This window comes from Diadema setosum, chromosome 7, assembly GCF_964275005.1.
Source record: "Diadema setosum chromosome 7, eeDiaSeto1, whole genome shotgun sequence".
Lineage (NCBI taxonomy): Eukaryota > Metazoa > Echinodermata > Echinoidea > Diadematoida > Diadematidae > Diadema > Diadema setosum.
The window spans coordinates 4,566,841-4,638,929 of NC_092691.1; the positions used below are offsets into that span (position 1 = coordinate 4,566,841).

The window sequence follows — 72,089 nt, forward strand, 5'->3', positions numbered from 1 at the left end:
ATATACATTTATGTTTATTATCATGTGCATGTATAGTTGTAGGCCTATAATGTATATTCAGGGAGGTGGGAAGACACCCACCTCCCTGGTAACATACCATGTGTGTGTGCCTTATCAATTGTGTGTAATGGTTATGCTAGGGCCGATAGGACTGGTATGCATTTACTTGTTTTTCTTGTAGTGGTAAACATACATGCATATCTATTTATTTATCATTGCTTCATTCATTCACCAATTCATCCAATTATTGATGCATAATCATAACCATTCATTTAGTCAATAATTATGTAAACCAGTGTGGTATAGGATCAAGGACTGCACCAAGTTTACGGTAAAACGTCATCTAAGCTTGTTAATCAGTTTATAGGCCCCCCCCCCCCCCAATTATTATCATAATTATCATTTCAGTTGGATTACAACACTGTCACTCTTTTAAATATGTCGTGCTTCGGGAGACTTGTTTTGAACGACTAATACTAACCTTCAGGCATAAATGGCGAAGATGAAAAAGGAAAAGAACAACAAAATTAATAAAATACATTACAAAAATTAACATTCCTTGCGACATGTCGCGCAACGGAATGAATGACACGGATATTGCGCAATTGGCATGTGGACCTAAGGTTGTTTCTTATGTCTATTATCGTTGATATGGCAGTTTCATACGGTTGCGGAGAGCGCTTATATTGAAAAGGTAGGAGTCAGACAAAACTGCATATATTGCGGGCGAGCCCACGGTTCATGCATGATCATTGTGTGTGCCACTATGTGATGTTCACGTGCTACGTGTACGTCTGACGTAGGACCTTTTCGATTACCGGTGTTATCCGTGTAAGGGCTTCTGACAGCTGGAGGGAGTAAAAATAACATCTAGCCAAGATGGTAAGCATCATCTAAACGCAATCAGAGAAAATCTATGTATTTGAAGTATTTGTTTAAAAGTTGTTTCTGTAAATTCTCTGAAAATTTGAGAATTTGAGTTAAATACGAGGGTTATTTGAGATGTGTATCATCCTCGGAGAATGAATGAACGGAGTTGGATAACGGGGGATGTGTGTGTGTGTGTGAGTGAAAACGTATGGGGACTTCGCAGTTTGCGCAATAGTTTTGCACTGTACAATGTAGGTGTACGTGGTACTGTAAATTTAATTTAGTTGTTGAGAATCATCGTTCTTTTCAATTCAGATGACACATTTCTGTCTTGTGGAATTGGAGAAGTAATGGAAAATATGAGCCAAATTCTATAAACGTCTATTTTGGTACGGGTAGTTCCGGAGAAAGAGACCGGTTTGATGTCGTTTTCCAGCAATTTATTAGCGTCCTCTGTTGTCAAATAAATTACACAATTTACATGTTGAGAAGACGTGGTTGTGAGTGAAGACCCCAATTTCCAACTTGCCAAGTCAAGCCCACCCAATGCCCAAGAAGTCTGTTGACTTGTATACAGTGGTAAAATATGGCTGTACTTTAAAAAGCCTGCACCAAGGTTTGACTACTACTTAGTGTGTTAGTGCGAGAGTAGAATACCCCATTTGCGGCAGTTTAAGGGGTTCTCCACTCTGTAAGTGTAAACAAATCAGGCAAATTATTTTCAACCATCACCATATATCATAGGCAATATTATTCATAAACGCTATTGTTATTAAAAAAATTGACCAATGACAATCACAGTTTTCATGATTTACCAGGGCAAAACCCGTCGCAATTTTCGCCGATATCCGCCGTAGTACAGTAGCTCTGCTTGCGGCACAATGTACAATCCCTAAGCAATACGAGTGTGCTCGGCGATCTTTAGCTGAACACCTTCACATGTCTTGCGAACGTTGCGTAAGCGCCAATTCCCATTGCGAAAACACGTGAAAATAGCGGGCGCACATGCACTGGCTGCAAACAGGGATTGCAATTCTGGCAGTGTTGTTGATGTCTTTCTCTTTTTTTTTTTCGATGGTAACATCCACTTTCCGAAAAAAAATGGCGGCCCACATCGGCTCGTGAAAGTTCTATTTTACGCGAGGATATGTTTTCAAAATCCATGAACATCGGGAAAACAAAAAAAAATCCAGTTTCTTACACCATTGTTTCTTTAACCCATCCACGTACGGGCCTCTGTGTAATCTGTAAAATCGTGCCTGCCTAGTAAGTTGGCCATGAACTTGGGCGCGATCTTCCCTACGGCGCGATCTACACGTGAAGAGCATTCATACGTCATTGAAAAACTGCCTGTGTCATTCCCACTAGGCAGGAGGGATGATGCGTGTACACTCGTGCTAATATGCACTTACTTGACTCAATGCAGCACTAGTTTATGTGGATTTTATGAAAAGAAATAATAAACTGTGCAGGAATTATGAAAAAAATATTGTTTCTGTGTATTTCATTCATAAATCCTCTTCATTTCAAGCCATAATCTGTAATCACATCTTACCCACTTGCGAATAGACGTGTCCATAGTGTCCTCGAGCCCCCAGAGATAGCTCTGGAACATTCCATTCAATGACGGGGTTTTTATTTTGCAACGTTATCTAATAACGCTCATGTACGCAAGTTCTTGCTATTGCTAATCTATTTTGTAATGTATCATAATCTATCTATACTGAGATAACCTAATTCAAATTTGCAGAGACATAGAAAAAGATTTGTTTTACAATCGTGATACGTTCAACTACTCATTTACCCTGTGCTGAAATCCGCATGTCTGCTCCGCACATGTTATCGCTATCGCTCAAACTTCGATCGCGATGGCTTGTGTGTATGTGATGACGTGTGTGGAGAAGCATGGGGCTGAAAAAACACGCAGCTAGCTCCACGTGGTATGGTAAAAAACAAATCGGACGTTCGAAGTCGTACATTCAAGAGCTAAAACAGACAAATAGCGAATTCAAAGTCCACTGAAAAGGTCTTGACACTGTAATGTATGTTCCAAAATCATGTCTGGCTTAGTTTTGGGAGAATTTTCTACACGCACGAGATCAGGAATGAGATCGGTGAACTGGCTACAACGTGTGTACTGTGCGCGGTGAACATGCACTGTGACTGGCTTGCACATGGCAGCTAGCTAGGTGAGAGCTGAGTGCGGCAAGAACGCTAGGAATGCACCCGAGATGCGGTGTGCTGCAAATTCTTGGGGTGAAATTAGACTTCCTTGTTCAGCCCATCTAGTATTTATATTTTTTAAAATAATTCTAATTCTTCATAAAATCACGATAAAAAGATTTCAGATATTCATATATATTTTAGAAGCGTAATATGAAATATTTTGGCTTTTTTCCAGTCCAAGAAAAAAAAATAATAGTTTGAATAAAAAAATAATAATAAATAATCGTTCTTGACTCAAGTCTAATTTCCTGCGCCTTCTTGCAGTTATCCCGCAGTTGCCCATGGATACGATGCATATATAATCAGTTGTTTACGGAGTCGTACCAGTGTACCACCCTACTGCTCTTGTTCAAATTGAGAGGATTGTTATTTTATCGGTGGCATTTATAGTTTTATAACCTCATCCAATAAAAAAGACAAATTCAAACATCAAATGGTGTGACAGTTTTCGTTAGAATTCCCTATCAATATCAACTTGTTGCCAGGATAGTTTTCAGATTTCACTTGCTTCATTATCGAAGCTGTTTGACATTTGAAAGAACTGCTCCATAAGAAATCACCTTTCATTTGTTATTTATTTTCACAAACAAGTATTTTGGTCACTTATATATTTTTCATTATTATTTCAATGTCATGATATTTCATGATGGTATGTGTTCTGTCTTTACATGGCAAGATGGGATTTTTTTTTTTTTCCATCCAGGGTCAATGAAGAAAGTGACAGGAAGGAAACCAAGGGAGGAAATGAAAAGGATAGAATACAACACCTGATCAGCAGGTTCTTTATTACAATGGTGAATGCAGTACATCAGAATTTTAGTACAGTTCTAAATAATTTATCAGTTGAAAAATGAGCAAAGAAAATGGATTTCGTCGAGTTCTAAATGAAAACTAAATTAGCATCGCCATTTAGGCCTAGAATCTAGATCCAATATTTACTACAGAATAGACCTGATGCAAACTTGTTGTCAAGCTTTTGGTTGAGTTTCTTCAGAGACACGAATTTTGGGTTTGTAGCACTAGATACCCGAGTGAATAAGAAAAAAAAAATTATAAATAATGCAGGTCTCTAGACCACTCCCGTGCACGAGCGAGCATCAGCCCCGTTTCTTGACTTCAGTGTCGCTCTCGTCATTGGCCTAGGCTAGGCTACTCGTGTCGTAGTTTTACTCGCCATCAACGTCATGCATGGTTACACGAAATAAATTGCATCTTTCCATCACCTCCACCACAGCAAAACCGTGAATATCACTCCCATCATAGTCACTCTCAGCTCACAAAACACACCAGCAAACGATACAGACATCGCAGACCTAGCTAACTAGCTCTAAACATAGTTGTAACTACGCTACGTTAGACATAAAAATGAAACGGAGGTGAAAAACTAGTAATGAATACACGAAGATCATCAACGATGGCATTTTACCGTAGAAAAAATACACAGAACATCTTGCACCGCAAAAAAAATCGAGGTAAAAAACTACGATAAGGAAAACTAGGGTGAAAACACGATGCTTGGAAGACGAACGATGAAGACACTTTACGGTAAAAATGCTTACACGGAAACAAACGAGTGGGTACCACACAAACTACGATGTTCTCTCACACACGTAGATAAGCTACATCGTGTTCAATCCAAAAATTCAACAAACACTAGGACAAAAACTCACCTCTAAATTGTTGCAAACGAGATAGTCACTGAGAAAAATGAACAAAACACTCTCAGAAGTACGATTGTACTCTGAGAATAAAAGATATAGAATGATACGAAAGCAAAAGAGAGAAAAGAGAGAGAAATGGACGGGAAACGTTGAGAAGTTACCCACACTCACTAACGTAAATGGAATTCAACACACACACACACTGTACGTACGTACACACCGTACACACAAGGATCCCCGCAGCAAGAGCTCGCGTAATCAGATATTGTCAAGCACTCTATGAGGAGATCGATATCACGATACCGCGCGTAAGGAATCACTGCAGTTGCTGGTGCAACAAAGATGCATGCGCGCTGTAAACATGAATATTGATTAGTTTCTCAGCAGGCTCGAACCCCTGGCAGGTGTTTTGGCCAATAAGAGGCATTCTAAAATAGGTTTCTTTGCATAAATTATTTTTCTGAGTCCCAGTAAGGATCTCTGTGATTGGCTAAAATTATTCTACAGCTCCTGGCCAAGCCTGAGGTCTGAGGACGCCCTCTTTTGGTCATAAATAATGCTTCCCACGTTTTTTGTGGGATGAGACGTGGATGGGTTAAGAAGTACTGAAAATAAAATTTTTGATGCGATATGTTGTCATTTAGGTAAGAAAATTTCACTTTTGTCGGAGATTGTGCCCATTTTATTGGTTGATTTTTGTTGATTGGTAGTGTGCTATATGTGTAGTGTGCATGTACAGTGCAATGCTGTGTTTAGCGATACCTAGTATGTTGTACCTGCCGCGAAAGGGCGCACGGCCGCTTACTGCCGCAGTTACTCAAGACCGGTGCCAAAACTTGACTTAATCCAAAAATTTGAGTTTCGGCAATTGTGGACTTTACAGCCCTATATTATCGGTACCTTATTAGCCGTATGCCAAGGTGATATCCCATGAACCACCACGCACTAAGCAGCTTGCGAGCTTTTCTTGCTGTATGGAATGCCGTTTGACTAGTAATAGGGTCACTAAAAGCCTGCCTCACTGCACTTCTGCGGAGCCGACACATCGAACACTGTGCGATCGCGCGAACAAACCACGCGGCCGCGGGCGAGGCTTGTGTTTGTGTGTGTGTCCATGTAATGGCTGCCCATAAATCAGTAGCTATACACACTTCGCACGGCGTCTGGTTGGGCTCAGCGAATGGTATTGTAGGCCTGGACGAAATAAACACTAACAGACGGACGAATTGGGATAAGATTTTGAGGGTTTTTTTTATCATAACTTCACAGAATAATTTTGACAAGGCCCCAAGTGCACATATATGTCCTTTGAAATAGGTTAATTACAGTATTGCTCGAAAGAAAGTGGACACCCGATTTTGGTCTCCCGCGGGGGACCACCGACACACGCGAGTGAACACGGCCGCACGCGTTATTGTGCGAGATTCATCGTCTGATCGATAGTGGAAGGAATTCTCACATAATCGATTACAAAGGACCGATAACAAACCTCGCACTCTGCTTGCAATGCTTGCTTCCGTGTTATGTTGCTTTGTAGTCGCGAGTGGGATGAATCTGTTTTGCAGACGCCTGAGCAGACATGCCTAAGAGTAAAAATACTGCAATTTGTAATCTGCACGCATTTTTGCCTGCCTGCGTTCGGCAGCTTGTAAATTTCCTATCGCTGGATGGCCATCCGCCTACTAGTAGTGTGGATAAAATTAATTTTGTGGGCAGTTGGACGATTAACGCATGCAGGGAGGTTGAGAGAGATCCCCACTTACCTGGTGCCATTTGGCATATCTAATAAAGATATACGGAAATAATTCCACATGCCATGATTTTCGAGAAACCAATCACTGTAGGAACTTTCTCATCTCTCATCTGGCACCTTGCACTTTCTCGCGAGGTACATCCGCTATTTACATCGTGTATTTAAGCATCTAATTGAGTCGATTGATACCGTTAATCATTTCCAAATGTAAAAGCAACAATTTGTTATTCATTTTAGCATCGTACGGAGTAGAATATTACCGTTATTCATTTCCAAATTTAAAAGCAAACATCGGACATTTATTTTATTATCGTACGGAGCCGAATGCTACTGCCGTCCACTTCCGAAAGTGAAACGAATCATCTGACAATCATAAAGCATCGTACGGAGCCGAATATTACTGTTTTTCATTTTTGAACGTCAAGGCAGACATCAGACATTTATTTTATCATCGTACGGAGTTGAATATTATTATTATTCATTTCCGAACGTCAAAGCAAATATCCGACATTGATATTAGCATTTTCCGGAGCTGAATGTTATTGCCATTTACATCATTCGAACATAAAATCAAACAAAGACATGCATTTTATTCTATCATCGTATACGGAGTTGAATATTATTGTTATTCATTTCCGAACGTAATTCGACATTTATTTTAGCATCTTCCGGAGCTGAATGTTATTGCTATTTACTTCCTAACGTAAAAAGCAAACATCCGGCATTTATTTATCATCGTAGGGACTCCTAATTGTTATTCATTTCCGAAAGTCAGAGCAAACATCAAACGTTTATTTTACCATCGAGCGCAGCTAAATATTACTGTTATTCATTTCGAAATTTAAAAGCTAACATCCGACAATTATTTCAGCATCGCATGGATCAGAATATTACTGCTTTTCACTTCCGAACGTAAAAGCAAACATTTGACATTTATTTCAGCATCTTCCGCAGTCGAATGTCATTGCTATATAATTTCGAAAGTAAAAGTAACATCCGACATTTACTTAATCATCGTACGGAGTTGAATATTATTGTTATTCATTTCCGAACGTCAATGGATCATTCAACATTTTACTTTAGCATCTTCCGGAGCTGAATGTTATTGTTATTTATTTTCTTGCGTAAACGCAAACATCTGGCATTTATTTTATCATGGTATACGGAGTTGAATATTATTATCATTCATTTCCGGAAGTGGAAGCAAACATTCGACATTTATTTCACCATCTTCCGGAGCCTAATGTTTTCCTTCTTCATTTCCGAACGCAAATCAAATATCTTACATTAATTTCAGCACCGTACGGAGCTGAATCTTACCATTATTCATTTCTAAATGTATAAACAAACATCCGACATTTATTTTAGTATCAAACGGAGTCGAATATTATCGTTATTCATTTCCAAAATTAAAAGCAAATATCTGACATTCTTACGGAGCCAATTGTTACCGCTGTTCATTTCCAAAAGTATAATGGAAAACATCCGACTTTTTAGGTGGCCTGATCGGGCCACCAAAATCTTCGTCTGAAATTTTGGTGGCCCGACGTACGTTTCTGATGGCCCCGGGCCACTAGGCCACCGTAAGTGTCGAGCCCTGCCTATGGCTTCGTTGATTTTGACACCTTTGATCACTATGCATGCTAAATTTGAATACTGGTGCTGTTATACATGCACCCAAGGTAATCTAAATACCGTCAGCGGGTCGTGTCTGACAACATATCCTTATAGTTACGAGATGTAATTGTCGGCTCATTTTTTGATCATGTGATTTCTATTAATCAATTGCTGACTGGTTCGTTTCTTGAGAAGCTTTTTTAGTCCCGGTCCCGCTTTCAGGATCAAAAGAACAACCAGAACAAAGAAAAAAAAAATCATTGTCCCGGCCTGTGCTCCCGGAGCGTTAACTCACGAGGGATTAAACCATCAATAGCAGGGAGGTAGGAACTCCACCGCTTCTTTTGACTGCATGGCGGGCGGGACAATGTTGCAACTAGTCTATTGAAATCAGCTCAACTTTGTCTGTGATACCTTTCTCTGCTATTTCAGGGCATGAAGTGAATTTTGCAAGTCATACACGTGGAGTCGCATGAATGCAAAACGTAGTCCATGTTAGCCAAATCACCTTCCGTACCGCAAAAGTTCTGAACACTTTTGGTTACATCCATATGCCGTCATCACTATGTATACAGACTACCATAAATTCGTGACGTTACACCATATGCAGGGCTCGACACTATTATAACGGTGGGCCGGGGCCACCAAAAACGCGCGTCTGGCCACCAAAATTTCAGAAATGAAGATTGTGGTGGCCCAATCGGGCCACCAAAAAGTCGGATAATTGCCTTTACTTTTGTAGATGGACAGCGGTAACAATCGGCTCCGTAAGATGCTAAAATAAATGTCAGATGTTTGCTTTTTATTTTGGAAATGAATAACGGTAATATTCGACTCCGTATGATACTAAAATAAGTGTCGGATGTTTGATTTTGCGTTCGGAAATGAATAAGGATAACATTCGGCTCCAGAAGATGATGAACTAAATGTGGAATGTTAGCTTTGATGTTCGGAAAATGAATACTAATAATATTCAACTCCGTACGATGAGATAATAAATGCCGGATGTTTGCTTTTTATTTTGGAAATGAATAACGGTAATATTCGGCTCCGTATAATACTAAAAGAAGTGTCGGATGTTTGGTTTTGCGTTCGGAAATGAGTAAGGATAACATTCGGCTCGAGAAGATGCTGAAATAAATGTGGAATTTTAGCTTTGACGTTTGGAAATGAATACAAATAATATTCAACTCCGTACGATGAGAAAATAAATGCCGGATGTTTGCTTTTACGTTGGAAAGTAAATAACAACAACATTCAGCTCCAGAAGATGCTAAAGTAAGTGTCGAATGATCCCTTTGACGTTCGGAAATGAATAAACATGATATTCAACTCCATTGATAGTAAAATAAATACCGGATGTTCACGTTCAGGTGAATGATAAGAATAATGTCTCATGTTTGCTTTTATGTTCGAATGTAAATAGCAACAACATTCAGCTCCGGAAGATGCTGAAATAGATGTCGAATATTAATTTTGCTCTGACGTTCGGAAATGAACAACAATAATATTCAACTCCATCGTAGTAAAATAAATACCGGATGTTCACGTTCAGGTTTGAAGGAAATAGCAATAACAGATCAGCTGCGGAAGATGCTAAAATAAATGTCGTTAATGATCCCTTGCCCTTTGACGTTCGGAAATGAATAACAATGATATTCAACCCCGAATGATGATTAAATAAACGTCGGATGTTTGCTTTTACTTTCGAAAGTAAATAGCAATAACATTCGGCTAAGGAAGATGCTAAAATAAATGTCAGATGATTGCTTTTACGTTCGGAAGTGAATAGCAGTAATATTCTGCTCAATACGATGCTAAAATGAATGTCAGATGATATTTGCTATTACATTTCGAAATGAATAACAGTAACTTTCAGCTGCGTTTGATGGTAAAATATTTCATGTCTGATGTCTACCTTGACGTTCAAAAACGAAAAACAGCTAAATTCGGCTCCGTACAATGCTAAATTGTCAGACAATTATCATTTCACTTTTGGAAGTGGACAGCAGTAACATTCGGCTCCGTACGATAATAAAACAAATGTCGGATGTTTGCTTTTTTAATTTTAAAATGAATAACGGTAATATTCCGCCCCGTGATGCTAAAATGAAACAGATTATTGCTTTTACATTCGGAAATGATTAACGGTATTAATCGGCTCAGTTATCTAGATGCTGAAATAAATGGGGGATGTTTGCTTTCACGTTCATGAGAAATGAATAAGGATAACATTAGCTCCGTAAGATGCTAAAATGAATGTCAGTTCCTTGTTTTTACATTTGAAAAAAAAAATAATAGTAACATTCGGCTCCGTACGGTGTTAAAATACTAGTAAATGTTGGATAATTGCTTTTACAATCACAAAAATGAATAACGGTAACTTCCAGCTGTTTATAATGCCAAAACAGATGTCGGATGTTCACAAATGTCTGCAAATACTCCCACTCTATCGTTTAAAACGTAAGTTTTGACCACCTAACTAGGCATCAACTTTTATAATAATCTATAAGCCTAGTTGCTAAATCTTAGAACTCAGAATAACGGTGTTAAGATGATTGAATTTTCTCTTCATTTATTTTAGACATGGGTACATGTATCACATCAGTAATACTTATTCCATTTCATTTTCTATGTTCAGTAGGACCGATTTCGTATTTCTTATGTTTTTCTTGATTTTTTTTTTCGGGCCACCAGATTTTACTTTCGGGCCTCCAAGAAATAAAAATCAATGATTTTGGAGGCCCGATCGGGCTACCAAAAATAAAAGTTAGTGTCGAGCCCTGACTAAAGAAATAAAAACAAAGACAAATTTTATCATTGACATAAAACATATAACATATACATTGAGTGAGCATGGATTCATGATGACTTAATTCCATCAGAACGTTGGTGATCAATGTGTTCAAGTTGAGAGGTCATGCTGTTATTGCACAATCGTCCACAGGTGTCTCACGTGGTGACGCCGTATCCACAGTTAAAGAGATAATCATTAATGTCGGCTTATTTTGATCATGTGATTTCTATCAGTCGCTGTCTGGTTCGGTCATTAAGAAGCTCTTTAGTCCCGATCCCGCTTTCAGGATCAATAGGACAACCAAGACAAAGAAGAAATCATTGTCCCGGTCTGTGCTTCCCAGAGCGTACACTCACAAAGGATTAAACCAGGGAGGTGGGGTCTTTTCCTACCTCCCTGATTAAACTACGAGTAAACCGCTTCTATTGACTGCATGGCGAGCGGGACAATGTTGCAACAAGTCTATTGAAATCAGCAGAACTTTGTCTATGTGACTATCTTTCCCTGCTATTTCAGGGCATGAAGTGAATTTCGCCATGCATATAACGATCGCATGGATATAAAACGTTGTCTACGGCAGCAAAATCACAATCCATGCAAGTTTTGAAAACTTTTGGTTACATCCACATGCTGCCGTCGCTGGGTATAAGGACCATACATTACTTTGTAATGTCGTTTGTGAAAAAAAAAGGAAAACAGAAAAAATAAACAAAACAAACAAACAATGGATTGAGCAACGAAAAAAAATGGACAAGATGATCAAATAGACTAATAAATCAACGTTTTGGACTATACAGCAGTTACTCTATGATTTGAAGAAATAAAAAACAACTAAAGTAATAGTAATAATGTCAGCGAGTACTTCAGTACGAATAACGAATGCAAAAGTTTAGTATAGACTGTAATATCATTTGCTGGAAGCCGAGTTGATTTCTTTCTTATTCTTTTTTGTATGGGCACCTACGCATGATCGTCACCAAATCACGGAAGTTGCTATGTTTAGTGTCTTTATCTTTCAGCGGCACAAACTTGCTTCACGGAAGCTCCCATAGAGCTGTTTTGGACGGTCCGTACGCGATTCGGTTGGTCCCCCGCGAGAAAAGTGCTTACACAATAGGTCCCCCGCGAGAAAGTGCGTATACACAAAAGGTTCCCCGCGAGAAAACATTGGTCCCCCGCGAGATAGTGCAAACACAATGCCCCCCCCCCCCCCCGAAAGGAAGCGTTTGGTCACCCGCGACAGTGTTCATACACGGTACGCCAAGGGCATGTTAAACGAGAAAAGAACAAAATCCCTTCGTGTCAATAAAAAGCATCAACCCAATTAACGTATTCGTATATAAGAATCGTCATCTGTCTTTTCTTTTCATTTTCTCATACAAAAACATACCAGCGCAGTTTTTAAAGTATGATTGTTGTGAGCCTAGGGAAGTCTTTTTGTGAACCGTATTTGCTTGAATCCGACTTAATTTTTTTGTTTCGTGTGCTTATGAACGTCACCAAAACACAAAGATTACTGTCTTTAACGTTCTTGGTGAACTCGCCATTATTCGTCGAGGAATACGAGAGTTTTGTCTATATTTTTCATTGACAGCAAATAAAACTTACGTTAGATACACTTTTGTAATAGCAGACTGTCAAAATATCATTTTTTGCTGGGATCCGAGATGATTTTTCCGTTTCGTGTAGGCGCCTACTCATAATCGTTACCAAAACACGTAAGATTATGATAAGTGAATTCGCAATTATAATTTTAGAGGACGAAGAGGTTGTTTTGTTCTAGTGCCTTTATCTTTCAGTGACAGTACACAAACTTGCGTCAGGTGAGTTCCTATATGGTGCAGTCTTTGACGGTCCGTACGCGATGTGGTTGGTCCCCCGCGAGAAAAGTGCTCACACAATAGGTCCCCCGCGAGAAAGTGCGTATACACAAAAGGTTCCCCGCGAGAAAACGTTTGGTCCCCCGCGAGATAGTGCGAACACAATGCCCCCCCCCCCCCGAAAGGAAGCGTTTGGTCACCCGCGACAGTGTTCATACACGTTACGCCAAGGGCATGTTAAACGAGAAAAGAACAAAATCCCTTCGTGTCAATAAAAAGCATCAACCCAATTAACGTATTCGTATATAAGAATCGTCATCTGTCTTTTCTTTTCATTTTCTCATACAAAAACATACCAGCGCAGTTTTTAAAGTATGATTGTTGTGAGCCTAGGGAAGTCTTTTTGTGAACCGTATTTGCTTGAATCCGACTTAATTTTTTTGTTTCGTGTGCTTATGAACGTCACCAAAACACAAAGATTACTGTCTTTAACGTTCTTGGTGAACTCGCCATTATTCGTCGAGGAATACGAGAGTTTTGTCTATATTTTTCATTGACAGCAAATAAAACTTACGTTAGATACACTTTTGTAATAGCAGACTGTCAAAATATCATTTTTTGCTGGGATCCGAGATGATTTTTCCGTTTCGTGTAGGCGCCTACTCATAATCGTTACCAAAACACGAAAGATTATGATAAGTGAATTCGCAATTATAATTTTAGAGGACGAAGAGGTTGGTTTGTTCTAGTGCCTTTATCTTTCAGTGACAGTACACAAACTTGCGTCAGGTGAGTTCCTATATGGTGCAGTCTTGGACGGTCCGTACGCGATGTGGTTGGTCCCCCGCGAGAAAAGTTCTCACACAATAGGTCCCCCGCGAGAAAGTGCGTATACACAAAAGGTTCCCCGCGAGAAAACGTTTGGTCCCCCGCGAGATAGTGCGAACACAATGCCCCCCCCCCCCCCGAAAGGAAGCGTTTGGTCACCCGCGACAGTGTTCATACACGTTACGCCAAGGGCATGTTAAACGAGAAAAGAACAAAATCCCTTCGTGTCAATAAAAAGCATCAACCCAATTAACGTATTCGTATATAAGAATCGTCATCTGTCTTTTCTTTTCATTTTCTCATACAAAAACATACCAGCGCAGTTTTTAAAGTATGATTGTTGTGAGCCTAGGGAAGTCTTTTTGTGAACCGTATTTGCTTGAATCCGACTTATTTTTTTTGTTTCGTGTGCTTATGAACGTCACCAAAACACAAAGATTACTGTCTTTAACGTTCTTGGTGAACTCGCCATTATTCGTCGAGGAATACGAGAGTTTTGTCTATATTTTTCATTGACAGCAAATAAAACTTACGTTAGATACACTTTTGTAATACCAGACTGTCAAAATATCATTTTTTGCTGGGATCCGGGATGATTTTTCCGTTTCGTGTAGGCGCCTACTCATAATCGTTACCAAAACACGTAAGATTATGATAAGTGAATTCGCAATTATAATTTTAGAGGACGAAGAGGTTGGTTTGTTCTAGTGCCTTTATCTTTCAGTGACAGTACACAAACTTGCGTCAGGTGAGTTCCTATATGGTGCAGTCTTGGACGGTCCGTACGCGATGTGGTTGGTCCCCCGCGAGAAAAGTTCTCACACAATAGGTCCCCCGCGAGAAAGTGCGTATACACAAAAGGTTCCCCGCGAGAAAACATTGGTCCCCCGCGAGATAGTGCAAACACAATGCCCCCCCCCCCCCGAAAGGAAGCGTTTGGTCACCCGCGACAGTGTTCATACACGTGCAAGGGCATGTTAAACGAGAAAAGAACAAAATCCCTTCGTGTCAATAAAAAGCATCAACCCAATTAACGTATTCGTATATAAGAATCGTCATCTGTCTTTTCTTTTCATTTTCTCATACAAAAACATACCAGCGCAGTTTTTAAAGTATGATTGTTGTGAGCCTAGGGAAGTCTTTTTGTGAACCGTATTTGCTTGAATCCGACTTAATTTTTTGTTTCGTGTGCTTATGAACGTCACCAAAACACAAAGATGACTGTCTTTAACGTTCTTGGTGAACTCGCCATTATTCGTCGAGGAATACGAGAGTTTTGTCTATATTTTTCATTGACAGCAAATAAAACTTACGTTAGATACACTTTTGTAATAGCAGACTGTCAAAATATCATTTTTTGCTGGGATCCGAGATGATTTTTCCGTTTCGTGTAGGCGCCTACTCATAATCGTTACCAAAACACGTAAGATTATGATAAGTGAATTCGCAATTATAATTTTAGAGGACGAAGAGGTTGTTTTGTTCTAGTGCCTTTATCTTTCAGTGACAGTACACAAACTTGCGTCAGGTGAGTTCCTATATGGTGCAGTCTTGGACGGTCCGTACGCGATGTGGTTGGTCCCCCGCGAGAAAAGTGCTCACACAATAGGTCCCCCGCGAGAAAGTGCGTATACACAAAAGGTTCCCCGCGAGAAAACGTTTGGTCCCCCGCGAGATAGTTCGAACACAATGCCCCCCCCCCCCCGAAAGGAAGCGTTTGGTCACCCGCGACAGTGTTCATACACGTTACGCCAAGGGCATGTTAAACGAGAAAAGAACAAAATCCCTTCGTGTCAATAAAAAGCATCAACCCAATTAACGTATTCGTATATAAGAATCGTCATCTGTCTTTTCTTTTCATTTTCTCATACAAAAACATACCAGCGCAGTTTTTAAAGTATGATTGTTGTGAGCCTAGGGAAGTCTTTTTGTGAACCGTATTTGCTTGAATCCGACTTAATTTTTTGTTTCGTGTGCTTATGAACGTCACCAAAACACAAAGATGACTGTCTTTAACGTTCTTGGTGAACTCGCCATTATTCGTCGAGGAATACGAGAGTTTTGTCTATATTTTTCATTGACAGCAAATAAAACTTACGTTAGATACACTTTTGTAATAGCAGACTGTCAAAATATCATTTTTTGCTGGGATCCGAGATGATTTTTCCGTTTCGTGTAGGCGCCTACTCATAATCGTTACCAAAACACGTAAGATTATGATAAGTGAATTCGCAATTATAATTTTAGAGGACGAAGAGGTTGTTTTGTTCTAGTGCCTTTATCTTTCAGTGACAGTACACAAACTTGCGTCAGGTGAGTTCCTATATGGTGCAGTCTTGGACGGTCCGTACGCGATGTGGTTGGTCCCCCGCGAGAAAAGTGCTCACACAATAGGTCCCCCGCGAGAAAGTGCGTATACACAAAAGGTTCCCCGCGAGAAAACGTTTGGTCCCCCGCGAGATAGTTCGAACACAATGCCCCCCCCCCCCGAAAGGAAGCGTTTGGTCACCCGCGACAGTGTTCATACACGTTACGCCAAGGGCATGTTAAACGAGAAAAGAACAAAATCCCTTCGTGTCAATAAAAAGCATCAACCCAATTAACGTATTCGTATATAAGAATCGTCATCTGTCTTTTCTTTTCATTTTCTCATACAAAAACATACCAGCGCAGTTTTTAAAGTATGATTGTTGTGAGCCTAGGGAAGTCTTTTTGTGAACCGTGTTTGCTTGAATCCGACTTAATTTTTTTGTTTCGTGTGCTTATGAACGTCACCAAAACACAAAGATTACTGTCTTTAACGTTCTTGGTGAACTCGCCATTATTCGTCGAGGAATACGAGAGTTTTGTCTATATTTTTCATTGACAGCAAATAAAACCTACGTTAGATACACTTTTGTAATAGCAGACTGTCAAAATATCATTTTTTGCTGGGATCCGAGATGATTTTTCCGTTTCGTGTAGGCGCCTACTCATAATCGTTACCAAAACACGAAAGATTATGATAAGTGAATTCGCAATTATAATTTTAGAGGACGAAGAGGTTGTTTTGTTCTAGTGCCTTTATCTTTCAGTGACAGTACACAAACTTGCGTCAGGTGAGTTCCTATATGGTGCAGTCTTGGACGGTCCGTACGCGATGTGGTTGGTCCCCCGCGAGAAAAGTGCTCACACAATAGGTCCCCCGCGAGAAAGTGCGTATACACAAAAGGTTCCCCGCGAGAAAACGTTTGGTCCCCCGCGAGATAGTGCGAACACAATGCCCCCCCCCCCCCGAAAGGAAGCGTTTGGTCACCCGCGACAGTGTCCATACACGTTACGCCAAGGGCATGTTAAACGAGAAAAGAACAAAATCCCTTCGTGTCAATAAAAAGCATCAACCCAATTAACGTATTCGTATATAAGAATCGTCATCTGTCTTTTCTTTTCATTTTCTCATACAAAAACATACCAGCGCAGTTTTTAAAGTATGATTGTTGTGAGCCTAGGGAAGTCTTTTTGTGAACCGTGTTTGCTTGAATCCGACTTAATTTTTTTGTTTCGTGTGCTTATGAACGTCACCAAAACACAAAGATTACTGTCTTTAACGTTCTTGGTGAACTCGCCATTATTCGTCGAGGAATACGAGAGTTTTGTCTATATTTTTCATTGACAGCAAATAAAACCTACGTTAGATACACTTTTGTAATAGCAGACTGTCAAAATATCATTTTTTGCTGGGATCCGAGATGATTTTTCCGTTTCGTGTAGGCGCCTACTCATAATCGTTACCAAAACACGAAAGATTATGATAAGTGAATTCGCAATTATAATTTTAGAGGACGAAGAGGTTGTTTTGTTCTAGTGCCTTTATCTTTCAGTGACAGTACACAAACTTGCGTCAGGTGAGTTCCTATATGGTGCAGTCTTGGACGGTCCGTACGCGATGTGGTTGGTCCCCCGCGAGAAAAGTGCTCACACAATAGGTCCCCCGCGAGAAAGTGCGTATACACAAAAGGTTCCCCGCGAGAAAACGTTTGGTCCCCCGCGAGATAGTGCGAACACAATGCCCCCCCCCCCCCCCCCCGAAAGGAAGCGTTTGGTCACCCGCGACAGTGTCCATACACGTTACGCCAAGGGCATGTTAAACGAGAAAAGAACAAAATCCCTTCGTGTCAATAAAAAGCATCAACCCAATTAACGTATTCGTATATAAGAATCGTCATCTGTCTTTTCTTTTCATTTTCTCATACAAAAACATACCAGCGCAGTTTTTAAAGTATGATTGTTGTGAGCCTAGGGAAGTCTTTTTGTGAACCGTGTTTGCTTGAATCCGACTTAATTTTTTTGTTTCGTGTGCTTATGAACGTCACCAAAACACAAAGATTACTGTCTTTAACGTTCTTGGTGAACTCGCCATTATTCGTCGAGGAATACGAGAGTTTTGTCTATATTTTTCATTGACAGCAAATAAAACCTACGTTAGATACACTTTTGTAATAGCAGACTGTCAAAATATCATTTTTTGCTGGGATCCGAGATGATTTTTCCGTTTCGTGTAGGCGCCTACTCATAATCGTTACCAAAACACGAAAGATTATGATAAGTGAATTCGCAATTATAATTTTAGAGGACGAAGAGGTTGTTTTTTTTTCTAGTGCCTTTATCTTTCAGTGACAGTACACAAACTTGCGTCAGGTGAATTCCTATATGGTGCAGTCTTGGACGGTCCGTACGCGATGTGGTTGGTCCCCCGCGAGAAAAGTGCTCACACAATAGGTCCCCCGCGAGAAAGTGCGTATACACAAAAGGTTCCCCGCGAGAAAACGTTTGGTCCCCCGCGAGATAGTGCGAACACAATGCCCCCCCCCCCCCCCCGAAAGGAAGCGTTTGGTCACCCGCGACAGTGTTCATACACGTTACGCCAAGGGCATGTTAAACGAGAAAAGAACAAAATCCCTTCGTGTCAATAAAAAGCATCAACCCAATTAACGTATTCGTATATAAGAATCGTTATCTGTCTTTTCTTTTCATTTTCTGATACAAAAACATACCAGCACAGTTTTTAAAGTATGATTGTTGTGAGCCTAGGGAAGTCTTTTTGTGAACCGTATTTGCTTGAATCCGACTTAATTTTTTGTTTCGTGTGCTTATGAACGTCACCAAAACACAAAGATTACTGTCTTTAACGTTCTTGGTGAACTCGCCATTATTCGTCGAGGAATACGAGAGTTTTGTCTATATTTTTCATTGACAGCAAATAAAACTTACGTTAGATACACTTTTGTAATAGCAGACTGTAAAAAATATCATTTTTGCTGGGATCCGAGATGATTTTTCCGTTTTGTGTAGGCGCCTACTCATAATCGTTTCCAAAACGAGAAAGATTATAAGTGAATTCGCAATTATAATTTTAGAGGACGAAGAGGTTGTTATGTTCTAGTGCCTTTATCTTTCAGTGACAGTACACAAACTTGCTTCAGGTGAGTTCCTATACGGTGCAGTCTTGGACGGTCCGTGCGCGATGTGGTTGGTCCCTCGTGAGAAAGCGAATGGTCCCCCGCGAGAAAAGTGCTCACACAATAGGTCCCCCGCGAGAAAGTGCGTATACACAAAAGGTTTCCCGCGAGAAAACGTTTGGTCCCCCGCGAGATAGTGCGAACACAATGCCCCCCCCCCCGAAAGGAAGTGTTGGTCACCCGCGACAGTGTTCATACACGTTACGCCAAGGGCATGTTAAACGAGAAAAGAACAAAATCCCTTCGTGTCAATAAAAAGCATCAACCCAATTAACGTATTCGTATATAAGAATCGTCATCTGTCTTTTCTTTTCATTTACTCATACTTTTTGTTTCGTGTACTTATGATCGTCTCCAAAACACGAAGATTACTGTCTTTAACGTTTATTGGTGAACTCGCCATTATATTCGTCGAGGAATAAGAGTCTTTTTTTTGTCTTTATTTTTCATTGACAGCAAATAAAATTTACGTCAATACACTTTTGTAAGACTGTAATTTTTTTTTTTTTTTTTTTTTTTTTTTTTTTTTTTTTTTTTTTGCTGGGATCCGAGACGATTTTTCCGTTTTGTGTAGGCGCCTACTCATGATCGTCACCAAAACACGAGAGATTATGATTAGTGAATTCGCAATTATAATTTTAGAGGACGAAGAGGTTGTTATGTTCTAGTGCCTTTATCTTTCAGTGACAGTACACAAACTTGCTTAAGGTGAGTTCCTATACGGTGCAGTCTTGGACGGTCCGCACGCGATGTGGTTGGTCCCTCGCGAGAAAGCGAATGGTCCCCCGCGAGAAAAGTGCTCACACAATAGGTCCCCCGCGAGAAAGTGCATTATACACAAAAGGTTCCCCGCGAGAAAGTGCGAACACAATGCCCCCACGCCCCCCGCCTGCCAGAATAATAAAACGTTTTGTTCCCCGCGAGAACGTTCATAGACTGATTCGTCTCGCGAGGGGCATGGTGAACGAGAAAATTCTTTTCATGTCAATAAACTGCATCAACCCAAATAAAATATTCGCATCATCTGTCATATTTCTCATATAAAAAAATATCATTAGTATTAACCGAACATATAAAAAAAAATCGTCTTCTCGGTCATAGATAGCTGTGATATCATTTTCTTGAATCCCAAGTTATGTGTCATGATCGTCGCCAAAACACGAAGGATGGTGTCTTCTAAGTCAGTTAGTGAACTGGCAATATTCTGAGTAATAAAAGTTGATATGCTTCGTTATTTTTTCATCGATAACACAGACTTAATACCTTACTCTGCCATTATCATTACTGAAAACGCGCGAGTTTTTGCGTGGAGTCCACCAAGATTTGCGAAAGAAAAATGCATATAATTATTTTTTTAATTTGTTTTCGTTTTCCTTTTGTCTACACAATGCATTACATGCCAGTGACAATTCATGGAAGCTTCATGCCACAAGTATATCTATTTTACAGTGATATTTTCTTATTAATGGACACGTGGACTTCAAGACATCATTCTCCCTATATTCCTTTGTCCCTCGTGAGAGGAGGTGTGTGTACCAACTGGTCTTCATCGAGTGGCAGGTGAACGTGGAGAATTAGAACCTGCTTGTCATGAAAATAATCGAATGCGGTAAACAGTTGTACATTGTATTACGTTAGATATGGAGAAATCATTTAGGTCTTTTTGGCGAGGGAAAAAAAAAAAAAAATCCAAAACCACTCACGAACGAATGTTGATAGCCAAAACTTTGAAAAGTAATAAGCAGCTTTGATGAGCGTGAAATTAATTGTCATGATTTTGCTGTCTAACCGGCTGGTGGCTTCATCACATAGGACTTACTCGTACGTAGTGAATTTCTCTATACGAGACCTTTCATGTATTTTTGTGATTGCATGTTTAGTCCAGTGATTAATCAATCCTTTTCATTGTCCAGGGAACAAATAAAATTATTCGAACAAGTACAGTGTACACTATAATCGACTGTTCGATATTTCCTACCATGCACCAAAAGAAAGGCTAATAGAATCATATCTTTGCAATGATCAACTCAGAGGAAGTTCTTTGATCGATATTTCCATGTTATTTACACGCTGTTTAATTACAGAATCCAGGGCGCGCATTCTTTCGTCTGGCACGCACCTGGGTGTGGCACCTGGTTTTGTGGAAATTTCCACAGGGGAGATGGGTGGGGTGTCAAGTTTCTTCGGTCCGAAGAGACCGCATAATAGTACTAGTATACAATCTCTTCACTTCTATTTACTGTCATTTGTTTATTTTCCCCTTATTTTTTTGCTGATAATTAACCTTAGATATAACTTTACGAAAGTTGTTACACGTGGTTCGTTTGGTGAACAACAATATTTGCGATGATGCTGCATAAGGTAAGTACAATGATCAGCTCACTGCATGCAGTACAATATTGTACTCGTTAGAATATCCTCGCCTTTGCATTAGTTTTGACACGGAGCTAATCTTTGACGGCGCGTCCCTCTCCACAAGCGCGCGCAACCGATCGGAAATTTACAAGCTTCCGAACGCAGGCAGGCAAATTGCCACCAGTACTGGTTCATCCAAATCAACATGAACTATGTTTCTGGCCTCCGAACTCGATCTTTTTTCACAATTACCGCGGGTAGAAGTATGTTGGTGAAGTCACCACGCAGCTATAGCAACAGCAGGTTGTACAGCAGGCAGTACGGTGCACGCTCAGCTAGCCAGCGTAGCAATGAGACAACCGATCAGTGATCTGCCTTTTCATGATCGATTACACGGTAATACATTTAGCAATCGATCGCGTGTGGATAAAAATCTCGCGGAAGCCTTGTGTGCGCCCGACCGTGGTGTCTCGCGGGGGACCGTGGTCCCCCGCGGGAAACTGTCCACTTTCTTTCGAGCAATACTGTAGTGATCCCCTGCTTAACTCTAAAAAGACTGGGGGGGGGGGGGCTTTTTGGGCCCCCCTCTCGACATTTTTCGCGATAAATCTGGAACATAAAAATCTCGCGCTGCGACGTTTTATGACTTTTTTCTTTTAAGTCTTGCGCAACTTTTGAGACCAAATTTGCGACGCCTGGGTACGCGGTTCTGAAGTTATGCAATATTTTGTAAGTGCATGTCGGACCCGAAATTGCTCAAAAACGTGATTTCATGTACAAATCCAATGCAAATTCTGTTTCTGACCAAAAGTCATAAATGTATCATTATTTTTACTTTAACTGATCAAAATCAATTAATTTCATGTTCTTTATGATCGAAATAATGTCGCTGATGATTTCCATCGAAAAAAACAATTAAAAACAAAAAGTCAAAAACAATGAAATACATAAATTTTTTTAAAAACAATAAAATACATAAGAAAAAATTTTGATACCGCCTTTTTTTTTTAATGTACATTCAATAAGAATCTTACACAGATTACCTAAACCAAAATTACTAGTTTTGGACCTTTAATTACGGATTTACAGCCCCTTTTTTTTAAATGCATGCATAAAGTAGAATAATTAATTTATTAAGAATAAATAGGAATATTTGTGAAATAATTACCTATTCAGTTTTGTAGATTACCTTGTGGGTGAGACGCGTGCCAATTTTCCTTGCGATCACGCGGTCAACGGCCAAGATCTTAGGGGAGGCCCAATGAGCCTCCCCCCCAGTCCTACGAGGCATCAAAATAGCCCAGTCTTTTTAGGGTTAAGATATAACGCAAAATTCATTCATTTAAAATGATGATTGAAGCACGGAAGTTTACCATTGCATTCCGTTGTGTGCCAATGCACAGCATCCTGTTTGTAGAGCAACCATGTCGCGTACCGTAAGTGCTTTCATCACGCACACACACGTTGACACATTAACACACACTGCATCCCAATGCGAAATCTCACACACATGTACATAGTACAGTGCCGGAAGACACACTGTCGAACTCGCGGTGCCTGATAGGTACCCAAATTCGCATGCACTGCTCGATTAGGGTAAAATCTCACATCGATAATATAGGGCCGTAAAGTGCACGATTGCCTGAGTTTCTACATGAAACCGGTGGTCAAATTTTGAACAGCGTTATGGTTAAAATATGGGCAGCTTGCTTTAAACTTTACTGTCACCTGTGAGTCTTATTGTTACAATCAGATATCATCCCCTGCCCTGTAAGTTGTACCTGAGAACAATAGAGTTTGCCAGAATTACAAAGTGGTAGAAATAAAAGAATCACCATGGTATGGAGCCTGGTAGTGTCTCTGTTTAACGTCAATTACCAGTAAGTCGCCAGTACCTAAAGTCGCCAGACATTGACATCGCATGTAACGCACCTCGATCGCAGATCAGCTGGGGTGATGGATTTTCATCGCTCTCAAAAGACATTCCTAATTCACCTTTTTCCTCCATAAAAACACAAATACACTGTAATTGTAATCCAAATGTATTTTACCATGTGTAACAGGTGACAAAACCATTTTTAATTCGAGAATGTCTTTTATTTCGAATGAATTTCAGGTGGCAGAGTAACAAAGTTTTTCAAATGCGATGATGCACAATGCATCCTACATTGAAGTGTGTGTATAACACAGGCGCTAATAATACGTGGCGCGCTATGGGCGGCAAACTAATTCAGTGCCTATCGTTAGTTCGCCAACTCGGGAGTGCATAGGAAATACATGCAAGTGGCGACTATAAGGTAATTGACGTTAAAACTCTTATTCAGCATTATCATCGCTGCTGGGAAATGTGGCCTTGGTCTTTGATGATCATACATCGACTGTAGAAGTGTAAATGAACAAATAGAATAGGCCTACCCTTAGACCTCTTCTTTTCATATTCTCTCTCTCCTGTTTATTCACAAGTAGTAGACATGTCTAGACTTGTCTAGATCTACTCTTGCCAGTTTTCAGTGAACCCATTCAAGTCTTGTCTAATGATATTGCTTCTTTGATAAATTTTCAGTAATTTTATTTAAGTCAAAAGATCAAATAATTTGTCGCTATTAAATTTTCCCCCATTCCATTGCTTTTCTACCCTAGACCACATCAATTTCAATAGACTATTAGTTTACATGCTGAAAGCTTTCGAACAATGGAGGAACTTACACAAATATTAATTGGCATCAAAAACAATGTTTGTCTTTCACTGTCAAATATTAGGGAGCTTTATTAGATTTTAGCGACGGGGACATTCAGAGGAAAAAAAGAATGTTCTGAGCGTGTGCAGAAATGCGCATCAAGTCAGTCTATTTATATCTCGCGTCTAAGTTTGTCACAACGCGTTCTAGGCTATTTCTATGTCCGCTCAATTTACGACGCAGAGAGCTACTTGATGCACTGATTGTATGGGGGCGCCATTTTATTTTTTATGGATTGCATCTCAGCGTAATGTAAAGCTACTTTTCAACACGACGCAGGGAAGAAGAGAACATCCAGCGCAAGCGTCGTCTCAAACGTCCGCACATCAAAATCTAAAGCTCCCTATTCTCATTCTCATAGAACACACACAATTCATGCACACAGACATGTAGGCACAAAGGCCTACATGCACATGAGACCTACATGTACATACACACACACATGCATAAGTACGTATGCATGATACTGATTCTGCTCTTCAAGGTCACACAGTTCTGTAAAAGAAAAGAGAAATAAAAAAAAAAAAAAAAATGCCACCTTGTACTCTCGTATACCTGGCCATCTTCAGTAAGTTGTTCAGCCTCTTCTCACTAGTAAACACGAGGGGCATAGATAGCCAATACAAATGCAGATTTCCTTCAATGAATAATTTTTCTGCATTTGTTGAGCCAAGTCACTAACTAGTTAACAGCTGATTAGTGCAGTTTGTGGGTTTTGCTATACGACCAGAATGCAAGATAGGGTGATATGCAGTGGGAGATAATATGCTACACCAACCACAGAGTGATGCAGGTACAATGTACAATTGAAAATATGTAACAAAACTTTGCCAACTTTTAGTGATCATTCCTGATGAATGTACCAATTCTCACTTCCAATTTGAGAAACTAGTCTCATTGGTAGCCATTTTCAGCTGCAATACAATAGTTTGTAGTGAGGAATAGGTGCGGTGAAGAACATTTGAAGTTTACATGCATGCTGATATTTGTCATGCCCATTCTAAGAGCCTGACCCTTTGAAGGTTAAACAATGCAATGCCCTGGAAACTCGGTAGCCCGAGAGGAAACTAGTAGAAGCTGTCACCGTTAGACTGCTAGATAGATTTCCTGCCTTACTTCTATTTTGCTGGTGGTTCTCTTTCCATAAGCAGTGTATTCACATAAAAAACAAACAACGAAAAATGTGTTTGATAGCCTATTCGTGGCCTCTTTGCATATTTAACATGGAAGGGATGATGTTTTATTCTTTGAACAGGTGAACTTTACCATAGAGCAGATCCGTGGGATCATGGACAAAAAGAAGAACATCAGGAACATGTCCGTGATCGCCCACGTGGACCACGGCAAGTCAACATTGACCGATTCCCTGGTGAGCAAAGCTGGGATCATTGCACAGGCAAAAGCTGGTGAGATGCGCTTCACCGACACCCGCAAGGACGAGCAGGAACGATGCATTACCATCAAGTCCACGTAAGAATTCACTGTTATGTCCTATCATATCAAACTGTAGAAAGAATGAAAGGTAACAAGTGTTCCAGTTTCCCTTATCCTATCCGTGGCAACATCTAGCAGGGACGACATATTTTTTGATCATTTAGATTTTTTATGTTGTTATGTGTCTGATGTGTCATTTTGATACCCATTTGCATGTTTTCGATGCAATTGTGGACTGTGGACCACTTCGAGTAATAATAGGACTCACTTTAAGTTCAAATACTTTGCTGAATAATAGCATTTGAACAGTGAAATACTGTAAAAGTAGAAATTTTCCTGCATTTTGTTGATATAATTGTAAAAATAAAAGCACATGAATATTTTGGCTTGTAATATGTACAAATATTTTTTCTCTTTGATTCTGTGGAATTAGAAACATGCAAAATTCGTTTCACCCAACTAAGCATGAAAAAGAACTCGCGCGAAAGTTTCCATTCAAAAGTGTGAATGAAGGGCAGGTAGTGATACACGTATCCCTGATGATTGTTGGCTCTTTCTTTCTTTTTTTCTTTTCTTTTTTTTTCCCCAAACTATGTGATGGAAACAAAATGGTCTCTACATTATTGTTCATGAAAGCTGCATTCCCTTGTGCCAAGTTGAATTCATTCAGTGTGGTGCTTTTATAACTTTGCTGACATCTCATGATATACTGTTAGAATTTTCTGGTAGGTTGATAAACTAAGGAATGACAGAAGGGTTGTGTAAACTAAATGTTTCCCTCCATACACATGTTTAACTATCAGAGGTCAGCAGATTGTTGTATTTATGCAGCAATGTTGCAAGGACATACGGATTGCAGTTTGGTCGTTTTATCTAGGTGTGGCATAGATTATCTTCAAGCATTGATAATAAGGAATTGTGCTGTTGGATGCCCCTCTACCCCCCCCCCCCCCCACATCATTATCTCTATTTTTGCTTCCTCTTTTCTGTCTACCCCATTTCTTTTTGTCTCTTGGTCTCTCTTGTAGTATAAATCTCTTCAAGTTTTGTCTGTGAAAGCTGTGCAGAGAATGATGCCAGCTGATATCTAAGGGTATTATGTACAGTTGTACTGCTCTTTGCAAATAGAATCAGATCAAATCAAATCAAATCAAATCAAATCAAATCAAATCAAATCAAATCAAATCAAATCAAATCAAAAATAATAAAAAAATACTGCAGGCTTCTCTTACAATACTATTCCCCCCCCCCCCCCAAAAAAAAAAAAAAAAATTGTGTAGATGCACATGTCTATTCCAAGGAAAGGTAAAAATACTGTTTTCAACCAAATAAATTCCTCTTTAGCCCTCATAATGCTGCATTGCTATTTACACATTGTACACGGTTGGCATTCCTGGCTACACTAAGAAGCTTTATCATACTGTAAATTGGTTTGAATTCTTTGATATTGAATACACTCTCCCGACGCTTCCTCCAGAATGAATGAACAAATCTAGTAGGATGAAAAAGAACCTTAACCCCCGCCCAAAAAAAAGCAACACACACACACAAGAATACCAGCTATTGATGATGAGTAAACTCTCACTTTTTATTTAATCATTTTTTGTTGTTGTTGTTCTAGGGCCATCTCTCTCTTTTACGAGCTGAGCGAAAGTGACATGCAGTACATTACCCAGGAGAAGGATGAAACTAGAGGCTTCTTGATCAACCTTATCGACTCACCGGGCCACGTTGACTTCTCCTCAGAAGTGACAGCTGCCCTGCGTGTGACAGATGGCGCCCTCGTGGTGGTAGACTGTGTCAGTGGTAAGTGGAATCTACAAGGAGTGAACTATGTAATGTTTTGTAGCTGCTAAAGGTATTTTATTTAGTGCTGTATCTGTTTAAAAAGGAGGAAGGGGCTGCTTTGTGGAGGAAATAGACATTGGTACTTGTAGGTGTAACAAGATGACAAGTATAAAAGCTGGTTAACAGTGTAATTTGACAGTATTCCTCTATGATTTTGTTTTTCAACTCAATGTATTCTTAAGTTAGCTGTGCTGGCATTACTATACTTCGACTTGGGGCAGCCTACCCACATTTCTTTGGCATTGGGAAGGTGGGGAGCATTCATTTTTAGGGGGCTCACAGATCACAAGAAGTCAGCGAAATTCTACTGTGTGTCATTGTCTAATACCAAACTAGGTGTGTGCGTTCAGACGGAAACCGTGCTGAGGCAGGCCATTGCAGAGCGCATCAAGCCAGTCCTCTTCATGAACAAGATGGACCGTGCTCTGCTTGAGCTGCAGCTGGATATGGAAGATCTGTACCAGACCTTCCAGCGTATCGTGGAGAGCGTCAATGTGATTGTCGCCACGTACGCCGACGATGACGGGCCCATGGGAAACATCCAGGTACTGTTTAAGCTGTTATTTTGTCGAGGGTTTAATTTTCGCGAATTTCGCGAATCACAGTTGGATTGCGAATTAAACAACGCGCGAAAATGCCTTCATGCGCTTAGTTGATAGAGCATTAATGTAAGCGTTGGCGTCGATTCGCGAAAATGTCTGTGACCTCGTCATTCGCGAAAATCTGTACACGAAAATAACAGCGTATACAGTAAGTGTAGGGTAAGGGCCTATTTAGTCGTGAGTTTTGGTTTATGATTTCCTTCAGCGGGATGATATATATATAGGTTGATATACTAATAGATGGATGGATTAGAATTCTCTATAGAGTTGTTGAACTGAAATTAATCCTTTACCAATTTTAATGGAAAGTTTTGTATTTGTTGGTTTTTGGTGTGGTTTTTTTCTTTTTTTTTATACCCCCGCCAAACGAAGTTTGAAGGGGGTATATAGGAATCAGCGGACGGTCGGTCGGGCGGTCGGGCGGTCGGTCCGTTGCAAATCTTGCGTCGCGAACTACTTCCTCAGTTTTCAACCGATTCCCATAAAACTTGGCACAGATGTGTGCCTTGGGTTGTAGATGTGCAAGACGTATTTTTTGACAGTACCCAAAAGTACGTTGCCATGGTAACGGCATATTATGGGCAAAAATGGGTACAAATCTTGCGTCGCGAACTCCTCCCACAGTTTTTGATCAATTTTTATGAAATTAGGTACAGATGTTCATCTGAATATGATAATGTGCAAGACATATTTCCGCAGTGGCAAAAAGTGCGTTGCCATGGTAACGGCATGTTATTGGTAAAATATAGGGCAAAATGCTTCATGGCAAAACTGCTTCATCAGTGTTCTTCCAATTCTCATGGAATTCGTATTGAATGTTTGTCTTAGGATATAGGTCAGCATGACACATTTCTTGACAGTGACAAAAAGTATGTTGCCATGGTAACAGCTCACATATTATGAGCCAAAATGATGGAAAATTTTGTGTTGCAAACTACTTCTTCAGTTTTTGCCCAATTTCCATGAAACTTGGTACAGATGTGTGCCTTTGGTTGTAGATGTGCAAGACGCATTTTTCGACAGTACCTGAAAGTACGTTGCCATGGTAACGGCATATTAATGGCAGAAGATCAAGGAAAGATCTTGCGGATTTAACTACTTCCTCAGTTTTTTGACCAAAGCTTATGAAATGTTGTTTTGACCAAAGCTTATGAAATGTTGTTTGGCGGGGGTATAACCAGTCGCTGTAGCGACATTTCTAGTTTTTTTTTTGCTCACATTCAAACAGCTAGTCCATGAAGAGAATACAAATGAGTCTGACATGCTTCAGCTGTACAAAATGCATTGTCTTTTATGTAGACTTTTCAGGATGTTACCGAGTGTTCATTTTGATGTAATAGGATGAGATTTTTTCTGGATCAGGGGATTTCCACCGATTTTGAAGTAAAATCAAATACCATAAACAAAAACACCTTTTGGGATTTTTCTTTTTTTTCAGCTGCCATACTGTAAAACTGGAAATTTTCTCACAAATAATCATTAGATGAATATTAAAGATGAAATTTGTCTCTGTTTGATTCTGTGAAATAGAAATGTGAAATAGTATTACATCTAACAAGCTTTGAAAAAAAAAATGTACATTTTTATTCTCATGCTTGTCTCATGTCGTGCAAAATACCTGAAAATTTTGCCCTGTTTCTGCAGCCTTTCTTTTTCTCCTTTACAAGTATTGTCGGTTTATTCCAACTGTCTTCATGTAATGAGGAAAAAAATGACTGTTCTGATCACAGGTCGACCCAACCAAGGGAACTGTGGGATTCGGGTCTGGTCTCCATGGCTGGGCTTTCACCCTGAAGCAGTTTGCTGAAGTCTACGCCTCCAAGTTCAAGATCGAGCCGGCCAAGCTCATGAAGAGGCTATGGGGTGATCAGTTCTTCAACCCCAAAACCAAGAAGTGGAACAAGACGGGAGGCGAGGGCTTCGTCCGTGGCTTCAACCAGTTCGTCCTGGACCCCATCTACAAGGTTAGGGAGATCGTTGTTCACGACAACTTTTTATTCTGTGGTGGGTTCCTCCCACTGTTATTACCAGTGGCCAAACTTGCTGCTCTTTATCTTTTACTGGAATGATGATTGGCGCCTTCAATCAGATATTTACTACACCACTGATTCCTCTCACACTTTTTCATATTCTTTGTACTTTTCATTCCATTCATCCATTTTATATTAAGATGTTCATTCAAAAACATCGTGGATAGAGGAGGCACAATATAGCAGTTCCTGTTTTCCTGTGTAAGACATCCCTTTTAGTGCTTCATTTGGAAAAATGAATTTTAGAGGTCTAGCTTGTGACAATATGAAGAAATGATAGGCAGTGTTACAAAAAAAAAAAAAAAAATGTCGAGGATTCTTGCATATTTGCCTCTTCTTGTTCCATGATTTAGATGGAAATTGAAATTCATGTGCAACCTCCCATGTAATTGTCGTCGTATTTAGGTCTTCGACGCCATCATGAACTTCAGGAAGGAAGAGACAGCAAAACTTCTAGAGAAGCTTGAGATCAAACTCACCAAAGAGCAGAAAGAGATGGAAGGCAAGCCACTGGTCAAGGTAAGTTTTGGGGTTATCATTTGATGACAGGCTGTGTCGATGTTTATTTTATGTCTGTTCAGAGATGCCAACTGCTACTTATTAGCAGTATTTTGTGCTATTTTTAATTTTTTCCCCCCAAATATATGTCAGGTTTCATGGAAAGTACTGTTTTACCACAGTATATAAGTATGTTAGGGTTAAAGTATCCATCAGTAATTTTGATGGGATTGAAACTTGTGCAATTTTGACGGGTCCTGTCATTGAAAGCTTAAAATCTCCAGATTGAAGAATTGAAATGTAGTTCACCGTATCTCACAAATTTTGAATTGTGATCCAGAGTCACACTTGGGTGGAAATGGGATAGGGGGTGGGAATGAGGTTAAAGAAGGATCTATGTTACTGATCAAGGCTAATAAACCTTTATTAGCATGCAAATGAAGGAACATACTTTGACCCATGTGTAGCAGTACTGTGGGATTGTGCGTGGTGTATTATGTTGCTTGAGGTTTTTAGAATTTTTCTTTTGTGCGAGCCTGTCCAGTCTACAGTCAGTCTGAAGTCGCGTGTATGATGCCTTCAAAAGTCAGTCTCGCACATTATTTTGTCCGTTTTGTGGGTTACTGTGCATGTTTTTCCATTACCGTTGCTGTAGACTGTGATGCGTACATGGATTCCTGCCGGAGAGACCATGCTTCAGATGATCACCATCCACCTGCCGTCACCCCAAACAGCCCAGAAGTACCGTATGGAAATGCTCTACGAAGGTCCCCATGATGACCCAGTTGCTCTCGGTAAAGCACTCGGTCCCAAACTGCTGTCACCTGGATATCTTCTGGGGAGAAAGTTTGGAGTTTGCAAAATCCTCTTTCTAATAAAAAAAAAGAAATGCTGTAGAATTCCTTCGCCATTTTGTACTTTCCTTCTGTATTTCTGTATTTCCAATATTTGATCTTGTATTTTGTTGTGCAGACTAAACACATGACAATATAAATGATAATTTATCAATGGTATTGATTTGTAGATCGTATGAGTGTTGCTATACCATTTGGGTGGCACAAAAGTGTATGCCTAACATGCACTTTTTGAAGAACAGGAATTTGATTATTGTAACCTTTTACAAATGCAAATTCCAATGGCGACCCCAACATATGTGGTTTCAACTCCAGCCCAATTAAAACAAATTAATGGCTTCTTTCAATGAGAAGAAATTGATTATTGCAAGTCCTGAAGGGTTAAATTGTGTTTTTCCTTTTGTTGCTCCCCAAGGAATCAAGACCCTGTGATCCCAAGGCTCCTCTCTGCATGTATGTCTCCAAGATGGTACCCACCAGTGACAAGGGGCGCTTCTATGCCTTCGGTCGTGTCTTCTCCGGCACCATCGCTACCGGCCAGAAGTGCCGCATCATGGGACCCAACTACGTCCCTGGCAAGAAGGAAGACTTGTATGTGAAGAACATCCAGAGGTATGCCATTGCTCCTGGTAAATCTGGAATCTTCACTCGTGATTTGACTTGCCTCATGCATATCATGGCTGGCGCCACATTTTCAAAACTGGGGGGGGGGGGGGGGTGCCACTTCCGGGTTTCATTAGCTAACAAGCAAAAAAAAAAAAGAAAAAAAGGTCTTCAGTGCAACTTCTGTTTCACTTCCAGGTTTCTACAGCTTACAAACAAATAAAAAAAAAACAAACAAAAATGTCTCTCAAATGTGTCAATTAGTGTGGCCCTCGACTACTAATGGCTCTCAGGGGCCAAGAAAGGATTTTGGTCATTTCTAGCTGCAAATGTCACGTGTAAGGCCAGTGCAGTGCTGTAGAATCCATACATAGTATGCTCGAGTGCTTGCAATAACAGATATGTTCACCTACTTTTCACACAGAACCATCCTGATGATGGGTCGCTACACTGAGGCCATTGAAGACGTTCCCTGTGGAAACATCGTTGGGCTGGTCGGTGTGGATCAGTTCCTCGTCAAGACTGGAACCATCACAACGTACGAGAATGCGCACAACCTCAAGGTAAGGTTTTGATCGTTTAGAAGTAAGCATGTGAGCTCTTGTAAAAAGAATCAGGGTTTTAAAATTGCCTCTAGAGCATACCCACAGTAAAACACATGGTGAGTTTACATACTGCAAAGCATGATATTTTCCTGGCATGACATTTTTGCGAATTGGAGCCAAAGGCCTTTTTTGCGTTATAAAATTTTTGCCAGTTGCCACTGACATTCAGTGCTTATTGTGTAGACAAGAACTTCGACATACATTTTTATTTTGCAAATTGTGGCTCTTGCAAAATTTGCAAAATGAAAATGCACACAAACATTTTTGGTTTTACAGTAGATTTGTATTTAGCAAGGAATATCTAATGGTAGGTGGATTGAAATAAGCCATTAGTTGATTTGCCTTAAATGGTGAGGGGCTTATAACCCCCCCCCCCCTTGACAGTTTTTTGCAATTTTTTAACACATTTCTTTTAATACTTCTTTCGCAGAAATTTGTGATATGTGTTTTTACGGATTTATGTTTTGCTGCAGGTCATGAAGTTCTCCGTCAGCCCTGTGGTGCGTGTGGCTGTGGAGGCAAAGGACCCCTCCCAGCTGCCCAAGCTGGTGGAGGGCCTCAAGCGACTGGCCAAGTCGGACCCCATGGTGCAGTGCACCACCGAGGAGTCTGGCGAGCACATCGTGGCCGGAGCGGGAGAGCTCCATCTGGAAATCTGCCTCAAGGATCTGGAGGAGGACCATGCCTGCATTCCTCTCAAGGTACCTTGTTGCTCTTCTTGTGTGGTTTTTTTTTTTTTTTTCCTTGTTTGTTTGTTTTGTTTTATTCTTGTCAGTGTTACCATATGTGACCTGCCACGTCAAAAGGATCCTCAAAAGGATCGGCTGAGCGGAGAAAATCGCTTTTGCAGTCAGATCATCAAAATTGGTCGAAACCATCAAATTTCTGTTTCTGGCATAATGTTGTAGACTACTTTATCGTTTATCATCTGCTGAGATTTTGAAGCTAAATGATTAATTAAAGGAAAGGCAAGAAATTATCATTTTTTTTTTGCCCTGATTTTCCCACTTTAAAAGGAATAGAAACATGTCCAAAGATTTGGATGTAGCACCACAGATAGACTCTGCCCTTAGCAACGTGGGAGTGATCCTATTGGTCAGTGCTTGGCATCCTAGTTAATGATTGGTCGTGTGCAGACCGCTGGCGCTAAGCTTGAATGAACATCACAAAGGTTGCTATGAGCAGACCTATAGTCAAGGGGTGAAAGCTGTCTTACCTCCCCTTGATCATCATCGCGTGGGAAAGAAAACTTTGAAGGCAGTTTTCTTGAAACGCTGATTTTCTAGACCACTCGACAGGCAGTTTTCTTGAAACGCTGATTTTCTAGACCACTCGACATGGTCTCACAAAATCATCAATATCTCCACAACCGTGTGCTTTTATTAGTCATGTTATATATGAAATTAAAGCGGAAAAATAGGGGAATTATATTGTGCCATTTGCAGAAAATTGATTCAATCGACTTTCAGATCCTTTTGTTGTAGTGGGTCACATATGCTGAAAGCAAGGCTCAACATAGCAGTGGCCGTGGGTCCAAGGGCCACCTGAAATAGATGTTTGGCCACCTCATTGTAAAGATATGTTTTAGGATACGTTTTTGTTACCCAATTGGGCCACCAAATTTCATTGTTCAGCGACCAAATGGAAAAGATTGAATTGAGCTTTGCCATAAGTTACTGGAAACTAAATATCATAATAGGCAATTGCAAGATAATGAGGCATTTGTGTTTTTGGATTTTTTTCTACTTTTCAAGTCAAATCAAAATAAAATTACATTGTAGAGAATTATACAAAACAACTAAAATTGCAAAGGTGCATAACAGAAGATCAATCTCATGTAAAACAGTAGCATAATTTATGGTTGTATAAATCATACAAGGCAGTAAATTTGATTCAATGAGAAAACAATGAGAGACCATCAGCATTATCATGGCTTGACTAGGCTGACGGTCTCGTGGGGAATGTAGCTTCTGAAGGTCTGCCTCTCACAGTGAATGTAGACTTTTGCAAGAGTCTGTAGGCAGAGACAGTTTTGAACGTGAAATTGCTGTTAACATTTGCTCATGAATGGGTTCTCTTGTCTAGTCCCCCTAACCAAAGCAATGCAAACCTACCAGTGAAACTGAAACCAACTTCTAGGAGTTACTAGGAAGCGCATACCCCTTATCCATTGATCAATTCGTTATGTTATGAACTGACAAATTAATGTTTAGAAAATGAAAGTAATGAATCTCACTTCCTTTTCGTTCTTCCAGAAATCGGATCCGGTGGTATCTTACAGGGAATCTGTGAGTGAGGTGTCCAACCAGACCTGCCTGTCCAAGTCACCCAACAAGCACAACCGTCTCTTCATGACGGCAGCGCCGTTCCCCGACGGCTTAGCCGAAGACATTGACAATGTAAGGGGTGCTGTCTGTAGTGAAATGTTCCTCCTTCCTCTGTACACAGTCCATTCTTCTCTCTTCACATTCAACACATAGCTCGCAGCGACAAACCATGTCTTGAATGTGAAGAGAGAAAAGGAATAATGGGTCAGCCTTTGTGGGAGTGACCAACTTATTGACAATACACAGTTTATGTCTGAAACAAAGTATGAACTGGGAAGCAATACATGGGCTAGGTTTCACAAAAGTAATTTTACTGTTGCCCTTAGGCCTTTGAGCCCTCGTGTAATGCATTCCCGTACACATGTGTTGAAGGTCATGGACCATAAATGGTGAGAAGAAACCCAAAACACACTTCTTCAGTTGTGTTGGCTGGCATGTTAATTTCACCACTTTTATTGACAGATCTCGTCCATTTAGTGAGACATTCATTGTTCCGTCACGATAGCAATCAAACTTGGAAAAAGTGCAATTTGTCTTTGTTGTCTTTAAAGTTCATGTGCTCGAGTCATGCATGGCATATATATCAACATAATTGGGTATCAATGGATAGTGGAAGAGTTCCCCTTTCTATACAACCAACATTCCACTCCCCATAGCTGATGATTATGACGTATTTCTCCAAAGTTCGATTACCTTTCTTTAGGTACGCACTGTATTAAAAAAAAAAGAAGGTGTTTGACACTTCTGAACTAAGCCAGAATTGTGCAGAGTTGGTCGTGTTGGTATGTTAAATTAGAGTTATAATTCTACCTTTTTTGCCCTGCAGGGAGATGTCAGCACCAAGCAAGAATTTAAGGCCCGTGCACGTTACCTGTCAGAGAAGTACGACTATGATGCCACCGAGGCTCGCAAGATCTGGTGCTTTGGGCCAGAAGGCACAGGCCCCAACCTCCTCATAGACTGCACCAAGGGAGTCCAGTACCTGAACGAGATCAAGGACAGCGTGGTGGCCGGCTTTCAGTGGGCCACGAAAGAGGTAACCGCCCTTCCTGCTGTGACAGATCAGGGGCCCGTTGCATAAAAGTTACAATTATGGTAACTTTGCCATCCAATGGTAACTACCATGGCAACAATACTCAACAGCCAATCAAAATCAAGAATTCCATGGAAGTTACCACTGGATGGCAAAGTTACCATAATTGTAACTTTTATGCAACGGGTCCCTGAACTCTTTTCTCATGATAGTCGCTTTTGCTTCTTCCCTTCTCCTGTTTGTTCCTCTATAAAATAGAAAACGTTGACCTTCGAGTGTTCTGCTTGTTTATACTAGGGGGAGTGTAGGGAAATGTACATGCTCACATACTTCCATTCCTCTGCTACTAATTCTTCATGTGCCATGGTGTAAACCCTATGGCCCGAATTCACGAAGGTGGTACAAATGAAACCATGGTTTAAACCATGGACAAAAACTATGGGAGCGCCAAGTGTCGCACGGAATATTTCGTTACGAAATTGGTCATTTGACAAAATGACCGTTTCGTTAACGAAATTATCATTTCGTGGATGAAATGTTCATTTAGATACAAAAAAATTGTCATTTTGTTACAAAATAATCATTTCATTGACGAAATGTCTGATTTCGTAACGATATATTCCATGCGACACTTGGCACTCCATGGTTTTTGTCCATGGTTTAAACCATGGTTTCATTTGTACCACCTTCGTGAATTCGGGCCATTGTGTGCCACATTATTCTGAGACAGCAACCATGCTTTGGTAAAACATTCTGTTTTTCAAATCTATGTAACTTGTTTTTTATGCCTCCGCCACGAAGTGGTGCCGGAGGCATTATGTTTTCGGGTTGTCCGTCCGTCCGTCCGTCCGTCCGTCCGTCCTTCCGTCCGTCCGTCCGTCCGTCTGTCCTTCCGTCCGTCCGTCCGTCCGTCCGTCCGTAATGAATTTTGTGGACAAGGTAACTATCGAAACCTGTTGAGGTATCCTAATGAAACTTGGCATGTATGTGTATTAGGGGGTGAAGTTGTGCCTATCAACTTTTGGGTGCACATGCTCAAGGTCAAAGGTCAAAAGGTCAAGGTCAAATACATAAAATTTTACTATTTCCACCATATCTATTGAATGCCTGAAGATATTTTCTTGAAACTTAGTGTATACATGTTTTACCCAATTAAGATTCTCTGGTGAAAGTTTGGGTCATGAGGTCAAAGGTCAAAGGTCAAAAGGTCAGGGTCAAATACATAAAATTTCACTATTTCCACCATATCTATTGAATGCCTGAAGAGATTTTCTTGAAACTTAGTGTATACATGTATTACCCAATTAAGATTCTCTGGTGAAAGTTTGGGTCATGAGGTCAAAGGTCAAAGGTCAAAAGGTCAAGTAAAAATATTAAAACTTCTTTTTTTTTTTCTCCGTACCTTGGAAAATTGTTTAAGGTATCTTCATGGAACATAGTATACACATACATGTACTGACTGGAAGTGATTATCTAGAGAATGTAGGGTTCATGGGGTCAAAGGTCAAGTGCAAGACTTCAAAATTTTACTATTACCCTCATATTTATGCAATGCCAGCAGGGTTATTTTTTTACACTTGGTGTATGCGTGTGTAAGCTAATAGAAATTCTCTGGAAAGTTTTTTTTTTCTCTTTTTGCCTCAAAGGTCAAAAGGTCAAAGATCAAGTGAAAGTGCTGAACTAACTTTTTCCTCCATATCTCGGAAGTGGCTCAAGTTACCTTGAAACTTAGTACATATTATGCATGTTCTACCTGAAAGTAATTATCTTATGAATTTTAGGGTCAAGGGCCAGATGAAAATGGTAACAATTTACTATTCAATTCAGAAATTGCACTTATTCTCCACACCTGTACCTTGAAAATTACTCAATGCCTAAATGTATGAATGGGTCAAAGTCAAGTTAAAGTCCTTAAATCCCTAGATACATGCTCTCCTATTCATCCAATTAAACCTACGTCAAGGAAGGTGAACATTCAACACATTTGTGACAAACTTGTCATTCCAATATTTTGCCAATTTTGTGAAAATGTAATCACACAGTGTCCACATGTACTATCTAGACCTATTGGGAAAATCATGCATTATGGCGGAGGCATACCAGTCGCCAAAGCGACATTTCTAGTTTGTAAGATTTTTGTTATTCTAAGCATGTAATGACCAAAGTTGTAGACAAAATGTCAAGCTTTGCTTTGATGTAAATTGTACGAGAAATGTTATGATTGTTTTTCTTTTTGATAACCAGAACGGCAACAGCTACATTATTGCAAAGGCAACACTTTTGCATAAGGACATCAGAATTATACACACTACATTTATCTGTAGATGATTTAAGTTGCTGTTGGAATCACATTGAGTTGGCATGCCTACTGAGCTACGTCGAGATGGTCTCTATCTCTGCACTGTTTTTTTTTGTGTGTGTGTCTGTGTGTGTGTGTTAAAGCCTTACAATCGTGGCAAGTGGTTTTTGCGGCACAGAGACAAACGCAACACGCTGCCTCCCCCATTCTGTATCAAATGTAGTGACACCGAATGAGAATAGCGCTGGCTCATTGGGTCAGCGAACAACACTTAGACTAGAAATCTCCTGACCCAAAATGGCTGTCCGAGCCACGAGAGCTTACGAATGGACGCATACTCTCAGTGCGCATGCGCCATGCGCATGAAGAGAGGCCAAAAGAGCCACGCGTCTTCTGGCCTCTCTCCTCCAATCACCGGAGCTCGCGGTCACAATGTTTGTGTATGATGCGCACACGCACACACACACACACACACGTGTCTCAGTGGCAGCATTGTCCCACACATTTATGGATATAGCACCGAGTCTGGCATTGTGCAATTGCATGCACAAACTTCGGTCGTTCAGGAGTTTACAAAATAACGTACCATTAGGGGTGATGATCGTCTGACTTTAACAATTTCTTCTCTGCCTGCATTTGTCCCTGCTCTTTACAATAATGTCCTGTTACTGTTATCATTCTGACCCTAGGGTATCCTGGCAGAGGAGAACGTGAGAGGCGTGCGATTCAACATCCACGATGTGACGCTTCACGCCGACGCCATCCACCGTGGCGGTGGCCAGATCATCCCGACGTCGCGTCGTTGCCTCCTGGCCTGCCTCCTCACGGCGCAGCCCCGCGTCATGGAGCCAGTCTACCTGGTGGAGATTCAGGTATGAGTTTGGAGTCTCTCCCTCATCCTACTGGAAACCCTCTGAAAACTTCAATTTCTTTTCGTTTCTAACAAATGTAAAAGCCTCCCTGATTCTTCAGTATCATTTGCCCTACATTGCGTAGACAGTCCCGAGAAATCTGTCAATATCTTCGTTTATGACTCGCTGTCCACACTGCTATCTCGACTGTCCGTGAGGTGTGGGGGCAATAAGGATTTGAGTCGAGCCATGCCATCTAAAACCAGACTTTGGGGAATACACACGTGTTATGAATACATCTGGGCGCTATCAATTACGTTTTCTTGTTTGAAAAACTGAAGATATAATAGAAAACACCTTTTTTCCCCAAATCATATTACTACACAAACCTGTCGATTCCAGGGAAAGGGAAATTAGAGCATATAAATGTCACTTGTACTGTGGTCAGTTTGAGCAGTAACTACACCTATTCTGTTTTCGAACACTATTATTTATGTCGGCATAACTGGGTGTGCCAGAATAGCAAAATATGTTTTGGTGGGTTATGTAAGGAGTTGGGTGCATTGCTATGTCAGTGCATAAATCAGCCATTGATAGGCATACTGAAGCCCCTCAGTTATGGCTGAAAGAAATAAATTTAAAAACAAAAGCAGTAGCCAAACTAAACAGGTCTATTCCCTTCATCTTTGATTGCAATTGATTCAAATTACCCTACATCAATGATAGATAGTGTTTTCGTAGTAGCCATGATAAAAGAAAAACAACAACAACTGATCAATTTAGTGCTTATTTATGTCGATGTAGGGCAATGTGTCAGTTGCAATGAGAAAACGTCTTGTCGGAAGAATTTAAAATGAATTTGAATCATCTTTGATCATTTCGTCTGCAGTGCCCAGAGGCTGCCATGGGAGGAATCTACGGCGTACTCAATAGACGTCGTGGCCATGTCTTTGAGGAGGGTCAGGTAACAGGCACACCCATGTTTGTCGTGAAGGCATACCTCCCTGTCAACGAATCATTTGGTAAGTATTCTTCCTTTCCTGGAATGAAATACTGTATATGCCATATATTTCGCGTGTCAAATTTTTCCCGAATCGGGTCACCCTGACAATTTCGCGAGTGGTTAAATTTGTAATGGTGGAGTACATTACCAAGAGAAGAAATGTATGCATGCTCGTCACATTTATGTCGGAATGAGAGTTGATATTTTCACACTTTTTTTAATTCACGAATAGCATCCCACTCGCAAAATTTGTGATAGTAAAAATCTCGCGAAAGATTCAGTGTATACAGTATCCAATAGGTTTTTATGCCTCAGCCATGAAGTGTAACCAAAGGCATTTTGTAATTTGTGTTTGTATTTTAGGGTTGTCCATCTGCCTGTCTTTCAGTCCGTAGTCGATTTGACTGTAAAATTAGATATTTGACAGTTTTGAAATTTGACTGTAACAACAATTTGCATCGAAATTGTAGAAGAATTTACATTTTTGAGCTGTTTTTGGTCTGACATGCATGTACATATTTATGCGTAACTTCAGAACTGCGTGCCCAGAGTCATGAAATGTGGTGGCCATGGCTTTTTGCAATGGCGACACACCGCATGGAATGTCGAGGGTTGCACGATTAGTCACACAAAAATATCCACTTTTTCAGTAGACTCTTTGTTTTGTCAATGTTACATTTAGGTCATGCTTATTACATTGTTGTGACCTTCATTCTTTATTTTTTGGGGGGAGATATTTATAGAGATTGCCAATATGTAGGGATGTCTTTGCTGTGGACATGGGCTCGCTAAAGGTTAGCTTTTGTAAGTGTCTTCCCGCTGGCAGTTTGTACTCACTGTGCACGTCACTCTGCTTCTCCTTGCATTTATAGGCTTCACAGCTGACCTCCGCTCCAACACCGGTGGCCAGGCCTTCCCACAGTGCGTCTTTGACCACTGGCAGCTCATCACGGATGACCCCACTGACCCCTCCACCAAGTCGGGAGCCATCATTGCGAACACGAGAAAGCGCAAGGGCCTCAGTGAAGGCATCCCTCCCCTGGACAAGTTCCTCGACAAGATGTAGAGCTACAAACTAGAGAGCAAGTGCAAAATCCACCCCCCTCCCCCAAACAAAATCAACAGATATCAAACCTTAATTGTAGATGTTATGTCCTTTTCCCTTCATCAGCAACAAAAAACTTTGACAAACCCTCACTGGAAAATTTTAGTGACTGTATATGAATAATTTTCAAGTAAATCCCAATTGAGTTTATTTTCAGATTTTTTTTTTAAAATCTGAAAACCTATGTCTTGTTTGTCTGTAATCTTCAACAATCAATTATCTATGTTATGTGATCTTGTACATCGCTGTTATGTTTGCATTAAAAAATCATTATGCAGCATGACAATCGCTAGAACTGTATGTAAGGTCAGGGTATTATTGACATCTTAAATGATGAAGCTGTTTAAATGTTTATTAGGGACTTGTTTCGTGCAGAAATGCAGCCTGGAGCCAAAGACAGGAATACTAATTTCCAGGTCACATGACACCTAGATTCCTTTTTTTTTCCGTCTTCAAGAATGCAACATCACTTTGTGATTGATGTTGCATTGTTGAAGCATATATTACACATCATATGAGAAAAATAAATGGTAAGCTCTAATGAGCACGACAAATGCAATCATTGGGAAGTTATTAAATCAATGAAAGAGAGTGAGAAAACAAGGCTTGAGGCTTTGCAACATAAAAGGTACCCTTAGATACATAAATTGTTATCAAATATGTCAGAAGTACGTACCTACAGTTATCCAACACAGTATGTTAATTTATTTTACAGTTTCAACTTGAGTGAGCATTAAACTATCTTCATTGCATTGGCCTGATTTGAAATGTATGTTATGAAAATACTTATCGTAGGATATAAAGTAGTGTTGGACTGTCCATTCATTTCCATGTCTTACTCCCGAGGTCTAAAAGAAAAATATATATAATGTGTGTGGAGTAAGCATCCTAGAAGATGCACAAATTGCAAGTCCTTCTTTGAGGGCTGTTGTAATGCTCTAAAGATTATTGCTTTATGAATTTGTCATGAACTTACAGATCTCGTGTCCAATGCTCCCCCTGCAGTTTTCCTTGTGTGGAATCGATTACAACACATTTGTGTACGTAAAACCGGTTTGCTGTCGCCTTAGATCTTCATCTGACCATCAGGATGAACGTAGATGTTATTTTATTTTCTGTGCCCCAGACGGAAGCACGGGTCATTCATGTAAAGGGAATTTCCTCCGGGTCAGTGTACCTCCAATGCTGAGAGAGAATAAACATCAAGATATCTACTGCTAAGCGCTGGGTGTGATCGTTGCTTTGTTTGATTGTTTGTTTGTTTGTTTGTTTGTTTGTTTGTCTTTTATTCTGATGACTCTTGTTGTATGAGAGCATGTGATTGTCCGTTGCATTGTCTGGTTTACAGTACGATAATGTGTTTGGTTGGCTTTATACAGGGGAATCCAGTTGTAACGAGATCGGATACAACGACAATCCGGATATCAAGAGAAAAATCACCAGGAACCAACAATCTCGTTGTAACAGGATTCCCCTGTACTTGTATTTTTCAACATATAATGACAAAATAACATTAGGGATACTTATTTCAAAACTGACAACAGAACACAATATAAAAAAACATGCAAGTTTTTTTATCATCAAAGACTAATCAGTGTCAAATAGAAGAATACAGTTAAACTCGCATAAGTCGATCTTCTCGGGACTGAGCAAAACACATCGACTTAGGCGAGTTTCGACTTGTGCGTAAGTCGAAAAAAATCGACTTAACAACAGTCGCACCACACGTACATTATGTATAATGTACATGTATGTTGTCTACTCTGGAGCCGAGAGCTGGAGAGGTGTGCCGCAGCACGGGTCGCCCGGCAGGGCAACGGCTTACTTTGCATGGACAGTGCATTAGCATTGGCACAGGTCGGATTACTTTACACCCTCGTTAAACCTTGGGGAAGTGAATATGAACGATATTTGAGCAGTGATTGATTCCAGTTTACCATACCGTGGCTTGAAATGCGTGTAGAGGTGTACTTCTGATTTACCTGTGCCCGTAACTTTCCCCCTACTTTCCGCTTTGAAAACTCAGCAGCTTCATCCATCCACTGCACAGCGCAGACTGCAAACATACACAGACTATACACAGCCCAGTCGCGCTGTGCGTACGTACGTAGCGCTAGCGCGACAGGGCTGTACCCGCTACCAGCAAGCGGACCTCCAAACACGAAGAGAGTTCAACAATCGCATGCGATCGCTTTGAATTTTGATACTTTAGATCATTTTTTATCACCTGTCTGGTCGGGCTAGTTCTTATGTAAACAAAAACTGGCGTCTCGTGATTTTGACAGTGATTTATTGCACAATAAAATCTTATTCGACTTAGGCACAGTGAATTTAATGGTTTTTCCGTGAAAGTGTTCTTGGAATTTCATCGACTTAGGCGAGTATTCGACTTACAAAATTCGACTTGTGAGTGAATTATTACACGTAAGTCAATGGGGAAAAATCGGGACTTTTTAAAATCATCGACTTGCGTGATTATTCGACATATGCGATGTCGACTTAGGCGAGTTTAACTGTATCAGTGAAAGGAAAAATACAGCAGGCCAAATTTTGTAAGCCATCACTTGAAATGCTGGTGGCCTTGGAATGGAGTATTGATGAGAGGGAAAATTGGAAAACAAAAGTGGAAAATACATTGCATTTTCTTGATTTATGATGGGAAACTTTCAATAGAATATAGAACAAGGAGAGAAGTGGAGGTTTCATCAAAATCTTTGACCCTGTGTACATGTTCATGTATAGAATTTTATGGTAAATTTTATGTTGGGCATGTTTGAATGGAACATCATCGTTAGTGCAGCAGCAACCTGTTGGTACAATTGTATATGAAGAGTTTTATCACAAAACGAGCTACTTGTAACTCCTTTCTTTATGATTTTAGATATGTGTATTTGTGATTAAAGCTGCAAAAAACAAAGAAAACAATAAGAAAATACAAGATATTTTTAATCATACCTTCTAGAATTATCCTTATGTCACAAGTAAGGTATTACTGGAAACATTTAATTTTGCTCTATCTGATGATGGACTTACTTTGAAGTGTTTAAAAATTGCACTTAGCTCATTTTGCAATAAAACTCTTCATATGTAAACAAGATGAGATGAATACAGGCTTCCTGATGATCAACACACTATACAGAGTACTACTGGTCTCGCGTATTTCTACTCAATTTTAATTCCTTTCTTTTTCTTTCCCTCCAAACATTTACAGCAATTTTGACATTTTGTACAGAGAAGAGAAAATGAAGTCTGGGAAAGGAAAACTTAAGTTTTATGAGGTCTCTCTTAAAATCAAAAGTTTAACATTAAAACAGATCCATATTAAACCTATTCTAACTGGGCTATTTGAGACCAAGTTCCCCCCCCCCCCCCCCCTTCAGATCTCGGCCGCCGATCGCGTGATAAAGCTGGATGTCAACTACAAGATTACATGGTCATACAATAGAAAAATATTGGTTTTCTATTTTTAGTAAATTAATCATGCAAATTTACACATGAAATCATATTTTCACCTAAAACTCCATTAAAAAGACTGAAGGATTGCTAAATTCTTGTGTCAGAGTTCCTCAAGACATATCGAACAATTTTCTTGTAAAAAAAATTGCACAATCAAAATCAATTTCTTATGGTTTTTTATTGTTTTGTTAATTTCTTATGTATTTTATTGTTTTTTCGACCTTTTGTTTTCTATTGTTTTGTTTTTGTTTTTTGCCAAAATTTGTTGCAGGCACTTTTTCAAGCTTATCTACATAAGAATTGATTAATTTCAATGGTTAAAAGTTGAAATGATCTAATTTATATCAATTTAACCAAGAAAAGACAATTTGCATTGGATTTGCACACGATATCATGAATTTGAGCTGTTTTCGGGTTGACATGCATATGCAAAACATTACGTAACTTCAGAACGGTGTACCTGGACGTCGCAAATTTGGTCTCAAAATATGCGGGAGACTTCAATGAAAAAAGTCGTGAAACGACGCGGCAAAATCTTTGCGCGTTGCGGAATCGTGGCGCGAAATTTCGGGGGGGGGGGGGGTCAACCTCCCAAGTTGGAATACGGTTAAAGGGAAAGTCCAGACAGTTTTCATAGTTTCACAACATGTACAATCGACAGCTCTATGTACAGATTTGTGGACTTTGTTAAAAAGAAAACAAACAAAAAACACCAAAACAAATTACACTGAACAAGGATGACATGGGAGGCTCACATACTGTATTTCAGAAATGTAGCAAAGTATTTTCCATTACAATACCGCTGCTTAATAATGTTGTTCGGTTTTCCTCTGTGATGTAAATGTAGGGACATAAAAAGAAAGAAGCAGAGCTGTGCTTTTATGCAGGAGGCTCCTTGAAAACCTGGTCGTTTCTTATCTTGACAAGGGAATAGACCAGTTCGTAATTCCACTTTGCGCATGAGCAGAAAAAGGTCATTTGTACCAAAAAGCATTTTGGTTTGTAAATTCACTGAGATAAACATCTGTGATGTGATCCTTTATCTAAATAGTGCTTGCCAGCACATCCACCTGACAGCAAGAATGGCATTTCGCAATATAAAAGGAAATAGGCCGTTATTGCATTCAACACAAAACAATGAAATGGCGGCCTGCTAAATTGTCAACTGACGGAGTATTCTGATCACCTGATCTAAACGCAAGTCCATTCTTTGAACACGACTTCCATAAATTGCTACGTCGGGCAAGCTTATGCATTATGCCCTTTAAAAACGAGTGAAGTTCCTAACCAACTGAGAAGAAAGAAAGGTCACCTTTTGTACCAATGTGTGCGTGAGCTAATTACGAACTGGCTTCTTATGAAAGTCTCCCTGGTTTTGTATTATTTTGTCCATTGTGATGCATAAACACGAAAGTATCTTTCTGATTGCTCCTCAGAACCTGCCTGAATTTTATACTTGAATGTCTGTAGCCTTGGCAAAGAAAGGTGTGTTAAAGGACACCATTAAAGGTAAACGAAACTCAAATGATATACATTTACATGGTATTGTATACATAATGGCTAGAACGAATGTGGCAATTTTAGAAAAAGTCGGAGAAAAATTGGACAATCCGTTCAAAACTTATGAATTCTTTTTTTTCGGTGCCACCATCGCACAATAATATAGAGAAAATACAAATATGATACAGAGGATTCCACACAATTTCATTTAAAAAAAGAACAAAATACACTTTCCCTCTTCTCAATAGGGGCATATGTTCATGATACAGTGTAATATAATTCCTCCTGTTTTCTGAAAGAGGTAAGTGTATTACAATGTTTCATTATGCTAGAAAATGAAAAAAGGGCCTATGCTGAATTTTCTTCTTATTTTCTTTACATCGGCTACGCGTGACGTCACAAAATTTTGTACTCTCATCTAGCAATGGTGGCGCTGAAACTCTAAAAACTCATAAGTATTAAACAGAACGTCCGATTTTCTTCACACTTCATCGATTTGTTCTAAAAATTGCTGCATTTGCTCAATCCACATAATCATATATTTCGGTTTGAATATTTCTCCTTAACAAACATCCTTATCATCCCCAACGCTCATCAATTTCCGGCAGATTATTTGAGTCTTTAGCCGTCCCCAGTACGGAGGTTGTTTGGGCAGTTATTACAGTTTGTATAAAGATCAAATAACATGCCTTGCAAGTAACACGATTTCGCCATATTTTTCTTCGACATAATAGATTTACTCCATACGCATGATGATTTTTTTCTTCTTCTCTCGTGCTACTCGTCTTTGTTCTATTTTTAAACAGCTGTAAATACGCTGGAGCTCCCCACACACCATGACGTATTCCTCTGTTATCTGAAAGTTTCTAAATTTAGTTTGTAACCCTTTTTGATATCTTGACGTTGTATCAGGGCCTGATGCTTACGGGGAGTGATAATGAGAGGAGGGTCCATGCCTCCAAGCCGTGGTCGAGGCTGCGGGTCGTGGATGTGAGTGTGACCCTCTGCACCTGTTCGTGGTTGCTGTTCATCGTTTGTGTTAATCTTGCCATCCACGCCCATTAGGCGAAGAAGGCCCGCGAAGATTGCATATCATTTAGGTCAATCATGTGTCTATTTTCAAGCTGTGTTTTAAAGTTATTATTTTGTTCGTTTCATAGCCTTATTATTATTATTAATTTATTCGTTTCATATCGTATTTTTTTATTTGTTCGTTATTCCTTTTCAGATTTGATGAGGGTCGGGAGTTCGAAAGACTCAGTCACCCTCTAACTAGCAGGCTTGAACAATTGTTTTTTTTTTTTCATATTACGTAACAATGAAAGGATCTAGTGTGTTTTTGTTTGCTTTTTTTAGGTTGTTTTTTTGTTTTGTTTTGTTTTGTTTTTTGCAATAACCAGCGTATCGTCGTAATTTCTTGATCTAAAATTTTTCAAAATGTTCTGCCCAAAGTGTGCACCAGTTCGTTGAATTTTAATTCTAACCAACAAAACATATAAAAAAAAAGAATTTTAATTCTAAAACAAAACATTCCAAAATCTCCCTCCTGTGCATGGGAGGGGATTGCCCCCATTTCCAAGATAATGCGATCAGTAAGTGAAACAATTTTTTTCGAAAGGAATTAGTATTCTTTTTTTCAATTAAACGAAATACGCAACGTATTGTCCTTTTTGATTGAAAATTGTTAAAATTCGTCACACAGAGTGTATACCCGGTCACTGAATTTCAGGTCGAAAATATTATGCAAAAATGTTCTCTTGGGGGGGGGGGGGGCGTTTGTCACTCATAACCACCCCCCCCCCCCCCCCCCCCCCCGCTTACAACCATGCCCCTCCCATACCCACTCCGCTCTGTCCCTTCTCTCCCTCGGAAACATCCACTATTTCCAATATTGTGAATGCCACAAAGATCTGTATGACATTCGTTATTCCAATACGATTCGTTATTCCGAAACACACAAATTCCGTACATTTGGAGGTTTGTTACTTCGAACATTAAACTTGTGGAGCTATTCTAAATCGGACTAACGCCAAGGTTTGATATTCCGAAGATTTGTGAATTCAAAAATTAAATACGGTTCGCTATTCTGAACGCTAGTTTATCCAAAAATGTAAAGACGGTGCGTACTAGCGAACCTTCGGAATAAGGAACCTTATTTCATTTTCGGATGAACGAACCTTCGGAAAAACGAACCGTAAGCACATAATATCCTGCGGGCCTGCATAACGTATATTTACAAAAACACGAACACACGCACACACATACACACACACACACACGCACACACATGCATAGATATAATATTGTATACTATACAAATGTACACCAATTTTACTTTAATGTATGCACTCCTATGCGCTTATCAATAAGGATGGATGAGAGTAACCCGTGCGTTTGTATGCTTGTATCTATGCGTATTATGTATGTAAGTAGGTATTTCCAATGTAAAGGGGTCAATTTCAAGGCTGTCAGGTTATTTCCTATTTTCAAATTACATTAACCTCCCCCCCCCGACAATAATGATCTTTGAGAGATAACTTTGGCCCCAAATTGCTTCAAACAAGCAATCTATTGGAATTTATGCCAAAATGAAGTATTTTTGGGCCACCGTATACGTAAACATAATAAGAGTCAAATTATAACTGTTCACCGAAAATTTGTTTTCCCACTGGATGGCCTGATATTGATTATAAAAGAAAATATTGATCCTTATATATTCTATTGAACAATGTGTTTTATACCATTTCTAAACTTAGTATGGTGAACGTACATGTACGTTACTTAGACGGACAAAAATGTCACAATTGTAGAACCACTTGGATTTTCTTTGTTTTTGAATATTTCAGCCATTTCAAAAGCAATTTTCATCAAATAAACTTTTTTTTTGTTCTTCTTGTCAGGAATTGTGTGCTCTTTAATATTTCATAACGTGGCTTCTATTATCATGCAGAAACTGTAAATCTGAATGCCCATCTCAACCAAAACTTTACCATCCCTTTAAGATTTCATTTCCTGAATGCACATGCGTATACGTGCCATGACAAGCATGTACGACAAGGTCGTAGCACTGTCTATTCAATGTGAAAAGCTCGAGGGGCACATTGTATGAGTGGTTAGTGGTGAAGATCCTGATTTGTCGTGGATAATTTCTGTGCCAATAAAAGTTAAAAAAAGAAAAAAAAAAGTGGTATCAAAGTTTGGCTAACCTGTGAACGTTCTCACGTATTGTGAAACCAAATGTGATCCTTGAATGCATCTGTTCTGTATAACTAAAATGGTGGGTCTATTATCCTCTTTGTGGTTATTTCCGAAGAATCGTTGCCAAGTATACCATTTTTATACTTAAAAAAACAAACAAACAAAGTACAAACCCTTCTGTGGTATGGTTTGGATGTGTGTCTTGAGGGATTTCACTGATATTCAGTCGCAACGATGCATTCTGTATTAAAGAAAACACACCCACCCACACACACACACACGCACACACACAAAAATAGTTTTATGATATTCTTACGCAATTCTCGCTGTCGATTTTTGCTCTGAAAATGTACACATGACACGCATAAGAAATGTGTGAACTACAGTAACGTAGAGCATACCCGATCGGGGTTGCTACTTATTTTTTTTTCCAATAATCTATTACCGATGATCGACAAATCGGGCCACAGCAGCATCCACCGATCTTCTGCGCTAGAGTGAATAGCACGCAGCTTGTGGGAAAATACGATTTCTGGGGCACGATCGGTCAGCTAGTATCGTTCTACCTACATTGTACAATGTATAAACGCTGCCATGGGGAGGACGCCTCAGAAACAAAAGTCATACTTAAGCATGCGATCGAAATTATTTCGCACTTTCATATTAAAAAAAACACTCCAAGACAACTCATTATGCTGGCAAATCGCGTCAGCAAAACAAGTTTCTTGGTCAACTGTTGGTATACCCTTCAATTGCAAGCAAATTCCATTCAATTGCGGAGGATGAATCTTGTGCCCTTCTGAGAACTATGTGTTGGCTTTAATCATGAACAATCCTTGAACTATCACGTCATTCAATTCATGATTATTATTTATTTTTTTGAATGTCAATGTCATACTCATGCTCATACGCTGAGTAGATGCAGTATGATAAAAATCTTGATTTCAATTTTAATTTCAATAATTTTTTTATTATCATTCTTCTCGGTGAAAAAAAAGATATCAAATGTAATGAAATGAAATTATACATGATATCCAGCTAGGCATCATAACAGAATATTACAAACATTTAAAGTGGTCAATCTATGAAAGTTGGAATCGGGGAATAAATGCTAAAGAAATATGATGGAACCTATACTTAGAAGCAAGCTTGTTAAGCGTACGTCCCAGTACGGGTACAACAAATGACCATCAGAACATAGAAAACAACAACAACAACAACAACAACAACAAGAAGAAAATTAAAAAAAAAATACTTGGGAATGTGACTCCTTCTCCATAAAATGCAGATTTGGAGTCGGATTAACCACTGGCTGCAAGCGGATGAACAGTAGATATTATGACATTATTAACAGTATAATAATAATTGTATCATTGTTATCATTGTCTAGCTAGTAAGCTATATTTGCTAATCAGTTACAATGTAGTTGTTATATTTATTTATCGAAAATAAAAGTGCGTTTTTAACTTTTTATATGACTTGATTTCCCAACTTTAGGAAGAGAATAAGGATAAAATCCAGCCATTCCAACAATGACATAATTTACAGAGTTCCTATATACCAGGTGATGTTATGAATTAAAGTGTGTAATTGATGTGTAGGTTGCTATATACTGTACCACATGGATGTACTGTACAGATGTATAATTATGCTTGTACACAATCCCAATCTTCTCAACATGCCAAAAACAGGAATGGGAACGAAGATAACAAGAGAAAAAAAAAACCAAAACACAAAACACCCAGAACAAAACAAAACAAAACAAAACAAAACTAATAAAAACACCCCCAAATCAAAAAGGAAATATGCACAGCTGTATGCAATTTTATGTAATAGTACTATTATTTAGGTTAAGACACCATAGAAACTTGTTTCAAGAATCACAAGAGATTCGTAATCCCCCTCCCCCCCCCCCCCCGGCTCGGCACACACACACACACACACACACACACACACACACACACACACACACACACACACACACACACACACACACACACACACACACACACGCACACACACACACACACACACACACACATATACACACCTTGAAGAGTACCTTGAATACCTTGAGTAGGTATTTCTTTGTGAAGGACATATCACCCCAATCGACGCTTGCTCCAGCAACTTTCACGGATTATCTGAGTGCCACGCGCTACCCCGTCTTAATCAGTAGAGTCATTGCAGGGAATTAAGCGTCACGCCTATTCGGGATTAGCGAACATGGTGCTACAAGCATTCCAACAAGCTTGCCCTTGAATAACGGGGTACACTATGATTACAATTTCCCGTGTACCGAATCACTTGACGCGCCTCGCATCCTCCTCGACGTTGTTATAAGGGGAAAACACAACCTTCTTAAAGTCATACATCCTTGTAAATAATATCAATTTTTATTGGTGTTGTCGTTGTTGTTATTGTTGCTGCTGTCATTGTTGTTGTTGTTGTTGTTGACCTCGGAGGACGTGATTTTCAGGTTCGCAGCGGAATGACAGATAAAGAACTGTCGGGACCCCCTCCCCCCTCCCTCCTCCCCCTCCCCCTCCCCCTCACCCTCCCCCCTCCCCCCAAAAAATGAATAAAAAAATAATAAGATCGATGTGTGGTACCGAGGTATTTACATGCAACGCATGACAGAATTCACAATTTATCCATGCTGTATCAATATTTGCACAATAATGGTAAGACGGTAGTCCTATATAGGTAGGCCTACTTTTATTACTTTTTTTTTGGGGGGGGGGGGGGTGCGTGGGGTTGAGGTTGGTAGTGTGCGCTATTCTTCTCAACCGCTATTTTCATGAATTCTTTGTAATATATCATTATCTATTATACTTTAGGTTCATTATAGCAGGCCTATACTGGTCAGTTGTATACGTGTTAACCTTTTGAACTGCCTTTTGGTGTACATTGTTTGTTTGTTTGCTTTTATTTGCGGTGAGTTTTCGACCTATTTTGGATACTACATTACAGTATAATTATTGTCTACTTGGGTCGCTCCGTGATCAATAGGAAATAAGACAGAATGTCAGATTGAATTGCGACATGCCCTTGTTATCATCAATATGTCTGGATGACAATGATGACAGATAAGCAAAGGAAGGATCTACTGTATAGCTGGATGTTTGCCCCCTCTGTATTGCAGTGGGTTACTAAAAACGTAATGTAATCAGAGGTCACTTGATAAATTACGTCATAAGCAATGTTTTCCATTGGCCATTTCCCATCATGTCATGGCCAGATACATCCGAGTTGCAAATAAACGAATCAACTGAACAAGAACAGCAACAACAACAAAGGAACAACATATACATGCATTACGAACTCACAGATATGATATTGCATCATAAAGACACCATGTAAGACTGATGACACATACATCGGAGTCCTTAACACTATACACACTTTCACCTTGGCCGATGATACTGACGCGGTGGTGGCAGCAGCAGCTTCGTCATGTATATACATGGTATATGCCCTCCTCTTGACCAAATTGAAAGCGCCCTCCGTTGACACGTCATAGCATGACTGTTTTCATCGTAGGTGTGCTTGTTACTAAATTGTACTCACTGGCAACTGGACCTTGCTTTGACCATCATATGGTGTGAAACACCTGCTTTAAACCGAAATTAACGTTGATACGTTTAATCCAAGTGACCAGAGAGTCAGTAGAATTTGAAGCATGGTGTGATGACTACGGTAATGATTAATCTGATTTGAAGATGGGGGGGGGGGGGGGGGGCTTCAAGTACGTGGCCATGAGTAGGAATATTTGAAAGCTTAAATAAAAAAAAAAAATCAACAACAAAAACCAATAGTACCGAAGATTTTTAAAGACAGTGAGGACAGCGAGGACAGCACGCCTTGCATGTAAAGGGCACAGTGTTAATGCTGATAGCTTATTAGCGGGCTTGCACCAGGAGCCTCAAACCTAAGGCCACAATAGTTCCACTAAGAGTCATAATGCTTTTATGCAAGGAAGGTAATCAATTGAACATTCAAGTGCCCTGATAGATTGGTAGTTGGGAAGGGGTATATGGGTATATAATGTGTGTTATAGTGAGATGAAGGGTGGGGTGGAAAGCATCTATCAGTTTCGAGCATGCAGGCGAGATATTTATGTATGTAAATCCTTGATAAAATGACGGCATAGCTACGCAATTACGAGCATTTCACTTCACTGTCTCTCGTATACTTCCCGGAGTTCAATACAGTACTCTGATAAGATATCAAAGGACATGTAAACCGGGCAGAAGATGAGTCGGGTCCTTCATTTGAAAAAGTTACTACAGAAAGGGAACATTGAGTCAAAGTACACTGTGTGAGTGAGCCGGTGTGGCCCTTCACACACTGTTCTTTTGCTGGTGCGTCATCATTCATTAACACATACACGGATAAGTAGTTCAAGTGCCAGGGCGATAGGTGAGATAATGGGGCCGTCTTGTGCAAGGAGACGCTTGTCAGGGACAGTTAACTGACACCAGTTCCTTAGAGGGGAAACTCGCAAATTTGAGAAACGTAATTCGTTAATCCGTGACCTTTTGTCCGTGGGCTCGAAGTTTTCATTTCTAACCCACACCAAACGTTACACTTTAACATGCGTCCAAAATAACACTGATAATGTCTAAATAAGTGCCAGACATTAATCTTTTTTTTATCATGCTTCTTCCCTTCAGATTATTTGGATCCATCCACCCACCCACACACACAAATATCCTAACCAATATATTGTCGATGACAGCATCTATCAAATATTTCGACGTCACTAATTTGATTATCAAAAGACATTCCCCGTACGCTGCATCGTGGGGACATGCAAGTTGTGCTCATTTCAGGGGAGGGTGCATTCCAATATATTTTGTTAAATTAGCAAGGTAGCAGTGATTGACAAATGATGTTATCGACAGAATCTTAGTTTCCAAGATATCTTGTTTTTGTGTGCTTGTTGTTGTTGTTGTTGTTGGTTTATTGTTTTTAAGAGTTTGGTTTCAAAGTACGAGCTAAGTGCCATTTTTAAGCACTTCAAAATAAGTCCATCATCAGATAGTGCAAAATAAAACCTCTTCTATGATGCATCACTTGTTTCACAATAGGACTTATGCTTGAACTTATGATAACAAAATATTTCACTTTCGTCCAAACATTCTTTATTTTTAAGCATCGCAAATATATCAAAAGGACCAGAATGGATTTAACCTCTTCATATAATACCCAATCAAAACCCAATAAATCACAGAATGATGTCAACAAATTGAATTAAAAGCGTTTCAGCAGCTCTGAAAGGGAAGAAATATAATTTTAATGCTTTTTAAAAGCTAATCACGAGTGGTCATGCGACACTGCCAGGAGAGTAAAAGCTGATCACCAGTTGTAACTTAAGCCATGTCTAGCCGTTTCCAAAATATTAGCACAGATTAATAGCTGCGATATAATCTCATCGTAATACCACAACAAACAAAGAACCTGAGCAATATCTCCGTCTCTGTTTTTCTATTAAACAATTCTCTTATACGACTGACCTTCGTAGTTATTGTAGTTAACATTGTGGCCGGCGAAAACAAAAAGTAAGGCAAGATAAAACAAGAAATAAAAGAACCATTAAAAAGGGAGAAGAGTAGGGGGTTAGAAAAAGAGAGAAAGTGAAGAAAATGGGGAGGGGGGGGGGGGGGGAGAGTATTAAAGAAAAGAACAGACCCGAAAAATACATGGCAATGTTACGTGTGGGAATTTACTCGAAGGAAATGAATGTGACACAAAATAATCTTCGATAGTATCTTAGGTCAAGTTCGTGTGATTTTTTTTGTTTTGTTTCGTACCCGGGAAATGAGTGTCTCCCCGTCAGCTCTCACCAACCGGGTCCCTCGGCGACTCTTCTTTGTTGATGCCCCGGTGTCTCCGCACGCGCGCGCTGGTTTTCGCAGTTTCATTAGCGGATGGCTTCTTAATGTCTTCCATTATAGTTTCTGGAGACTCTCCATGTTTCCTGTAGACATGATGGCACATGTATGGCCCGGTGCCATCAACTTGATAGACAAGTCATCGTTGACATACTTACCGCTATCTCTGTCAGAATCTCATCAGGAGAGCAGGGGAGAGTCGAAATAGTTTACACCCCTATCTAAAAAAATAAAGGGCACAAGTATAAAAAGGGGGACACTGGAATCACCCTGAGAATTCAATGAATAGAATATGAATCATGCCAAAATGAAAGCAATATATAGATTCATAAAGGAAGATATGGCAAAATCTGACGATGTGGCTGAAAAAGGAAAGGTGAAGGTGTCGTCGTATGCGAAAAGTACAAGGCTTGTGTTTTACACAGGGCTTCCACCCTTCGTCACATCAGTGATGTTCTGCAACATTGAGATCAGCATTTTCAACTGTTAGTAATTTCATGTTTTTTTTTTCTCTCTCTCTTACAAGATATGTCACTGTTGCTCACATAAAATTGCATCATTATTTGTCATCACATCCCTCCACGAGAGATATGTTACCGCATTGTATAAAGATTGTTGACCTATTTCTTCACGACATACACAATTTTGTATCGTCTCTTCCTTAAAGGACAAGCCCACCTTGATACGTGTGGATTGAGTGAATGCAGCAATATTAGAAGAACACATCAGTGAAAGCTTGGTGAAAATTGGACAATGCGTTCAAAAGTTATGAATTTTTAACTTGCTTAAAGTATCTGCGCAGACATTACTGGATGAGAAGACTACTACAGTGTATAAAATCACATGCGTACAACGATACAAGTATAAGAAAAATATAAAGAGAATTTCACAAAATTTCATTTTTTGAAAAAGTGCACATTTCCTCGACTTGTCAATGATGTATACTAAGGGTAATATTATTTCCCCTGCCTGCTGAAAGAAGTCAAGTGCTCTTTTATAATGCGAGAAAAGTGAAAATATATTGAATTTTCTTTATATTTTCCTAATGTCGTTTATATCAATCCACATGTCTATGAAGGTGGACTTGTCCTTTAATGTCCTTCATGCCCATGCACACCTGCAACAAGTTTTAAACTTCTACCGCTGTATTTACTCACCTGGGGAAATCCGACTAGTTTCTTTTGCGTTTCAGGCGATCTCCGATAGGCACTGGGTGGACAGGATAATGGTAATTAAGTTCTCCTTGAGGATGTTCTAATTGCAGAAGCGTTTCATATTTCTCCTCTGTTTGACCAACAGTAAAACCCTCTCTTTTCGACGAGATAATCAACATATGTCGGAAACCCGTGGCAGTGTTATTTTGCCGCACTCTTGCACACAAATCAGGTTTTTGGTGACAAAAGCGGATATCCGGACCGTATTTGTGGTGACCTGAGCGGGCAGCCTCACCAGCCCCTTGCGTGCTGACTGAATGCGACTGTTCTGGGTCACACGGCGGATAATAAACCTCTTTCACCTTCATCACGCATTATTTTCTACTCTCACATTTAGTCATCTGAGACGACAAGCTTCTGTATGTGCGGTTGGCGCCTGAGCAAGGCAGTAAATGATACTCGCAACCTTTGAATCACAGCAGTAAACCATGACACCCACTACCCAGGTCCTACAAAACAAATAAACAAATGAATAGACAAAAACAAACAACCAACCAAACAAATAAAAACTAACATTTTTATAAATTAAAGATTCCGTACTTAATGGCCTATTGTTCTCTGGAATTAGGACATAGCGATATTACTCCCTTTTCGACAACTTTCCACTGCATGTTTATTTTTGTCTATTATATAAGTTGGGTGGTTTTTTTTTCCTGGGGGGGGGGGAGCCTATTAAGACTTTACCACGATTCTTGTGTGTCACAGAAATAATTCTGACATACTTTTGTTGACTTTTGACCTCTTTCAAATCAGATAATTATATAATCTATATGGGAACATTAAAAAGTAAAGCATAAAACTGTATTTAAAACAAAAACGGACGGGCGGTTTCGGGCGTTCTAAGGAGTAATCTGACGGGTGGTTCAGTTACTAATGGGTTAAGGTTAAAACAATGCAGTGCGCTGTGATCACAGCGGTCTTAAAGGGGATGGCTAGTAACTGATCAGTGGGAATCAGTAGGAATGCTGGGTGATGATTGTTCCAATTCTTGTGGGATTCATTTAAAAGTACATTATCCATCTATTGTTGTGTGAAAATTATATGCTTCAGAACGGTCTCATATATTCAAGTAATGTGCAGTTTAATGCCCCGTCACTGTGCAGGCATGCTAACCTGGAAACATTAAACTGCACATTACTTGAATATGAGACCATTCTGAAGCAAATAATTTTCACACAACAATAGATATATAATCCCACAAGGATTGGAACAATCATCACCCAGCATTCCCACTGATTCCCACTGATCAGTTACTAGCCATCCCCTTTAACACTTAGTGATCCTGCCATTACACAAACACACAGGGCGCATGTGGATGTATTCTCACCCAAGATGGACAAAGGGAAGGTGAACCCCATGCAAGTTTCCGCATTTAAGATGTATAGACCAAGTCACATTAAAACGATTATTTCTTATGCTTTTGTCTGTATATTAAGCAGATGGAAGAGAATGATCTAAGTGTCATTGAATTATCTTTGAATGACGACTTCATCTTACTCGATCAAATGAAAAGTATTTTGTCGAGGGTAATTCCTCAGTGGGAGTAACAGTCGCTTTCGATTGAAACAGCAAAATGACAAGCATATCAATGGACACGTATAAATTGCATTGTATATGAATCACATCTTCATGATGAATGTGATCCGAATCATTGATGACTTTTCTTTCTTGTTTTTTTTTTTCGAATTGTTCTTAATTCCCAACTTGAAAGAACACCACAATATAAACAGTGATAAACTGAATGTAAAGCGATTTCTTTAAACAATGATTTCACACAATGTTCAAGTTTGAATCAAGCTCGGACACAAAGCAATGCAATCTATGGGATTTTACAGTTGCAATGTGAATTTTCACAGTGACACTACAAGAAAACTACGAAATCTCACACGATGAGGTAATGATGAATATTTTGATATCAAAGTAGGTTTATTTCATTTGTTATGTGTCACATTTTGTCTTCTCAAATAATTTCAGGTAGCAAGATTTATGAATGCTTGGGTGCAGAAAGAAAATTCTTCGAACAGCATCTCCTCCCACTTCCTCAAAGGTTTTGAAACAATATGATTATGGTGAAAAATGAACAGGGACATGTGCATACAATACAGTGCACAACACAAATCAAAGGTAGGCCTATACCTTGTATATGACGCACATTGTGAGGAAATACAACGAAAGCTATATTTCATGTGAATGATGTGACAATCCTGCTATTCTGAGCATGGCTTTCAAGTTAGCCAAGCCTCCTATAAATATTTCTTGCATCACATACAAGCCACCTGATGGTACGGTGATAATGATATCGCCGTTCCCTCCCTCAAAAGCAGAAAAAGGGGGCATGGCTGCCAAGATGAGGCCGGAATCAGCGCGTGGAACCCTTTGCCGAGAGATGCGATGTAGATTAGTCACGTTAGGAGGACATCGGAATGAAGACGCTCCTTGGCACTGATAACGCTCGCGGGACCACAGAACGGTAAGGGGTTGCTATTCACAGATAATGGGCACAACCTTCATCATGTAGGGGGGAGTTCGGGCAGGGCAGGGTTTCATGTTATCCTCTACTTCTCATAACCATAAAAAATTCGCATAATTCGCATAACTTCGCATAACCATCGAGTCCGATGGGGCAATTTTGCGGCAGCATCAGTTATCATTTTGATTCTGATTTGATTATTTCAGCAATTTCATGACAAACGTAATATACGGATATTTTTTTTTTCTTTGTACATATCATAGGATTTTTGAAGAAGAATTGATAAACTTAATGAATACAAAATACTGACAGTTGTTTTATACAAATTACACGGAACATTATCAATAAAGAAAATAATTTACAGTTACAATCTAAGAGGAGCAATTTCACAAAAAGGCTGTATCCTATAAGCTTCTCATCTCACCAAAACTGGCGACTCCAAATTTTACTTCATAAACGTTGGAGAAAGTCATAAGGCTAAATGAAACTGGTTAAATCGATTTAATCTGCACAAAATGATAGATAGAAACCGTTTAAAATGCTATAGATACGCTCCTATTATATCAAATATAACCTTCTATTGTTGCCAATTTAAAATCAGTTATAAATTTAGTGATTTAGTGGCTTCGGATAATTCTATTACATAGTGACAATGATATTACAAAACGGCACAACACAAAACATAACACAACAAAACAAAACGAAAAAAGCAAATACAGTACCAAACCACAGAATTGTGGTTTATGGACTTTTATGAATTAATTAACACAAAAGAGCTTGAATCCGAATAGAATACTGGCCTCGCACATCGCTCTATTAAGTATAGATGCTTTACCCATGGACTTAGTCACTTTCGATCCGGGTGTGAAAGTGGGTTCGTGGCAATGTCAGGAGAGGGGAGAGGTGGTAACAATGGCAAGCACGTGCAAGAGGTTACCCTTCGGAGAGAAGCCTTTGTTTTCATTATTTATTATTCAATTATTTATTCATTCATTCATTCACGTACTCATTAATTGATTAATTTATCAATTAATTCATTCAGTATTTCATTGATTAGTTCATTAGAGTAATTAATTTACTGATTTATTCATCCATTCATTTTATTCATTTATCGGCATTTACATGTATTTATTTTCATGTTCAACAAAATCAATGTCTCAACCTTATCTAGTATGATTTTTGGTCAGAAGTTCACAGTTTTGCGTTAACCTTTGATTTATGAATCTATTCGAATACAACAAAGTGCACATTTTCATATAAAGCATGAGAAATCTATATCGCAAAATCTCTCTAACAAATCCTCTATACAATTACTAGTAAAATTAGTAAATGTGGCTGTACGTATATTCATTTGTCCTCCAAGATCAAGTGAATATTTTGGTTTAGCTCATGACAAGACAAGTTAGCCTAAATTTCGGCAACTTTTAATCAACAATAAATAAATAAATAGATAAACACAAGAGAGACAGAGAGAGAAAGAAGTGAGAAGAATAGGAAAAAAGGACTCCTGATAACTAAATTCAGTTAGCCACATTGTCGTATACACCCCAAATTAGTCACGCCAACGATGACTAGATAATTTTCATATCTCCAGAAGTATTACTATAGGTTACTGTGTTTACATTTGTCTTTATTCAAACTTGAACCTCCTGACGTGTCGTGTGTCATACGATTGCCAGTCACTAATTTTCCTCACACTAGCATTTCCTTTATTTTTCTCTATGACGCGTCACGTCTGACCTCGGACCAAATTTTGCCTGTTGTTGATGACTTACCATTTTGAATTATGTTGACCCAATGACCCTGTATAATGGTATGTCTGAGTCAATCCGACACCTCGCGATGCAATTTCGATTCGACGATCCATGTGAATACAGTCATACTGACCATGCAGTGAGCAAAATTGGATGTTGGATTCAAATGCGATGGGATCTACCGTAGCCAAATAATTGGATGCATAGTCATTGTGATCTGCGGATATCTTTCATTTGTATGGAGTCAAATGAATTTGTTGTAAAAAAAAAAAAATCCTGAAAATGGAAATATAAACTCATAAACAATAACAACATGAGAATAGAATGTCACCGAAAATTTGAAAAAGAGGAACGATGGCTTTCAATGGTCAAAATTACAGGAGCTGAGTCAAAACATACAGATACAAATTAACAACTCATCATATTGAAGAAAAAGGGAGTAGAAAGCAACGTAAAAAAATAAAGAAAGTGAAAGGTAGTGAGGCTAATTTGGCGTATCACTTACATGAAGTATGACTGTATAGAAATTTGTTGTGAGAAAATAAAACATAGGGTATAAGACTTGAAGGAGAAGTGGGATTCCAAAATGTATAATAAGGCCATCCAGGTTGGATTTTCATCACCTTAGGAGGCACAGCTGTGTACTAAACCTATGTTATCTAATATCAATGCCAACTTGACCTATATATTACCTACAAGCCTTTTTCCCCTTTCTCTCTGGGCTGGTAAGATTATGACATCGTCTCTCATGTCTTCTGAAGGCCAGAAATGTTTTGATGGCACGAGGAGTCCCCCGTTATTTCTGTTTTGGATTATCTTGATTCGGCAGCGGGCGTTTTACCTTCGTCGTTGACATTCTCAATTCCTTCCGGGGGCATCCTCATGGATCACACCTAGACCTGCAAAGTCATCAGCCCGTAGTCTTCTCTCCAGGCTCATGTATAATACGAATTAACTGAGTCGACCATCAGTTATCCTCCTAATGACGCACAAGAGTTTCTCCACGATTCTGACAAAAGGTAGTTATTGATTGTACTACATAGATAACATGTTTGTTTGCGAGAGCCATCCCCGCTTAAAAAGTGTGTTCCCTGGAACTAGATTGATTTGATTTGATTGGACTGGATTTACTCATTACCATCCATGACACTAAATAAATTATAGTAATCTTCGTGCGATCAGTTGAAACGCACCACACGGAATATAGAATATCACTATAGTAATCAATGCTTATTGTAAGCAAAATAGTCAGGACATGATCACACGGAAGGGCTTCAGTTTGACCAAGTAAAGCTTCACATACTTGCAGCCTTGAACACTAAAACTGTCCTATCCCACCGTCCACGCCATATCACAGTGTCATTAGTCATTCATAATACTATGTGGCATTCATTATAATTATCAACTAAGGACACGGTATACATTGTATAACCAAATCATGAGGGTGATGCAGAGTATATTGGAAACGCTGGCTGAAACCTGTTTTTAAAGTTTCAAAGACAAACAGTTTTACTATACAAGTATCAATCTTCAAATTCATGAAATTCTTCCGTTAAGATGTCTTTCATTGCAACTGATTGACAAATTGCCCTACATCGAAGTAAATAAGCACTAAATTGATCAGTGTTTAAGTAGCAGCCATGATAAAAATCATGGCCGCACGTGCTCGTGCAGGATTTGAACCTACGACCTCCTGATCTCCGGACTGGCGTCATCTCCACTAGACCACCGAGCTTTCGCCCGACAGCAACTGTTGGTTCTAATCCTTACCGCATGCAGAGGGTACTGCGTAATTTGTCAATCATTTGCAAGTATCAAACTTTGGACGTTGTCTCGGGGGTGTGTCGAATAATCAACTTATGAATGTTTACCATCACAAGAAAATTAATCAACCTTTTGAAATTATAATCATTTTCATTCTATCGGGAAAAGTAGGTTACAATATACCTTATTCGGACTATCAACCAACTGTTTACCTGTGTCAGTCTTTTTGCATGTTTTAGATTAACCCAGACATGATTAGCTGACAGCATAAAACTTACAATATTTTCTACCGCTTCACGAGATCAGCGAAAATGATTATAATGATCTATCAATAAAAACGTAAAACCTATATAAGTGCGTATATTTGGCACTGCAGGAGTTCCTCATGAGATTAACAAGTAAACAGTTATATGAGTTCTTTTTGAAGCCTTATTTTGAAAAATGCCATACAGAGTTTAAGAATGTCTTGATTTATAATAGTAAGTAAGTCCATATAATAGTTTGGGGGCTACACAGGCAAATGCTCGGTTTCCTATATATAAATGTTATGTTTCTTGAACATGTTGATATTCTATCTTTTAGAACTTGTAGAAGAAGAGTATCTCTAGAAATAAGCAGACGGTGAAAAGCCTAATTAGGCAACCGCAACCCATGCTGTCGTGGCATCAACTTTTTATCTCTCTTTTTTCCTTTTCTCTTTGAGGGGAGGATGGTCAATTTTCGTCTGTTTTTTTTTTTCTTTATTTTTCGACGTTCAATCATTGCACCTTTTTATTTGTTGTAATCTATCGGATTTAGGACCTGTCTTTCCAAGCAAGTTGTGTCTCAGCAATGCTGATCTGGAAATGGAATATGCACGATAGCCTTAAACCACCCCCGCTTTTCTTTTCTTTTTTTTTTTGACAGATAATCACCAACAGATAAAGCTAAATTTTGTTGGCCAGTGACACACACACTCTCCTATAATCACCAATGTCCGCTTCACCTATCACACCGCTGCAAATACAGTCATGTATAACAAACACATTAATCTCTTAAAGGTATTGTGTACCGTTGGGAGCAGTGATTAAAAAAAAAAATCAAGATATCACATTTGATACACACGTGTAGGTCTGTTGTATCACAAAACATCCTACCTATAAAATTTTTGCATTAAAGCCCTTAATATAAGGATATATCAAAATTTTTCTCAATAAACCATAGCTGTAGACAGTTTAGTCTGGAAACATTTTTTTATTATAGCTATTGTTCACATTTTGTGTATTTAACAATACGTATAACATCGATTATACAGATTCGAATTTTTACAGTGGTTGTTGCTACCCCTAACTCACATATTACAGCTATTCCAAAGTACTATCATCTGCAAATGGTAAATTATGCCTTTAAATCGTTTCTTTCTCTCTCGTATAATAATTATAGATGTATATATAAATAGTTATATGTATGTGCGTGTATGTGCGTATTTGTGTGTGTGTGTGTGTGTGTGTGTGTGTGTGCGTATGTGTGTGTTGTGTATAATTCAGAAAGACTTGGTCTTTAATTTTTACATCAGTCGAAGGTGAGTATGTGGTCATAATCACGCAGCTTGTCGCCTGAGGTGCATTTCCGGAAACACACGTGAACTTTGAATGTTTTCCTTTCCTCCAATGCTGATATACTTGTTGGTTTTTAATCTACCGGAGGTATAACCACAGACATAAATGATGACAAAGACATGTGGGCGTCTGTGTATATCATAATGACCAGTTTTATTGTTTGTACATTATTTACATTTTTATGTTATTTGGATGAGTTTTAAGGTAACACACTCAAAACAAAACTTGCTCAAAGTTACGAAGGAGTTACAAACAGATAGACTTAGAATCAGAAAGATCGGAAAACCAAACCAAACACTGGATGTCTTGTTTAATATCAATTGTTTTATTTTTTTTTTCTTTTCCTACTTTTTTTCCTAATACGACGACTTTTTACGACCTTCATTTCTCTTGTGGTATTAAGCTTTAACTGCAAAAAATGAAGAATTGAACAACATTTAACTATCTCCTGATATTGTGGAAAGTATATTGCCTTAAGACATTATCAAATTACTTTCAACAATATCGACTATATACGGGAAACCAAGAATTGCATAAATTACCATGACATGACTTTATAAACAAACTGTCAGTCTTACATCGGCCATGTCATCTTATACCTTTACCACAAACATTGAAGTATAACATACACAATATTCATTCTTCACTTCAAAAAAAAAAAAGGTGTAATTCTGTTCTAGACATATTACATGATATCAATCAACAGACGACTGCAACACAGTTACCTTGCTGAAAATGAGACAAGTTAAGCAAAGTTCAAATAATAGGCAGACCATGTTACGCAATTACATCCGTTCCTCTTCTTATAGAGAGCAGTCTCATGCCGGATGCTCTCCATTATAGGCGACCATAATATTTTCATTATACTATAGCACACGTTGAAACAGTCGAAGTTCGCTTTGATACAAGTTAATCACAACAACGTTATCATTTTTGTTTTTACAAAATTAGTACTTTGGCTAAAATCTAGCGTAAATTGTTGCCAAGAAAAATTCTCTCCGACATCATAAAGATTCATGAACCCTCAACAATCTGGAACTTCATCGACTTCTTAAACTTTCTTTTACGACGACAACCAATACTGGTTCCTGCATCTGATAGTATGATTAAGGTTGTATCTTGTCATTACGCACTGAATTGAATTTGTACTGAGAATTTGCATCACTTGCATCTTTAAGTAATACCTATTGTCATAACAGGATTGGCTATTTTTGTGTTATTCTTTGCTCTCTGTTTGGCTCGAAGTATCAAAGTTTTACATTGAAAATATAACATAGAGAATTGATACAAGTACAAAGAAAATAAATAAAAATAATTAAATAAAAACCAAATAAAATAAGCAATTCACGTAAAATACAATCTTGAAGCTGTATCAAGTTTGGTTTCTGGCCGAGACGTAAAAAGATACTTCAGATACTGTGGCTTCTTGTAGTTCAGTCTCTTTATTTAATCGCACTTGACTTGGCAGACAGTAACATGTTTATTCAAAATTAAATTCAGCGGCTGTTCAGCCTTAAACTCTTAAATTTGTTCACCACAAGGCAAGAAAGCAGAGCAACACTTTGACAACAAAAAGCAGGCAAATGGTACAGAAACAAACGGAGTATCCAGCAACGTTGAGCAAACAACTGAACAAAATAAAACAAAACAAACAAAGCAAAACTAACAACTCTCAAAATAGAAACGTCTTAGTCTTTCCAACTTTTCTTTGAGTGTACAATCTGATTAAATTCATATGTTTTCCATCACTTTTGTGGCCATGGTGTGATGAGAGTGGTAGGTCAGTTTCAAACACTGTTCAAACTAGCACGGACCTTTCTTTCTTTTTAAGTCGCAGCAAGTCAACATTGGCAACGGTGCAGAAACTGTCCACCAGCGGTCAACAGCCTTTACTAATTAGTCGCTTTCCTTATGTTTCTCAGCGGACCACATGACGGACTATCCTGAATCCAGGATTAATGGCCACCTCATACATTGATGTTTCATGGCACCGGAGTGAGTTAACACCGTACGTACCTGAACTGCTACCAAGTGGTCCTAAAGCTTGACCGGGAGGGGCGGATTACGGACTACGGATTACGAGAGTACGCCAACTTGGCGTTGTGACATACCAGCGCACTGATTCAGAGAGTTCCCGTGATCTTTAAAAGTATATTTTTATTTTTGAGATATTCTGTTCTAGTCTACAGGAATTGACTCACAGGGCAAACTTTTGTGACAAAGCAGCAGGTTGTAAACATACGAGGTCTTGATATCCACAGCAAGGCAATCTCTTACAATGCCTACAAATAATACCAACCAATAACAAATGATAAAAGTAAGATGGTAACTTAATTCAGGCACTTCTTCAGAGGCATTGGCAAAGATGTCACACTTTTATCATATATACTTTAAGGTGTGAAACAAGAAGGTTGTGCTATGAATCCGGTTTCACAAACATTAATTCAATATGGGATATTATCAACTAGAGTGACACGGCTTGTATGGAATGTTCACAAAGCTATCAATATAAGGACCCACACTTACATACCAACAGCAATGACACATGATAAAACAGAGTGGTATGATTGAGTTTTTGAAATTCCCTTCGGGGAACATACAATATAATCACAATAAATAATCATTCTGACCCTTGGAAATACTATGTGCGATGGTATGAGCACTTTAGAGAAAGAGAAAGATAGAGAGAGAGAAAAAAGAGATATGGAGAGATGTTTATATATTAAAGCGAAAGAAAAAGAAATGGAAGGAGGGGGGGGGGGGGGGGAGAGAAAATGAATGTTTCAAAATCGTTTCATTTCAGTTCTTTGTCCTGAGGCATTTCCCTACCACCTCGCCCTCAGGCAGCAAGATGAATTAGAACCTAAGCCAAGATTTCCTTGGTACACCACCACTGCTGTCATCAAGATTACACCGCGTGAGTGTGCCTGGTTACCGACGAGCCGCTCATTGTACCCCTCTAATCCCCTCTAAGTCAACGAGTGTGTGTGACTAGCTAAATATAATTGCCGCGGCGTCTATATTGATGATAATAAAAGTCATTCATTGGGGGTATTTCAAGCATATATTGAAGGTAATTGTCAATTTCAAAACGCTTTCATGGACCAAGTATGCATCTTAAGGGTTTTGTGGTGTCTTTAAACGTAGGCTCTGGCTAAATAGCAATATTACAAAGAGATTGGACATACAGAAAAGGAAGACAAGAATAAAGGGCTGATATGCTCAGATGACTAGAATGGCATGTGAATAATCTTCTCGATGGGGGAAGCTGAAGATGAGAACAACAAACAGCACGAGTGGGTGTACACCGCGAAAATAATACATTGAATTGGGAGACATCCTCTTACACTTGAAAAATGGTTTACATCGATTTCTTTCCAATGAAAGGTAGCCAATGCAGAAACGTCTTCAGCAGGGACACTGTTTTCCGTCACTGAATACATACGTTTACCAGGCTTCAAGGCATTTCGAATTAATCACATGAAATGTGAAAGTAGAACGTCATCCTTTGTTCATTAAGGTGAAAATGTTCATTAAGAATGCAAATAATCTGCAAGAGTGCGCATTTCACTGCCGAACAAGGTGAACGGAATCCATGCCGAAAAAGTCGCTTTTATGAATAATACACAATAGTTTTTGGGTGTAGAATTCAAAACGACGCAAACGTATGATTTGTACCTCCAAGATAACGTTACAAAATATAGATCCACATGTTATTTTCGAGAGAACATGACCCTTCAGTACCTTCTGTTCTTTTTCGCGCCTCGCACAAGGTATCCATAGTCGTCTTCTGAATATGATGACCTCATGGGCAGAACTGCATCCGGTCTGAGGTTTGTGTATCCCCGTGTTATGTCATTCGAGATACGTACGAAGTCGTATCTCTTGCTGGGGCTGATCAGCACCAGTTTAGGATCAAGAAGAGGCACCTCGCCCTGGAGCGTGTGAGTGGTATTCTGGTACTGCACCTCCTCTTTTCCCTTGGCAAAGTGTTTCGGAGGGGGTTTCGGTGGAGGGGAGAGCGGCACAGAGGCAGTGGATGCTGACGTGAGCGCCGTGGTTCGCAAAAAGTCTGAGGAGATGGAATCGGGTGACATCGAATGGAGCATGGAGCCCCGAGAAGTCCAGGCCGTCGAGACGGGGAGTGGAGGGGTCTGGGCCGCGGTCTTTCGTCTTGTGGAGTGCGGCTTCCCAGCATTCTGTAAGAACCGAGGAATGGCGCGAACGACGTCGATCATCTTTCTCTTTGTCAGATAAGAGCTCGGGCCATTGTGGTCGTACAGGCGATTGTGCCCTGCTTCGTCGGGCTGTTTCCTCCTTCCGATCAGGGCTCGTATTCTCGACATGCACATGTAAGCTAACAGTATTAGGAGAACGACCACTACGAGCACGGGGATGATAGTGGCGTACATTGTCTGATTTGAAGAACTTGTCTCGGGATGAGTGGTGGGTGAGGGATATATTGGTTCCGCTTCAAGTGTGGTCATTGGACTTTTTCCACTTTTCCCACGGTTATTCCTACCATTCCTACCCCAAGAAGGCCTGTTATTGTCCTTACCTCTACCCCGTCCACCTCCCCCAGGTTCACCCCTTCCCGTTCCACCTCTAGGTCTTCCACCCCCGGCTGCTCCTCCTGTGGGAGTGCTACCCCTTGCCGTCTCCCCGTTAGCCGACTCACCCTTAGCCGTGTCACCCTTCGCCGTGTCACCTTTGGTTGTTTCGCTCTTTGGCGTACCTCCTCTAACTCGCTCGTCACCAACCGTCGTGGACGTAGCCTCAACGCGCAGCTGAGCCACTCCTGCCGACATCAACCCATTATTGGTTAAAACCGAGCACTGTATCAACATCCCGTCATCCTCCAGTCTAGGGTTTGATATTTTCAGATGAGATCCGCCATTGACGAGACTCATTCGTTTACACACATCCAGACCTGGTGCATTTACACAGTTTGGCGTCCATATGAGGTTGGGCCCCCTCTGCGGACCATGTGTGGCACACGAGAAGTGTGCATCCGAGCCCGAGAATGTGGTCTGCACAAGGGGTGTGATGTGGACCAAGGGTGCTGGATCTCTCTGAGGAACCCGGCATGAAGTCATCTGGCGGCTCTGATCAGGGTGTATCAAAATGCAGCGAAAGTTATTATTTCTGGTAAAGCGTTCCATCTTCATGCGGTGTATCTTACGACCCTCCAGTTCAAGGTCTGTCGCGAGTTGAGATCGTCCCTGGAAAATCTCCACCATAACATTGACCAATTCGATATTCCAACTGCAAGCGACTTCAACTTCACGATCACTTGTTCCACTAACAGGTAGGTACGATAACTCACACGATAATGTCGCATCTTCAGGTGGATGGAAGACAGCAAGAGTAGTTTCCCAAAGTGGTATGAACTGTTTACTCTGGTGCCCACTAGAACCACAAACAAACTTCCCGCCATCTCGTATTGAAATTCCATCAATGCGTAGCATGTATTGATGAAGATCAGGTTCGACCCAAGCTGAGTATCGATTTATTCGATCCTCATCCAGAGTTGGAAACAATCGTTCGTTCCTGCTGATGTAGGCCTGCGTATCTACAGAAAACCACATCACGGGATTTCTGTTCGGACGGCCTCTCATGTCACATATTAGAGTCACAGTGTGGCCGAATATTCCCGCCGTATAATGTTTTTCTCCAGAGTTTCTCACTGCTTCCACCTTCAAAAGCATCCAGAGCTGTAAGAAGCAGACGACAGTGCAAAGTTGTCTTGCTCTCTCCGCTGCCATGATTCAGTTTTATCGCGGGTACTTCCGAACAACAAGATCCCACAGTGACACCAAAGGTTATAAGGGTAGTATTCTAAGGAACATGATGCATGATTCTATCTATACTGAGGACGAGGCTAAGTCCACACCCATCTGATTCATAGCGTAGCATGCAAACCAAGACGTCGTGCCAACAATCAATTCTCGCCCGCAACTGCTCGCCGAGCTCGCGCGTGCGAGGGTATTTATGCAGCGGCGGCAGGAGCAGTAGCAAGTAACACACACACACAAACACACACTCCGGGTCACGTGATATGGATGTCTACGCCAATGGAACCACCGTGTCTCCCGAGCATTAACACGTCTGGCGTGTGTGTATCCATGACCATTTATCTCTTGCCATCTTGCTTGTCTGTTTGGATTTTGAAAGGTGCTAATTGACAGTCATCGGTAACTGTTATGATATGTGGCTCAGCTAAAACATAGCTTTGCCACGGACAAAGGAAGACCTATTTTAACTTTGTATATTTAAGTGAGTACAACTCTCGCTTGTTTTGAACAAAGATTGCCATCAGCGTACAATACCATTCTTGGCTCTTATTCTTCCACCTCACATGGGAATGCTAAATATGTCCTCCTGACTGGGCGATAAGCTTCATATACCTTAGCAAAAAGAGATGATCACTTGGTGAGAAAGGTCACCAGTCAGGAAAATTTTTTTAAAAATTTTCATTCATTATTATTTTTTTTTCTCTCTCTCTCTTTTATTTTTATTTTTTTTTTGGGGGGGGGGAGGAAGGGGTATTTGTTATGTGTGTGATTTTGTGTGTGTGTGTGCGTGCATTTCATATCTATACTCCATAGATGTAAAAGTTTCTCCACTGTCGGAAACATCTCGACATAGCAAGCATTATGGGTATAAATAACCGTGTCTTCCTATTCCGGAACTCGTACTGATCTTAAAGTAGTATTGTGCTATGAGATAAATTCAGAGCAAAAACGACAACAACAAAAACGTAAAATAGAAAGAGAGAACAAAGTATGTACATGCGAAACACATGACTACCTTTCCTCAACTGACACACTTTTGGTACAGACAATATCATCTTCAAAATGATTATGTAAGTCAATCTTTTCTGAAACCATAAACTGCCGCCCCTCACGCAAAGGGTCTCTTGGCGTCTCCACGCGCCATCTAATGTCACCGGCAGAATATCTCATGTGTAGAATGTAGGAAAATAGAAATATGTCTTCATGTCTGGATAGGAGAATATCAAAATCTCCCTGATTTGGAATTATTTTTGACCTTTGAAATATCTCTGATTGCTTTGTGGAATCTCCTGATTTTCAGTGTGCGAATGTTGCAGTAGCTCTGAGAAGACCATGTCCCACACTGTTATTTTCGTCAGTGATAGGAGTCTTTTTCTCTTTATCAAACAAAATGCAAGTCATAAGACCTACAGGAATTACAAAAATGAGGGCATGCCATTACAGAGTATAGTGAGCATAGTGAGGTTGCGAGTTAATCTAGAACCTCGTCTTCTTAATCCAGATCCCTTAGCCCAGATATTTAAATCTCAAACGATTCAGGCAGACTGTTGGAATATCAACGCGAAAGCCAAAGCCAAACTCTTGGTCTTCCCTTCTTCCCCTCTCTGCTACCCTCTCTTTCCTCCCTTTTAAAGTTACTTTGCAATGAAAACAAACGCCCCTGGGCCGTGTTTGCAATTTTAGCTCTCCCGCGGAAGTTATGGCTCGATGTTGCAAATCTAATTTTCGAGCGCGCTGCTTGACGAGGAGGCCAGAGGCGTGTGTACTGACAGCCACCAGCGTGCGCACCACGAGGATCAATTTTTTTCTTCACACCTGTTCTTTAACTAGAATACAATTTTGACTTTTTCTTCACTTTATGAAGTCATTTCTTTAGTTTCATTTTGATAAATCATCTAATCTATATCTTGGAATCATTGAAGCTGTTTTTCCTTGAATGACCTTCTGATGAGGTATTCTATTCACTTACTCCTTTTAGTTAATGAATGTACTTACCTGGATACCTGGAGTTTATTTTGCATAAATAAATGTTGCTTTGTGGGAGATTGTTTGGTGCAAACTTTCTGGCTGTCGCGAACAACTTCGGTTATTAAGGTGCCCACGAAACATGAATATGACTGGTAGTTGACCTGCAAATTTTATTCCTGGCTACTATAATTCGTAAATAGTCGTTCTTTCTGCGTCGTCA

At 39.7% G+C, this 72,089-nt stretch overlaps 1 protein-coding gene across 1 annotated transcript; it reads left to right on the top strand.

Moving 5' to 3' along the window:
• Nucleotides 1–766: 766 nt before the first annotated feature.
• On the top strand, nucleotides 767–42,476 carry LOC140230497 (eukaryotic translation elongation factor 2-like). Its single transcript, XM_072310651.1, has 15 exons — nucleotides 767–882; nucleotides 25,419–25,633; nucleotides 27,219–27,403; nucleotides 27,782–27,990; nucleotides 29,778–30,011; nucleotides 30,483–30,596; nucleotides 31,231–31,374; nucleotides 31,845–32,041; nucleotides 32,457–32,595; nucleotides 33,111–33,338; nucleotides 34,893–35,036; nucleotides 35,791–36,000; nucleotides 38,986–39,168; nucleotides 40,037–40,169; nucleotides 41,023–42,476. Exons 1-15 carry the CDS (start codon nucleotides 880–882, stop codon nucleotides 41,214–41,216), a joined length of 2,532 nt encoding a protein of 843 aa, XP_072166752.1. The 5' UTR covers nucleotides 767–879; the 3' UTR covers nucleotides 41,217–42,476.
• The last annotated feature ends 29,613 nt before the right edge of the window (nucleotides 42,477–72,089 follow it).

Bases quoted from the DNA above. Each gene is read 5' to 3' on its own strand.
- LOC140230497 (XM_072310651.1), top strand. The intron at 30,012-30,482 runs GTTAGGGAGATC...CGTCGTATTTAG, and splicing joins TCCTGGACCCCATCTACAAG to GTCTTCGACGCCATCATGAA. The intron at 32,042-32,456 runs GTATGCCATTGC...CTTTTCACACAG, and splicing joins TATGTGAAGAACATCCAGAG to AACCATCCTGATGATGGGTC.